Below are 72,089 nucleotides of genomic sequence, written 5' to 3' on the forward strand. Positions count from 1 at the left end.
ACAAAACATTGCTTATAGGAATTGAATGAGGTATAAATAAATGGAAAGACATATCATATTCATGGAACAGAAGACTCCATTTTGTTAACATACTAATTTTTCCTAAACTGATCTATAGATTCAATGTAATCATAATCAAAATCCAAACAGGCTTTTGTTTTGTAGAAATTTGACAAGGTACTTTTAAAATTCATGTAAAAATGCAAAATGACCTACAATAGTTAGAAGAACTTTGACAAAGAAACACACAGGTAGAGAACTAACACTGTTTGATTTCATGACATATCATAAAGCTACAGTAATTAAGAGAGTGTGGTACTGACATAAAGATAGACAAATAGAACAATGGAACAGAATAAAGAAATAGACCCACACATACATAGAAAACTCATTTTCAACACAGATGCAAATTCAGTTCAGAGGAGAAAGGATATTCTTTTCAACAAGTGGTGCTGAAACAATTGGATATCAATTTGTAATCACAGTCAATAAAAGAAAAAAATCGATAAATCGAACTCTCAGAAATTAAAACTTCTGCTCTTTGGATAAAACTGTTCAGAGAATAATAAGGAAAAAAACATAATGGTAGAAAATATTTTCAAATCATATATCTGATAAAGGAATTATATCTAGACTATATAAAGAAATATAGAGGGTAAATAAGCCAGGGAAAGTACAACAACATTAGTTATTATGTTCACAATGAGATACCACTAGATACCTACTAGAGAGGAGAAAGTTTAAAACAACTGACAGTGCCAAGCATTGGTAAGAAGGTGAAGGAACTAGACCTCTCATACACAGCTGCTGGAAATGTAAAATGGTACACTCACTTGGAAAACAGTTTGGCAGTTTCTCAAAAAGTTAAAAGTTTGCCTACCATATAATTCAGTCATTCCAGTCTAGGTATTTACTCAAAAGGAATGAAAGCATATGTCTATTCAAAGACCTGTACATGAAAGCTCATAGCAGTTTATTTATAACAGCCAAAAACTGAAAACAACCCAAATGTCCATCAAAAGGTGACTGAATAAACTGTGGTATATCTGCACATGAAATACTATTCAGCAACAGAAAGGAATGGATGATTGATATGTGCTACAACATGGATGACTCTCAGAATAATTATGATTTATGAAAGAAGACAGAAAAAAAGGAACTCATACTGTATTGTTCCATTTATGTAAAGTTTTAGGAAATGCAAACTGATCTACAGTGACAAAGCAGATCAGTGGTTGCCTGAGGATGAGGCAGGGGGTAGGTGGGGAGAGAGAGAATAATTATTAAAGGACACAGGAAACTGTTGGAGGTGATGAAGATATTCATTATCTTGATTGTAATGATGGTTTTGCAGGTGCATGCATATGTCAAAACATCAAATTTTACAAATTAAACATGCACACTTTGCTGCAAATCAATACTACTTCAATAAATTTGTTTAATGATTTCTGCTTCCTGACTGGACCTTGATTGTTAGAATAGAAACAAAGGAAGGGAGGAAGGGAGAGAGGGAGAAAGAAAGCAACGCTGTAGCATGGAGTTAAACAGCATGGAAAAGGAAAGGAACGAATGGAATGAAATGGAAAGGGTCCATCTCTGAAATCCCAAGAAAGGCCTTTCCAGATAAACTAGAAAATGATTTGGGGTCTTATCATTCCATAATTATTTAAGGAGGAAATACCTTCAGGATATTTTAGTATTTGGTGGCACAGAATTAGAGATAAGAGATTTGCTTTGACAAACTTACACTTTTTTGCTCAAAACAGTATTTCTGAAAAAAGAAAAATACATTCCATAATTTTGTCCTATGTATTTTATAAGTATAGCAATGTCTTCATTTTTTTCATTTTAAGCAGTGAGTTGACAGGTTCAGATGAAGAAGGGGACAGTTTACTGCCTAGTTCATGGGTACAGCACGAGAAGACCATAAAATCCACATTGGAAGATCTCTACAGCATTTCCCATTCCTCATAGGATGGGAGTAGCAGTTGTTTCAAGCTACTAAGGAATCTGACTATTCTCAGCTCCACTAAGGGATTTTACGATTACAAAAAAAAGGCACTCAAGCAATAAATATGTTTGCACTTGTAGGAAAATTAAGAGTAACTCCTTGTGACAGAGCCTGCTAATTGACCCTTATGTCTAGTCTCTCATTCTTCCTTTTAATATTCCACACCCCCTGCAAAAAGGCTGAACATGAAATATAGCCAACCAATTGCCTAATATACTTCCCAGACTCCCTTGCATCTAAATATGGCTACAGTAATCAAAACAGTATGGTACTGGCACAAAAACAGAAATATAGATCAATGGAACAGAATAGAAAGCCCAGAAATAAACCCACACACCTACAGTCAATTAATCTATCACAAAGGAGGCAAGAATATACAATGGAGAAAAGACAGTCTCTTCAATAAGTGGTGCTGGGAAAACTGGACAGCTACATATAAAAGAATGAAATCAGAACATCCTCTAACACCATACACAAAAATAAACTCCAAATGGATTAAAGACCTAAATGTAAGATCGGATACTATAAAACTCTTAGAGGAAAACATAGGCAGAACACTCCTTGACATAAATCACAGCAATATCTTTTTTGGATCCGCCTCCTAGAGTAATGAAAGTAAAAACAAAAATAAACAAATGGGACCTAATTAAACTTAAAAGCTTTTGCACAGCAAAGGAAACCATAAACAAAACGAAACCATGAGAAAATATTTGCAAAAGATGCTACTGACAAGGGATAATCTCCAAAATATACAAACAGCTCATGCAGCTCAATATAAAAAAAAAACCAAACCACCCAATTGAAAAATGGGCAGAAGACCTAAATAGACATTTCTGCAAAGAAGACACACGGATGGCAAAAAAGCACATGAAAAGATGCTCAACATTTCTAATTATTAGAGAAATGCAAATCAAAACTGCAATGAGGTATCACCTCACACCTGTCAGAATGGCCATCACCAAAAAGTCTACAAACAGTAAATGCTAGAAAGGGTGTGGAGAAAAGGGAAACCTCCTACACTGTTGGTGGGAATGTAAACTGGTACAAGCACTATCAAGAACAGTATGGAGGTTCCTTTAAAAAAAAAAAAATAGAGCTACCATATGACCCAGCAATCCCACTCCCAAGCGTATATCCGGAGAAAACCATAATTCAAAAAGATATGTGCACCCCAATGTTCACTGTAGCACTATTCGCAATAGCCAGTACATGGAAGCAACCTAAATGTCCATCGACAGAGGAGTGGATAAAGGAGATGTGGTAGATATATACAATGGAATATTACTCAGCCATAAAAAAGAATGAAATAATGCCATTTGCAGCAACATGGATGGACCTAGAGATTATCATGCTAAGTGAAGTAAGTCAGACAGGGAAAGACAAATACTGTATGATATCACTTATATGTGGAATCTAAACAAAATGATACAAATGAACTTATTTACAAAACAGACTCACAGACTTTGAAAACAAACTTACAGTTACCAAAGGGAAAGGTGGGGGGAGGGATAAACTAGGAGTTTGGGAGTAACATATAAACACTACTATATATAAAATAGATAATCAACAAGGACCTACTGTATAACACAGGGAACTCTACCCAATACTCTGTAATAACCTATATGGGAAAAGATCCTGAAAAAGAATAGATATATGCATACGTATAACTGAATCACTTTGCTGAACACCTGAAACTAACACATTGTAAATCAACTATGCACCAATATAAAATTTAAAATTTTTTTAAATAAAAAAATATGGCCAAGTGACTAGGTTCTCACCAGTGGAATGTACACAGGGGTAACGTGTGCAGCTTTTACATCACTTCCTTAAATGGGAATCACTGCCCTCTACTTCTCTCTTTTCCTCTTCCTGAAGACTGGAACATAAATGTGGCCATAAAATACAAGCATCAAAAATGCAGATGTGGACAACACCCTAGTCAATAGCGGGGCAACATGATTAAAGTGACTGGATTCCTGGATTCCTGGCTGACCTTGTGAGTCAGCGTCATCTTCCTACTCCTTCCCTCTGGAATATTAAGTGAGAGAGAAATAAACTTGTCTCTTATTTGAGCCTTTATAGATTGGGGTTTCCTTGCTATAGCAGCATGGTGTCTTTTCAGGTAATTGGGGATCCTTGTCCTTACCCACCTAAACTTGGTATATTTCTTGAAACAAAAGAGATGTGGGAAGAGTTATGAATAAAAGGCATAAGAATGTGATAACACTAAAGCTGAAAGAAGTAAATTCCTAGCCAGAGACAAAGATGTGAAAGAAAAAGAAGAAATCTAAGGATGACCAAGGCAGAGGACTCAGCTGAAGAAGGAAAGAAGGGAGAGAAGAGAATCTGCCTAGTACTGAGCCTCTTGTTTTAAATCAATAGGAACTTGAAAAATTCTTAGTCAAGACCATTTCACTTTCCTGCCATAATTTAAAGTCAGTAGTGTATTTTTGGCAATGGTGGGTTCTCTAATTATACAGGCAAATGTGTTGATGAAGTAAAGTGGTATCTCTCCCCATAAGGCAAATGTCCTTTATTGTGCAAATAGTACAAATAACTCCGAGCTCTCTATCTTCTAATAAAGTGGATTTTCATCTAATTTTTCAACTATACAGCAATAATTAAAGAGTGAGATACATATTTATCTTATTTCTCTTTCATCCGTATCTAGTCTTCATAACAAGTTCAGAAAACGTGCTGTTTCATGACTCTTTGGTCTTTGTAAAATGAAAATAATTTAATCACTCTTAGAATCAAACATTACCATCTAAAACTTAAATGTGTATCGTGAGGACACCACTACAAGTCTAACATGCAAACGTGGCATTTCACTGGCTTTGTCCTCCCACTGAAATGCAATCCTGAAATCCCATAATTCCTTTTCAAGAAAACCTTACTTACATCACTCCCCCATCATCTATATTACCTATTTCTAGCAATGATCCCCTATCAATTCATTATGGTTACAATAGTGCTGTATAACAATCTCAGCAGCATACAATAATATGGATTTATCTATCTCATGGCTGTGGGTAAATTGATTTACACTGGGCTCAGCTGGGTTCCCACCTGGGCTCATTTACACATCTGAAGGTTGTCAGGGGACCAGCAGACCCTAGACTGGGCTCAACTCTAGCAAACTGTCTCTGCTCCACTTGTCTATCATCCTGCTCCTGGTAACAGGAGCAAGCTCAATCATGCAGGCTTTTTTCACGCCTTTGGTCATGTCATGCCTGTTAACATTCCATTGGCAGAAGCATGGGTCTGAACCCAAAAGAGTAGGGAAATATACTCTGCCTCTTTAGTGGAATAAACTGCAAAGTCACATAACAATGCACATGGATACATGGAGAAGGGAAGAATTAGGGCCATTAATGTGTCCTACCAAAGCCTTTTGTATGGGTACTGAAAGGAAAAATTCTTTTTCCACACTCTACTCCCAATTCTTCTGACATCAGATGTCTGGGGGATTTTCCCATTCCAAGCAATTCTCTGACACGAGCTGGGTGTCCTATAATTCAATTCAATTCTGACCCTACCTGGAGATAGGGTCAGACCCCAAAGGGTAAGGGCTAAGTCCCACAAGACTGTCCCCTCATTTCAGAACTAGTCGCAAGTACAGGTTGTCACCTGGGCTTATGACCCACTAGCTACAAATCAGAGGTTCTCACAACTCCCTCCTCAGGTTTCATAACTCTCAGGTTTCATAATTCACTAGAATGGCTCACAGAACTCAGGAAAATTGTTTACTTACTAGATTCCTGATTCACTGTAAAAGGATATATAGAAGGGTTCCTTTTTCTCCATACCCTCTCCAGCATTTATTAATTGTAGACTTCTTAATGATGGCCATTCTGACTGGTGTGAGATGTACCTCATTGTATTTTGATTTGCACTTCTCTAATAATAAGCGATATTGGGTATCTTTTCATGTGCCTGTTGGCCATCTGGATGTCTTCTTTGGAGAAATGTCTATTTAGGTCTTCTGCCCATTTCTTAATTTGGTTGTTTGTTTTTTGATATGAAGCTGTATGAGCTGTTTGTATATTTTGGAAACTAATTCCTAGCATCATTTGCAAATACTTTCTCCCATTCCATAGGTTCATTTTGCTTATGCTTTCCTTTGCTGTGCAAAAGCTTTTAAGTTTAATTAGGTCCCATTTGTTTATTTTTGTTTTTATTTCCATTACTCTAAGAGACGGATCCAAAAAAATATTGCTGAGATTTATGTCAAGGAGTGTTCTGCCTATGTTTTCCTCTAGGAGTTTTGTAGTGTCTGGTCTTACATTTAGGTCTTTAATCTATTTTGAGTTTATTTTTGTATATGATATTAGAGAATGTTCTAACTTTATTCTTTTGCATGTAGCTGTCCAGTTTTCCCAGCACCACTTATTGAAGAGACTGTCTTTTTTCCATTGTATATTCTTGCCTCCTTTGTTGTAGATTAACTGACCATAATTGGATGGGTTTATTTCTGGGCTTTCTATCCTGTTCCATTGATCTATATGTCTGTTTTTGTGCCAGTACCATACTATTTTGATTACTGTAGCTTTGTACTACAGTCTGAAGTCAGGGAGCCTGATTCCTCCAGCTCCATTTTTCTTTCTCAAGATTGCTCTGACTATTCAGGGTCTTTTGTGTTTCCATACAGATTTTAAAATTATTTGCCTTAGTTCTGTGAAAAATGCCATTGGTAATTTGATAGGGATTACACTGAATCTGTAGATTAGCTTGGGGAGTACTGTCATTTTGACAATATTGATTGTTCCAATCCAAGAACACAGAGTATTTTTCCATCTGTTTGCATCATCTTCAATTTCTTTCTTATACTTTTTCAGAGTACAGGTACTTTGCTTCCTTAGTAGGTTTATTCCTAGGTATTTTATTCTTTTTGATGCAATGATAAATGGAATTTTTTCCTTAATTTCCCTTTCTGATATTTCATTGGCAGGAACCCTCCTATACTGTTGGTGGGAATATAGATTGGAACAGCCACTTTGGAGAACAGTATGGAGGTTCCCTAAAAAATTAAAAATAGAGTTACCGTATGATCCTGCAATCCCACTCATGGGCATATATCCAAAGAAAACTATAATTCAAAATGATACATGCACCCCAATATTCATATCAGCACTATTTACAATAGCTAAGACATGGAAGCAAATTAAATGTCCATAGACAGATGAACAGATAAAGAAGATGTGGTGTGTGTGTGTATACATATGTACACACACACACACACACACAAACACACACACACAATGGAATATTACTCAGCCATAAAAAAGAATGAAATAATGCCATTTGCAGCAACATGGATAGACCTAGAAATTATCATGCTAAGTGAAGTAAGTCAGACAAAGAAAGACAAATACTGTATGATATCACTTATATGCAGAATCCAAAACAATGATACAAATGAACTTATTTACAAAACAGAAATAGACTCACAGACATAGGAAACAAACTTACAGTTACCAAAGAGGATGGGGGGGTGGGCGGAGAAATAAATTAGGAGTTTGGGATTAACATATACACACTACTATATATAAAATAGATAAACAACAAGGACCTGCTGTATAGCACAGGGAACTATATTCAATATCTTGTAATAACCTATAATGGAAAAGAATCTGAAAAAGAATATATATGCATATATATATATATATATATACACACGTATATATATATGAGAATCACTTTGCTGTATACCTGAAACTAACATAACATTGTAAATTAACTATACTTCAATTAAAAATAGCTAAAAGAAAAAAAAAGGATATGTAGATGGGTAGCACAAGGGGAAAGTGGCACAGAGCCTCCATGCCCTCCCCTAGTGCACCACCCTCCCAGCACCAAAAGCTCTCTGAACCCCATACTTCAGAGATTTTTATAGAGGCTTCATTATATAGTCATGATTGATTAAATCATTGGTCATTTTGTGATTAAATCAGCCTCCAGCCTCTTTCCCCTCCCCTGAGGTTAAGGGGTGGGGCTGAAAGTTCCAACTCTCCAATCACAGGGTTGGTTCCCCTAGCAACCAGCCCCTATCCTTAAGGGCTTTCCAAAAATCACCTCATTAATATAAACTCAGGTGTGGCTGAAAGGGACTTGTTATGAACAAAAAAGGACTATTGCTCTTACAGGAAATTCCATGGTTTTAGAAGCTCTGTGCCAGGAACCAAGAGGAAAACCAAATGTCTATTATTATAAATCACAATATCACAAGTATACACACAAATCCTCATACATACAAAAACACTCCTATTCCGTAGTCTCCTGCTCATCTATTGCCTCTCCTTAAGATGTCCTTCCTAAACATCTCCTGACTCAGATATAGTTGCAGCTACATTATTGTGGTAAAAGTAGAGACTAGGAGTCAGCCAACATTATTCATATTCTGGATAAGGCACTAATCAACTATGTAACCAGTGAGAGCTCTGAAAATAATCTCTTCAAGTTTCTTTCCAACTCCTGATTCTCAGTTCTGTGTTTAGACTAACTTCCTATCATTCCATTCTAAGTTCCCACAATCATCAGACATCATCTTCATTCATTTGTTCAGCAAACATCTACTGAGTATCTTTTGTATATTAGGACCTATTCCAGGAACTGGGAATTCAGAGAAATATTAAGCCAATCCTCATCTTCCAGGAATCACAATCTAGTGGATATAACAGACAACTAAAGCAACAATGCCAATGACAATTTGTAGTGTAAGTGCCTGACAATTAGCTTTTTTGATTGTAATGTAAGTGCCAAACATTAAGCTTTTGATTGCCGAGGCATCCATTTCAAAGACATCTATCTCTAATAAACACACTGAGAGTTACACAACTAGCTAGAGAACCAGGCCGTCCCACCCACAAGTTCCCCTTTTAGAAACCCTGGGTGACTTAGGTAACTGACCACTCGAGTGACGCTGCTTTTCCCTTCCTGCACTTTAATTCTCACTTCTATGTTTTAAATTCACCAATTAACAGTGAACCTGCAAAACTGCAGGCACCCCACACTTGATCCCACAAAAAAGCAGAACCCCAGGTCTGCTCTCTCCCTCTCCTTCTCCCTTTCCCTCTCTCTCTTTCTCTCTCTCTACCTGTGACCTCCCTGTTTGATCTTGGGCATGCCCTGTACCCTCCAGGTCCTATGAGTAATAAACTTTGTTTTTTAAAGTCTCTGATGGTTATTGCTAAGGTGTATCTGTTATCGAGTCCAACCTCGCTCTACTTGCCGCAAGACAGACCAATAAATCAGGAGACAAGGTGCTAAGGCAAGGAACAGCAACTTTATTTGGAAAGTTGGCAGATTGAGAAGATGGTAGAGTAGGGTCCTCAAAGAACCATCTTAGCAGGGTCTGGATGCTAGTTTCTTTTATAGAACAGGGAGGAGGAGGAAGTGAGGAAGTAAAGCAAAAAGGCCATTCATCTTGCAAAACAGGAGAGGATGTGTTAATTTCTCCTCTTCTGCAGCCATTCACAGGTGGGCAGGGTCAGAATATCTCTCTGTGAGTTGAACAAAGGCCTTTTAGTTTAACAGTCAGGCAGAGGGGCAGGGTTCCCTGTGGCAGGATGCTTACAGCTATAGACAGTGATTATAATAACAAAAGCAAAGAAAAGCAAAGGTTACAGTAAAAGAAACAGATCCAATATGGAGTCAGAATTGCCTCTTCCCTGTTACACATCTTGCAATCATAATAAAAACCACGGGACAATCCAGCCACAACATAGGCTCTGGTCTGGGAAATGTCTGTGAGAGCTCACCCCAAGTAGTAGTAGTAACCAGGTGAGTGCCTCAGGCATTCCTAGCTGACAACATCACCATCAGCAAGCTGAGACTGACACAAAACACAAGTACTTTGATAAAGTTCTGACAGCTAAGCCTGAAGGAAGGGCAGTTAAACCAAATGGTCTGCTTCCTGTTATACTACATACTGGTGGAAGATGCTAGGTGATTTGTACAACTGATATAAAAATTTCAAGTAATCTATCTTGGCTATCTCCAGGATTGGACTGACCCAATTTCTACCACAAAGATACCAAAAGGGTTGTGAGCATGTTTTAACTAGGAAAAGGTAGAATTTGAGCATTTCCGCTTATATTTCACTGGTGAGAGCTTGGTCACATGGCCATGCTAGCTACAAGAAAGGCTAGGAAATGAGTTATCTAGCTAGTTGCCTATGTGTTTAGATAAGTCTGGGGGCATGGAGTTCAATGCTAAAAAGTAGAAGAAATGGAGGCTAAATATTGAGTACAGTTGTGAAGTTTGTGTCACAAAAAGCTACCCTTAACTTCCCTGGAACCCAGATTTCTTCTATCTTGTGGCTCTGCTTTTGTCATCATGTGACTTCCATCTCATCACTCAATAAGGCTAAAGAGTCCCCTGCCATTATGGCCACTTTCCAGCCAACAGGAAATGGGACAAGTGGGATGGTACATGCCTTCCTTTTAAGGGCATGCCCTAGAAGTTGCAAATAACACTTTCTCTTATATCATACCTGAACCTAGCTGCAAGGGAGGCTGGGAAATGGACTCTATTAATTGGCTGGCCATGGGCTCAATGGTAAAATTTCTATACCAAGGAAGAAAATGAATAGGTATGGGAAGACAATTCAATTTCTGCCAAGAAACCAAGAATAAACCATAATTGGGTGCCTGGGGGAAAAAACCTAGGTGAGCTAAACAGGCTGTTTTCACTCAAGAGTCAAAAGCAAGTGGTTAAGCCTCATCATGTGTGTGCGTGTCTGATTAAAAGTGTGTGTGTAGGCACAAAAACTGTAACAAAGGCATGTTCATGGGATACTCCACTCCCTCTTCAGGTGCAAGAGTTGCCTGAAATTGCCTCCTCACTTCTTTTAGAAAGACTCTTTTCTGCTGAAAGGAAACCTAAGCTGATCTTCCTAATAAAATGCTGAGTGGGAGTCAGAAGGGAAGAATACATAATAAAGCTAATCAGTCTGGACCTGATTAATAGGAAGAAATATTTAGGGAATTGAAGAATGAGTTGAATGAGCCTATGGAGATGAGAGAAGAGCAGAGAAGAAGAAAGAGGATTCTAATGAATTCTAAAAAACTGTATTATTAGTTTTTCTATTAATACATAACTAACTGATAACCCTAGGGACTTAAAACAACACAAATTTTTTATCTCACAGTTTCCTTGGAACAGAAGTCCAGGCACAACTTAACTGGACCTTCTGTTCAGCATCTCACAAAGCTGCAGTCAAGGTGTCAGCTGTGCTGCAGTACTCATTTGGAGCATGGGGTTCTTTACCAAGCACATTCACTCATTCAGCGTTGCCTGAATTCAATCCCTTATGGTTATGGGACTGAAAGAGTCCATATTTTCTTGCTAGCTATTGGTGGCTGGGGAGCACGCTCAGTGTCTAAAAGTTGTACATAGTTCTTGCCTTATGTCTTATAGTCAGTTCACAACATAGGTAAATTTGCTTTCTTCCAGGCCACCGCTTCTTCTAAAAGTTCATCTGATTAGGTCATTCCCATCCAGGATAATCCCCTTTGATTAACTCAAAGTCAACTGATTAGTAACCTAATATTCACTGGTCTCATCTATATTCAAAGGGAAAGGGATTACATAAAACATGTAAACCAGAGAGTGGGAATCTCAGGAGCCATCTTAAAATACTGCCTACAGCACTGTATGTCTGAATCCTTTTAACATTTTTTAGAAATGAGAGTAAAGCATGGAACTCCTTTTTTACTTAAGTTGTCAAATTATGTTTTATTAACACTGCTAGAAAATGATACATTGGGTCTCAGGGTTTAGAAAGAGAGAAATTCCATGGACATTAGGTCTTGAACCATGGGAAAGGATGAATAACTTGTGACAGCTCTTTGTGTCTCTGAAAATCTATTTTCAGATATTGTAACATTAGACTCTCTGAATATATCCTCTCAAATAAATACAGTCCACTATAGGGGAAATATAAATATTTGCATTTAGAAAATGACTGAACATTTTTTATATGTATCAGAATTGCCTATGTAGAGCCAAAAAAAGAAGGACATTTGTCCTTATGAGAGGAAATATTTTATATTTTTTATATACCGCTTACTATACAACAATGGGTGGTAACTAAGTTTATTTGTGCTCCAAAGATTTCTTAAAATGATTTGGAAATTAACTCTAAGAAAATATGAAAGAGCCATTGTAAAAATGGTGGATGTCTGAAGGTATATTACTAAATAAATCTTTATAAATTCAGTATTTTAAAAAACCCTAAAATGTATTAATGGCCTATTTTTTGTATTTTGATATACTTTACTTCATTTAATATTCACAATGATTTCTGAACATTTGCTTTACTTTCTCCATTTTCACACTCAGGGTAGATGACTTCAAGACCACACAGCTGGTCAGGAGCACACCTGGGAAGGAAACAAACTAGAATATTTCAACTCCACAGTCCTTACATTTTTTGGCTATGCCACAGAGGTTTCTCAGTCATTTATCCACCTATTCATTCATTCAGCAAATATTTCTTTAGTGCTTGTTATGTTTCAATAATAGCCATAAGCTCTCGGTAATACAGTGGTAAACAAATAGATCTAAGCTTTGCCTTCATGGAGCTGCTAGTCTGGTGCATTCAGAAATTCAGCTTGAATTTTTCATCCTCTGTCCAGCCTCCCCTCATCCATATAAAAACAACTAATTCTCCCACTGTGTGTCCACAGCACATTATACTTAGTACTTTGAGGGTACACAGCATATTGTATCATGATTTACTGTATCCCAGACAATAAGCCAGGCAAGGTGCCTTCCAGGCTCCCTTCCCAGGATGCCTGCCGCACTAATAGGGCACACATCTGTCACAAACCAGAGGATACAAAGGAAAGGAAGGGAAGGAACACAAAACCTGAGTTGACTGTCAGTTTTAAAGAAGGAAAGGGAAGCCATACCATACTAAATGAGATTGTTAAGCAGGAAACTCCAGTAATACGGAAGCTTATGAGTTTAAAACACATTTTAACTGCTGGAAAGAAATTGAGTCACTGCAAGTTGCCATTATCTCCTTTCTTGAAGCAATAACTTTTATTCCATCAGAATGGCACCTTCAATAAACATTGTTTTAACATATTATTTTGCTGGTTTACTGTCTGTCACTAGAGGTTAACATTCTTCTCCATACCTCAAGAGCTTCTCCAGAGGGTAATATATGAAAGCAGTGGGTTGCCTATGAAATCCTAGTATTGTTAATCTAAATCCCCATGTATTCTCTTGTTTCTCTGACTCTGAATTATATTAGCTCTGAAAATTCGGTGTGATGCCATATTCAGTTACAGTTAAAAAAATCTTTGTCACCAAAAATTAATAAATATGGTATTACAACATAATGTAACATAACATAACATAAAGAGCTTCAGTAAGAAAAAATATGCTTACAGAAGATGCCATTCTTTCTAAAACTAAAAGACATCTATGGTGATTTGTCCCTGGGGGAAAGACTGACTTTTGGAAGATTGAATTTGGTATTAAAATAAGAAGTTATTAACAACTGGGTACATACCCCTCCACTTATAAGCTCTGGGACTCTGGCAAATCACTTAACTTTTTACAGATTCAGTTCTCTTACCCATGGAATGGAGAAAAGTCATAAAATCTACCAAGAAGAGCTGCTGCGAGGGTTAAATGAACAATGCATATCAAGTACATAGTTCAGTACCTGACATAAGTAACCTCTCAACAAATGTTAGCTATTTTTATTTAATGTATACATGCTAAGCATTCATGCCTTTCTGTATGTAGCAACTAGACTCTTGAGAAACACTCAGATACAAAATTAGGAAAAAGTCCACCCAAGCTCTTTCCTAAAGAACAATAATATTTCCAGCTGCTGGAGGAAAATATTGCATATAATCCTGCTCAAGTCTTTTATTAGATTCTTGCTTGACTACTGGGGCCTCTTCTGAGTTTGGCATTTAGAATACTCACTAAATTTATTCTGTACAGAACTCAGCAACATTCCATTCTCTATGGCTACATGTTATCAGCAACCATTATCTATAATTTTCTTTTTCTATCTTCCTAAAAGAGTTCTCATTGGTTATCGTTACTAGCTGGGCCTTCTCTGTCTCAATAATTACTTCTTTAACAAAATATTTTTATTTTGCTCACAAATTATTCTCCCTATGTGCAGTCGGAATTCTTACAACTATTGACACTCTTCTTGCCCTAATCCAGGCCTGCCACCCAGTCTGACCACTAATCATTTTATTAGGCCCATGGTTTCAAGGAAATCCTTCTTTCCTGCACTATATATGGACTTAGAGTATGAGTGATAAACAAGGCATGAGGAAAACATTTAAAAGGCAGAAGAAAATAACAAAACTTCTGTTAAGTGAATTAATGTCATAAATATTAGGTAAACATATTTTTTAGAGATTATTCCAGGTGCAGACCAGAAACAGAATTTTGACAAGTATTTATCAATCTCCAGCTATATGACAAGCACTCAAATGAATGCTGAGGGCCCAAATGTAAATAAGAGTAATGTGGTCTCTGCCCCCACAGAGCTTGAAGTCCATGGGATGAGCAGAAAAGACAAATGCCAAACAATAATTATAGTATAATAAAGGGTGAAGGCAGGGGTGAGGTAAGTACCAGGAGTTATAAGAGTGAGGCAGAGAAAGTCATCTATACGAAAAATTTATTATGACTTGTGTCCCCCCAAAATTCATATTGAAGCCCTAACCCCCAATGGGATGGTGTTTGGAGGTGGAGCCTTTGGGAGATAATCAGGTTTACATGAGGTCATGAGAGTGGAGCCCCCAAGATCAGATTAGTGTCTGTACAAGAAGAGGAAGAGACCAAAGCTCACTTTCTCTTCAGCATATGAGGATACAATGAGAAGGTGGCTGTCTGCAAGCCAGGAAGAGGGCCCTCATCAGGCCAAACCTGCCAGCACCTTGATGTTGAACTTCCCAGCCTCCAGAACTGAGAGAAATAAATGTCTGTTGTTTAATACACCCAGTCTGTGGTATTTTTGTTTTAGCAGCCAGAGCTGACTAAAACCACTCCCATCCACTGTGTAAGGCAGTGCTACTCAAAGTGTGGGCCATGACCTAGTGCCCATCTGCAAACTATTTGTTAGTGGTCCATGATGAGACAGAAATTGGGAGTTTAAGTGTTTGGAAACTTACAGAATTTTGTTAAAGGAATTTTATGTCTGCTAAATTTTAATAACAAAAAGATCTTATACTATATATATTTTAAATTCATTTTTCAATATAATATGTTTTATTATACTTTATAAAACATTGGCCTGTGATGGATTGTAAATAGAAGTACCAGCTCTTCACCACAGATGACTTAAGAAACCACATGCAGCAGACTACATTTTCCATTCCCCTCTTGTGCCTAAGTAGAGTCTTGGGACAAAGCCTGCCCAACGGTGCGTGAGGAGAAGGGATGTGCACCACCTCTGCACCAACACTGGAATGAGGTATTGTGCCTTCTCCACACTCTCTTCCTTCTTTCATCAGCTCCACACAGATGATGTCAAAGTCTGAGGGACAGTAGAGCCATAAAGTAAGAGGAGTCTAATTCCTAAATCATCATGGATAGGAAAACTGCTCACTGACCAAAACCATCTATATTATGTGAGTATTATGGGTTGAATTATATTGAAGTCATAACTCCCAATATCTCAGAATGTGGCCTTATTTGGGGATAGGGTCTTTACAGAGGTAATCAATTTAAAATGAGGTCATTATAGTGGGTCTTAATCCAATATGACTGGTGTCCTTAAAAAAGGGAGAAATTTGGTCACAGAGACAGACACACACAGAGGAAAGACAATGTGAAGACACACAGGAAGAAAACAGCCATGTAGCTGGAGTGATGCATCTACAAGTCAAGGAACACCAAAGATTACCAGCAAATACCAGAGACTAGAAAACACTAAGAAAGAATTCTCCCTTAAAGCCATCAGAGAGAATATCTGACACCTTGATTTCACACTTCTAGGCTCCAGACTCGTGAGACAATAATTTTCTGTTGTTTTAAGCCATCCTGCTTCTGGTACTTTGTTACATCAGTCCTAGGAAGTTAATATAATGAATAACAAATAAGCTGCATAAAACCACTGAAATTAGGAAGTTAAATTAGTTAGCATCACCCTAACTAATGCAGAGAATGTACTGTGAGGAAGTCCAATGTAGACTACATGGTCAAGGACATTATCTCTGCAGTAGAGGCATTTAACAGAGATCTGAGAAATGAGTAGGAATCAGCTAGCAAAAGGAGAGAGAGCGTGCTGGGACAGGGAAAAGGGCTGATCACAGCAAAAAAGCAGAAGGAATAGCATCTAAGACAGCCCTGAGACAAGAAGAGAATATGGTGGGTCCAGAAACTAAAAAAAGTCCAGTGTATCTAGAGCATGGAGAGTGGGATGATTGAGGTAGGTAGCTAGACAGAGTTTAGAGCCTCTAGGTGAGAACTTGAGCCAAAGGGGCATTTGTCAGTAGCGTTAGGGAGGACAATACAGTTCATAGACAGTCATGGAAAAGGGGAATTGTTTATTAGTTCTGATCCAGTCAAGAAGTTGCTTCACACACAAAAAAAGTCAGGATTGATTAACAGTCCCCTTTCCGCCCCCTGCCCCCCAGTGCCCAAGTCTAGAGGGACCCGGAGGAGAGAAGAGAGATGCTGCTGAAAACACAGAGCCATACAACAGCAGCTCTGAGCAGCTGATGCTTTGAAAAGAACATTGAAGAAAAGCAATAAAAAACTGTGGTTAGAAATTGTCTTAGTTTGTTCAGGCTGCTATAACAAAATACCAGAGACTGAGAGACTTACAAACAACAGAAATTCATTTCTCACATTCTGGAGGCTGGAAGTCCAAGACCAAGATGCCAGCATGGTCGGATTCTGGTAAGAACCTTCTTCGTAGTCTGCAGACTTCTCATTGTATCCTCACACCATGGAAAGAAGGTGAGACAGCTCTTTGGGGTCCCTTTTATAAGGGCACTAACCCCATTCAGGAGGGCTCTGCCCTCATGTTCTAATCACCTCCCAAAGACCCCATTTCCTAATACAGTTACCTTGGAGGTTAGAATTTCAATACACAGATTTTGGGGTAACAGAAACATTCAGACCATAGCAGAACTTAAACACCAAAAAACTGAAGAAACAGAAATTGAGAAGTCCCACAATCTGCTGTCTGCAAGCTACAGAACCAGGAAGACCAGTGGTATAATTCCGTCCAATTCAGAAGAGAACCAGGGGAGCCAATAGCATAAGTCCTGGAGTCCCTAAGCCCAATAACCAGGAGCTCTATTGTCTGAGGGTAGGAGAAGATGAGACTTCCCAGCTCAAGAAGAGAGAGACGTCACCCTTTCTCACTTTTCTGTTCCATTCAGGCCCCCAACAGATTGGATGATGCCCACCCACATTTGTGAGTGTAGATCTTCTTGTCTTCTGAATCAAATGCTGATCCCTTCTGGAAACGTCCTACTGACACACTCAGAAATGATATTTTACCAGCTATCTGGGAATCCTTTAGCCCAGTCAAGTTGACACATAACATTACCCATCACATCCAATGAAGCAGCTTTTCCATGACCAACTGCTATGGGATGTGCATCAATGGAGACTAAAGGAAGGGAGAATCCCAGTCAGCCCACAGCAGGGACCTTTCCCTTGGCAATGCAAGGCCAAGGGCTGCACTAGCTCTTAGTGAGAAGAGACAGGAAGTTCTACCTAGTTATTATTTATAATGTACTTAAAATGTAATTATGATTAGGTCTTACATGTACAGTTAATAAACTGTACATAGTTCTCATTTGCTAGTGTGGATTCACTAGCAACCCTTTAATTATCTTCATAAAGTTTCTAGTGAAAGAACCTCCTCAGAGAGTGTTAATTAAAACAGTAATAATAGTAATAACAATATCCAAATGATGTTGACTCCATTAACAACTGCATTCAAAATTTTGAAGTCCAGTGTGGGTAAAACAGATAAGTAATTCTGCCTAATCCACTTATAAAAATGGTATAAAAGGCTCCAAAATATATTCCTGTCTGGATGTACTACACATTACAATAGAACAGTTCTACTGTACTAGTGCTCACCCTTAGCACAGAGTCCACTTTTCACTATTTTATGGCTTCATTTGCATGCCTGTTGTTCTTTTCCCCCCACCAATGAGTTAAGTTTTCAAAACCAATATCCCAAAGACCAACCCTCATGTAAAGGAATTAGTCATTATTTTCATGCACAGAGAACAAAGTTTCCTTTCCCCCTGACTGTTGGCATAACACTTTCCCCCACACTCCCACCTCAAAATGCTCACGCCAAAAATGTTGATCTCACAAATGAGAGACATTTGCTATAATAAGTGAAACAAACAGAAGAGGCTATTGTGTTTTGAAATTTGGGAATCTGGAACTTTTAAATTCTGCCTCAGAAAATCAGCCAAAGCTGAAGCAAGCTGTGCATTTGAATTCCTTGGATGGAGACCACCTGTTCTCGGTGAACTCCAACTGACGAATCTGTTCCCGTGAAACTTCTTTTATTGTGCCTTTGTCATGTACACACACCCTGGGAATTTCACAGATGTTTGTGGAATAAAGGAAGAAAGGTAGGGAGGGAAGAAAGGAGAAAGGAAGGGTAGAAAGAAGGGAAGATGGCCAGCAAGAAGGAGGCAGGAAAGGAAAAAGAAAAGATGTACATATAAGGAAAAGAGTGCATGCTGAGCTAGAACACTGCTGCTGAATCTTCTGTTGCTGTCTGACAGCAGGGAGATCACTCTGAAGCATCAAGGTCATGACTGCAGAGAAGGCAGTCAACAAAAAAGGCAAACTTTTCTTCCCTTTTAATGTCACTCCAATGTCAAACAACACAGCAATCTCTAAATTTCACTTGGACATGGGTACTAGATAATAAAAGCAGCTTGCAGTTCTTAGGAGAGAGAAATAAACTCATCTGTGTCCTAGAGTCTGCCTCAACTTTTCCTCTACTTGGGTGTTGCTTCCCCAAATCTCCACCCACCTGCTTCCTTGCCATTTAGGTTTTAGATCAAAGGTAATCCCCTTGATGAGAACTTCCCTGACCACCCACTAGTAAAATAAATAGCCCCTCTATCTGATTGTCGTTGTAGCACTCATCACTAGCTAATATTTTCATTTGTTTAGCATCTATCTACCACTGCTAGAATGTAAGCTTCGTGAGAACAAGGATTGTACTCCTATGGTCTCGTTTTCTGCTGTATCCCCAGTACCTAGAAGAATGCTAAAAACAAAGAAGGCTTACATAAATGCTTGTTGAAGTAATCAATTCCTGTTACTTTTCCTTTTTTTGAAAAGGAGGATGAAAGTATCTGTGGCCTATGACGTAGATTCCCACCATCTTTTCTAAAATTGGTTCAGAACCACTTTGGAGTAAAAAATTAGTCTTTGTAATGTATTAAATTTCTAGATTATCAGTTTTCTTTTCCCACAGATCACTCATCCCTGTTAAACTTCTAAAAGGCTGAACAGTGCCTTTATTTAATAACAAATTGTTTATGGTACTTTATTGATTCTTTAAATAAGTGAAGAATGTGTATGCATGTATACTTTTATTAAAAACAAGTATATTTCACAAATTTAAGCCTTCAAAACAGAATTTTGATAATCCACGCAGGTTTTTTCAGAGTCATTCAATCAATAGCAGAAGTATTTCAGCACATATAGACCAAAAAAAAAAAAGATGTTTACCAAATAGGTAAACGCCCCATTGGGTAAGAAGTTCTGTGTGTTATAAACTTAGATTTGAAAATTCTCAGAAATCCATGAATTATACAGATTTTATGCAACTGTTTTTTCTATCATTCAAGTTTCCATAGCAACTTTGGCATTAGATTGTGTACATGCTACCTTGAAGACACAAAGCGTCTTTCTCCCGAATCTATTTAAAGTGAAGTACTATGTTATTTCTCAGTGTTATGTTCTTTCTGTTTAGAGAAAAAAATATACTGCCATCCTACATGATGCTGTTGCATTAGCTTCATGTTGTCTGGCTTAATGTAGTTTAGATTTCTGCTAAAGATTTTGAGTTGTTAAAAAGAAATATGGCAAGATAACAATAAAATTAAGATGTTTTCCTTTCTGGTGAGAAGGAAATTTTTAAAAGAGTGGGAGAAGAATATGGGAGACAAATTTTAAAATTGTATTCTTAAGATCGCAATGAATTAAAAATGAGGATATGCATTTGCAAGAACAGAAGCCCAGGCCATTCCCATTACAAGGTGGTTTCTGGGAACCAAGGAATATTCTGTTTCTTGATCTGGGTGCTGGTTACACAGGTATGGTCAGTTTATGAAGTTAGTGGAGTAGTACACTTAGGGCATGTGCACTTTTCTGAATGTGCACTGTACTTAAATTTAAAATCTTTTAGAATTCAGTCTATTCCAAAAGCCATTTTTTGTATCTGAAAAGCAGTCAAATCTTTTCTTTAAAAACTAGATAGTGAACATTTTAGACTTTATGAGATATCATTCTATCTTTTGGGGGGTTTTTTGTTTGCTTGTTTATTTCGTTGGTTGGTTGGTTGGCTGGTTGGTTTATTACAACCCTTTAAAAATGAAAAATCATTCTTGAGAGTTGTACAAAAACAGATCATGGATAACATATGAAGTCAGGATAACTTGGGGTCACCAAGGGAGTGAATGCAGATAGAGAGGAAAGGAGGACCACAGAGTGAACCCTAGGGCCTCCAGCATTGTTACACCTATTAAACCTATTAATATAATAAATTACATTACTAAATTTCCTAATATTAAGCCTTTTCATTTCTGATTTTGTTATGGTGCATTATTCTTTAATGAGCTACCAAGTTTTCTTTGCTAATGCCTTATTTAGTATTTTCCATTTTTATTTGTAAAGTGAGATAGTTTTACGATTTCCTTTTCTGTAAAATTTTTCTTAAGCTTTGTTATCAATGTCGTACTTACATCACAAGAATTGATTTGGAAGTTTTCCTTCTTTCTCCATGCTCTAGATGAAATAACAAAGAAAGTATCTGCACTTTAAAGTTTTCAGAAAAGTTTTTTACAAATCTGTCTAGGCCAAGTGCTGTGCTTTTTGGGGGGTGGGAGGTAAATCTTTTTGATAATGGCAATAATTTAACATAGGGTTTACTCTTTGCCAGACCTTGTTCTAAGAACCTACACATATTAACACATTTAATCTTCACAACAACCCAATGAGCTAAGTGTCATTATTATCATCATTATTATACCATCATCATCATCTCCATTTTACATCTGAGGAAACTGAAGCAAGAGATGTTAAATCGGGGGGTAGGGGGACACTGTATATTTCGATAGATGGAATTCAATGCAGGAAATTGATTACACAGGTATTGAAAAGCTGAAGGAGTAAGAAGGGAACACTGAGGCAAAGCAAGAGACAACTGTAAAAGACCAGTACCACTCTTAGGGGTGGAGCAACAAAGGGGAAGAGAGTGGAATTACAAGAACCCAGGAGCTTGAAGGAAGAGCCCAGCAGAATGGAGGCTCTGACCTCAGGGGCATGATGAAGCTGTTTCTAGGGATCCCCTTAGAAGCAGAAGGGTGGGTGACAAACAGAACCATCAACAAATCAAAAGAAAGCCCATTCTCTACAGCTCCTGATTTTCACCTTTCTCAGTGTTCCCTACCTGCAGAAGGCAGGGGGCAAAGGACCCTGTGAACTGCAGTTCTCAAAGGCCCAGCCCCAGCTTCAGAGAACAACATTTAGAAGTATGCATTTAGACCTCAGAGGCAGTGGATATGGAAGCCAGAATCTCTCTATTTCTCTATTTTCTCCCCCCGTGGAAACTGGTTTGTTGGGATTTTCTTTCTCTTCTGGGTACTTTTGTCATAATCAGCATATGTCATATGCTTCAGTCATATCTTCTGAGAAAATTATTATATTCAAATTTTAAAATTTTGATAGAATTGCACAAAATAACCTCTTATATTTTAATTTCCTTTTTTTAATAGATCTTTATTGGAGTATAATTGCTTCACAATACTGTGTCAGTTTCTGTTGCACAACAAAGTGAATCAGCCATATGCATACACATGTTCCCTTATCCCCTCCCCCTTGAGCCTCCCTCCTACTCTCCCTATCCCACCGCTCTAGGTCGTCACAAAGCACCGAGCCAGTCTCCCTGTGTTATGCTGCTGCTTCCACCAGCCAACTATTTCACAGTCGGTAGTGTATGTATGTTGATGCTACTCTCACTTTGCCCCAGCTTCCCCCCCCCACCCTGTCCTCAAGTCCATTCTCTATGTCTATCTCTTTATTCCTGCCCTGCAATTAGGTCCATCAGTACCATTTTTTTTTTAGATTCCTTTTTTTTTTTAACATCTTTATTGGAGTATAATTGCTTTACAATGGTGTGTTAGTTTCTGCTGTATAACAAAGTGAATCAGCTATACATATACAAATATCCCCATATTTCCTCCCTCTTGTGTCTCCCTCCCACCCTCGCTATCCCACCCCTCTAGGTGGACACAAATCACCGAGCTGATCTCCCTGTGCTATGTGGCTGCTTCCCACTAGCTATCTATTTTACATTTGGTAGTGTATATATGTCCATGCCTCTCTCTCACTTCATCCCAGCTTACCCTTCCCCTTCCCTGTGTCCTCAAGGCCATTCTCTACAGCTGCATCTTTATTCCTGCTGCCCCAAGGTTCTTCAGAACTTTTTTTTTTTTTTTAGATTCCATATATATGTGTTAGCATACGGTATTTGTTTTTCTCTTTCTGACTTACTTCACTCTGTGTAACAGACTCTAGGTCCATCCACCTCACTACAAATAACTCAATTTCATTTCTCTTTATGGCTGAGTAATATTCCATTGTATATATGTGCCACATCTTCTTTATTCATTCATCTGTCGATGGACGCTTAGGTTGCTTCCATGTCCTGGCTATTGTAAATAGAGCTGCTATGAACATTGTGGTACATGACTCTTTTTGAATTATGGTTTTCTCAGGGTATATGCCCAGTAGTGGGATTGCTGGGTCATATGGTAGTTCTATTTTAAGTTTTTTAAGGAACCTCCATACTGCTTTCCATAGTGGTTGTATCAATTTACATTCCGACCAACAGTGCAGGAGGGTTCCCTATTCACCATACCCTTTCCAGCATTTACACAAAAAAAACTCCAAATGGATTAAAGGCTTAAATGTAAGACCAGACACTATAAAACTCTTAGAGGAAAACATAGGAAAAATACTCTTTGACATAAACCACAGCAAGATCTTTTTTGACCCACCTCTTAGAGTAATGGAAATAAAAACAAAAATAAACAAATGGGACTTAATGAAACTTAAAAGCTTTTGCACAGCAAAGGAAACCATAAACAAGATGAAGAGACAACTCTCAGAATGGAAGAAAATATTTGCAAATGAAACAACAAAGGATTAATCTCCAAATTTCCTCTTTTTCTTACATTTTCCCTTGTCATTTCTCTTGTATATGTGTACTTTCTTCCTTTTCTCTTAATTAGATTATCTCATCATTTATCAAATCAATTTTTTTTCAAATCACTTGATTTTTTATTTTATTTTTTTGTTACATTCTCTAACTCCTTCCATTCTGCCTTTTTCTTCACTAATCCTTTCCTTTGACTTTCATTTGGTTTATTCTGTTCTTTTTCTATCTTTTGTGTCATATTTTTATGGTTTCTTTTTATTGCACTAAGTATTTAAGGCTATAAATTAACTTCTGAGCATGGCTTAGGATTCTGATATGCAGACTAAAATGCTTTTCAATATGTAACTTCAGATTTTCTTTTTTTCAGGAGAGATTTTATAAATTATATATTTATATAATTGCTCTATTATACCATTTGGGTTCCCCCCCCCTTTGGAAATTCCAATTGTAAACGTGTTGGATTTCCTTTGTCTCTATTCTATACCTAGCTTTTTCTCTCTAATCATTGTATGTCCTTATTTATGTTTCATTTGCTTGTTTTTTCTCATTTCTTTCTTCTATGTCACTTACTGTGCTTCCTAATATATCTGTTCTCTGTTTTACACTTTGAAATTTAGTCTTCACTTCTAAATTATTTATTTTCTTTTTCTTCTTTCTCTTTTCTGAAATCTACCACTTTCTGCTTCAATTCCTCCAACAGTCTGGCTGACACCTTCTGTTGACTGTTCAGCTTTTCCTGGTTTCTTATATTTCTGATTTATGGTATTAACTGAGAGCTGTAACTGCTACATCAATTTTTTTAATTCACATTAAAATGTTGGTTATAATTTTCATTTGCTTCATGCAACATTTTCCAATGAGCTTTCTTTCTATATAGGGGAGTTTTGGTGCTCTTTGCACAGTTTTCTTATTGTTTTTGTGTTTGGATGCTGTTTTTAATCCATTTTTGTTATGTATATTTAAATGAGTTGAATTTTCCTAGACCAGTTATTAACAAGACCCAGTGAATAGTTTTCTAGGTTTCTTTGTTCAAAAGTTCTCACTGGTATTGCTAAAGTAGTAGACTATTTAAAATACAATCCACAGCTCCTTCGCCACTTAGCACCTAACCTGGTTCAGAATAGCTTCTACCCCCAAGTCTAATTTCCCTTGGATCCTTTGCTTATCACTGATACCAAGGGGATATACCTCTTGCCTTCCAAACTGTTTGTTCACTCCCTTTTGGTACCTGGAGTTTTCTGAGACATATCAGTGACCTCTTGATTTCCCCAGATGCTTTCTGCAACTTCTTTACCCACCTTCCTTAGCAATTACACCCTCTTCTGTCTCAGTCCAGTTCACAGCACTTCCCATTCAGAGATGGGTCTGCTCCTTTTGGGAGTAAATACTGGTTTTTGATTTCTAATATCCACCACTGCTAATCCCTTCTATGTTCCCAAATTCTTCATCCTACCTTCAGCCCCCAAAGCCCCATCATTCCCATGAAGTTGATGTTGATTTCATTTGCTTGGGCCACAATTAAATGTAACCTAGAGTTTGTGAATTCTGTTTTCTAGAGAAAAAATTTTTGTTTTGTTTCTATTCTCCTTATGATTTCCAAGAAAAAAATGGGTAAGATTTACAACTAAGCTGCTTATACTACTATCGTATCCGCTTTGATGATTAATTTATTTCTACTGAAACTGTAGGTGCAAGAAGAATTGCCAGTCCTACTGACAATAAAACTACTGGTCGAAAAGGAAGTCAATGTCTTGTATTTACACTTATAAAATTTCCAAAGTATTTTAATTATATCTCTGGGATGCCTTCTATATCTAATGTACTTCTTAATGCCCTCTGATCTAAAGTGTTGACGCTGTAAATATTTTTTGTCTGAGCAATGTACAATGGAATCATAACATCATCTTTCATAAGGATAATGCATGGTACTAAAAGCCCAGCTAATAGTACAATTCTCTATTTAATTATCTCCTCTGGAATAATATAACCACCTACTTTCAATTATACTCATCATAATTAAGTCATAGAGACACTCTGTCTCTGGATATGTGAATAGTATATTTGAACAAAGGACATAGTCAGAGTACAACTTGGAATGACTTTCTATTTACTGAAGCATTTTTTTTTAAACATCTTTATTGAAGTATAATTGCCTTACAATAGTGTATTAGCTTCTGCTTTATAACAAAGTGAATCAGTTATACATATACAATATGTTCCCATTTCTCTTCCCTCTTGCATCTCCCTCCCTCCCACCCTCCCCATCCCACCCCTCTAGGTGGTCACAAAGCACCGAGCTGATCTCCCTGTGCTATGCGGCTGCTTCCCACTAGTTATCTATTTTACATTTGGTAGTGTATATATGTCCATGACACTCTCTTACCCTGTCACATCTCACCCCACCCCCTCCCCATATCCTCAAGTCCATTCTCTAGTAGGTCTGTGTCTTTATTCCCGTCTTGCCACTAGGTTCTTCATGGCCTTTTTTTTTTTTTTTCCTTAGATTCCGTATATATGTGTTAGCATACTGTATTTGTTTTTCTCTTTCTGACTTACTTCACTCTGTATGACAGACTCTAACTCCATCCACCTCATTACAAATACCTCCATTTCATTTCTTTTTATGGCTGAGTAATATTCCATTGTATATATGTGCCACATCTTCTTAATCCATTCATCTGTCGATGGACATTTAGGTTGCTTCCATGTCCTGGCTATTGTAAATAGAGCTGCAATGAACATTTTGGTACATGACTCTTTTTGACCTATGGTTTTCTCAGGGTATATGCCCAGTAGTGGGATTGCTGGGTCGTACGGTAGTTCTATTTGTAGTTTTTTAAGGAACCTCCATACTGTTCTCCATAGTGGCTGTATCAATTTACATTCCCACCAACAGTGCAAGAGTGTTCCCTTTCCTCCACACCCTCTCCAGCATTTATTGTTTCTAGATTTTTTGATGATGGCCATTCTGCCCGGTGTGAGATGATATCTCATTGTAGTTTTGATTTGCATTTCTCTAATGATTAATGATGTTGAGCATTCTTTCATGTGTCTGTAGGCCATCTGTATATCTTCTTTGGAGAAATGTCTATTTAGATCTTCTGCCCATTTTTGGATTGGGTTGTTCGTTTTTTTGTTATTGAGCTGCATGAGCTGCTTGTAAATCTTGGAGATTAATCCTTTGTCAGTTGCTTCATTTGCAAATATTTTCTCCCATTCTGAGGGTTGTCTTTTGGTCTTGTTTATGGTTTCCTTTGCTGTGCAAAAGCTTTTAAGTTTCATTAGGTCCCATTTGTTTATTTGTGTTCTTATTTCCATTTCTCTGGGAGCTGGGTCAAAAAGAATCTTGCTGTGATGTATGTCATAGAGTGTTCTGCCTATGTTTTCCTCTAAGAGTTTGATAGTGTCTGCCCTTACACTTAGGTCTTTAATCCATTTTGAGTTTATTTTTGTGCATGGTGTCAGGGAGTGTTCTAATTTCATACTTTTACATGTTCCTGTCCAATTTTCCCAGCACCACTTATTGAAGAGGCTGTCTTTTCTCCACTGTCTATGCTTGCCTCCTTTATCAAAGATAAGTTGACCATATGTGTATGGGTTTATCTCTGGGCTTTCTATCCTGTTCCATTGATCTATATTTCTGTTTTTGTGCCAGTACCAAACTGTCTTGATTACTGAAGCTTTGTAATATAGTCTGAAGTCAGGGAGCCTGATTCCCCCAGCTCCATTTTTCGTTCTCAACATGGCTTTGGCTATTCGGGGTCTTTTGTGTTTCCATACAAATTGTGAAATTTTTTGTTCTAGTTCTGTGAAAAATGCCAGTGGTAGTTTGATAGGGATTGCATTGAATCTGTAGATTGCTTTGGGTAGTAGAGTCATTTTCACAATGTTGATTCTTCCAATCCAGGAACATGGTATATCTCTCCATCTATTTGTATCATCTTTAATTTCTTTCATCAGTGTCTTATAATTTTCTGCATACAGGTCTTTTGTCTCCTTAGGTAGGTTTATTCCTAGATATTTTATTCTTTTTGTTGCAATGGTAAATGGGAGTGTTTTCTTAATTTCACTTTCAGATTTTTCGTCATTAGTGTATAGAAATGCAAGAGATTTCTGTGCATTAATTTTGTATCCTGCTACTTTACCAAATTCATTGATTAGCTCTAGGAGTTTTCTGGTAGCATCTTTAGGATTCTCTATGTATAGTATCATGTCATCTGCAAATAGTGACAGCTTTACTTCTTCTTTTCCGATTTGGATTCCTTTTATTTCTTTGTCTTCTCTGATTGCTGTGGCTAACACTTCCAAAACTATGTTGAATAATAGTGGTAAGAGTGGGCAACCTTGTCTTGTTCCTGATCTTAGTGGAAATGATTTCAGTTTTTCACCATTGAGGACAATGTTGGCTGTGGGTTTGTCATATATGGCCTTTATTATGTTGAGGAAAGTTCCCTCTATGCCTACTTTCTGCAGGGCTTTTATCATAAATGGGTGTTGAATTTTGTCAAAAGCTTTCTCTGCATCTATTGAGATGATCATATGGTTTTTCTCCTTCAATTTGTTAATATGGTGTATCACATTGATTGATTTGCGTATATTGAAGAATCCTTGCATTCCTGGGATAAACCCCACTTGATCATGGTGTATGATCCTTTTAATGTGCTGTTGGATTCTGTTTGCTAGTATTTTGTGGAGGATTTTTGCATCTATGTTCATCAGTGATATTGGCCTGTAGTTTTCTTTCTTTGTGACATCTTTGTCTGGTTTTCGTATCAGGGTGATGGTGGCCTCGTAGAATGAGTTTGGGAGTGTTCCTCCCTCTGCAATATTTTGGAAGAGTTTGAGAAGGATAGGTGTTAGCTCTTCTCTAAATGTTTGATAGAATTCGCCTGTGAAGCCATCTGGTCCTGGGCTTTTGTTTGTTGGAAGGTTTTTAATCACAGTTTCAATTTCAGTGCTTGTGATTGGTCTGTTCATATTTTCTATTTCTTCCTGGTTCAGTCTCGGCAGTTTGTGCATTTCTAAGAATCTGTCCATTTCTTCCAGGTTGTCCATTTTATTGGCATAGAGTTGCTTGTAGTAATCTCTCATGATCTTTTGTATTTCTGCAGTGTCAGTGGTTACTTCTCCTTTTTCATTTCTAATTCTATTGATCTGAGTCTTCTCCCTTTTTCTCTTGATGAGTCTGGCTAATGGTTTATCAATTTTGTTTATCTTCTCAAAGAACCAGCTTTTAGTTTCATTGATTTTTGCTATTGTTTCCTTCATTTCTTTTTCATTTATTTCTGACCTGATCTTTATAATTTCTTTCCTTCTGCTGGCTTTGGGGTTTCTTTGTTCTTCTTTCTCTAATTGCTTTAGGTGCAAGGTTAGGTTGTTTATTCGAGATGTTTCCTGTTTCTTGAGGTAGGCTTGTATTGCTATAAACTTCCCTCTTAGCACTGCTTTTGCTGCGTCCCATAGGTTTTGGGTCGTCGTGTCTCCATTGTCATTTGTTTCTAGGTATTTTTTGATTTCCCCTTTGATTTCTTCAGTAATCACTTCGTTATTAAGTAATGTATTGTGTAGCCTCCATGTGTTTGTATTTTTTACAGATCTTTTCCTGTAATTGATATCTAGTCTCATAGCGCTGTGGTCGGAAAAGATACTTGATACGATTTCAATTTTCTTAAATTTACCAAGGCTTGATTTGTGACCCAAGATATGATCTATCCTGGAGAATGTTGCATGAGCACTTGAGAAAAATGTGTATTCTGTTGTTTTTGGGTGGAATGCCCTATAAATATCAATTAAGTCCATATTGTTTAATGTATCATTTAAAGCTGGTGTTTCCTTATTTATTTTCATTTTGGATGATCTGTCCATTGGTGAAAGTGGGGTGTTAAAGTCCCCTACTATGATTGTGTTGCTGTCAATTTCCCCTTTTATGGCTGTTCGTATTTGCCTTATGTATTGAGGTGCTCCTATGTTGGGTGCATAAATATTTACAATTGTTATATCTTCCTCTTGGATCGATCCCTTGATCATTATATAGTGTCCTTCTTTGTCTCTTGTAATAGTCTTTATTTTAAAGTCTATTTTGTCTGATATGAGAATTGCTACTCCAGCTTTGTTTTGATTTCCATTTGCGTGGAATATCTTTTTCCATCCCTTCACTTTCAGTCTGTATGTGTCTCTAGGTCTGAAGTGGGTCTCTTGTAGACAGCATATATATGGGTCTTGTTTTTGTATCCATTCAGCCAGCCTGTGTCTTCTGGTGGGAGCATTTAATCCATTTACATTCAAGGTAATTATCGATATGTATGTTCCTATTCCCATTTTCTTGAATGTATTGGGTTTGTTATTGTAGGTGTTTTCCTTCTCTTGTGTTTCTTGCCTAGAGATGTTCCTTTAGCATTTGTTGTAAAGCTGGTTTGGTGGTGCTGAACTCTCTCAGCTTTTGCTTGTCTCTAAAGGTTTTAGTTTCTCCATCGAATCTGAATGAGATCCTTGCTGGGTAGAGTAATCTTGGTTGTAGGTTTTTCTCCTTCATCACTTTAAGTATATCCTGCCACTCCCTTCTGGCTTGCAGAGTTTCTGCTGATAGATCAGAAGTTAACCTTATGGGGATTCCCTTGTGTGTTATTTGTTTTTTTTCCCTTGCTGCCTTTAATATGTTTTCCTTATATTTAATTTTTGACAGTTTGATTAATATGTGTCTTGGCGTGTTCCTCCTTGGGTTTATCCTGTATGGGACTCTCTGTGCTTCCAGGACTTGATTAACTATTTCCTTTCCCATATTAGGGAAGTTTTCAACTATAATCTCTTCAAAAATTTTCTCAGTCCCTTTCTTTTTCTCTTCTTCTTCTGGTACCCCTATAATTCGAATGTTGGTGCGTTTAATGTTGTCCCAGAGGTCCCTGAGACTGTCCTCAGTTCTTTTCATTCTTTTTTCTTTATCCTGCTCTGTAGTAGTTATTTCCACCATTTTATCTTCCAGGTCACTTATCCTTTCTTCTGCCTCAGTTATTCTACTATTGATCCCATCTAGAGTATTTTTAATTTCATTTATTGTGTTTTTCATCATTGCTTGGTTCCTCTTTAGTTCTTCTACATCCTTGTTAAATGTTTCTTGCATTTTGTCTATTCTATTTCCAAGATTTTGGATCATCCTTACTATCATTATTCTGAATTCTTTTTCAGGTAGACTACCTATTTCCTCTTCATTTGTTAGGTCCAGTGTGTTTTGAGCCTGCTCCTTCATCTGCTGTGTGTTTTTCTGTCGTCTCATTTTGCCTATCTTACTGTGTTTGGGGTCTCCTTTTCACAGGCTGCAGGTTCGTAGTTCCCGTTGTTTTTGGTATCTGTCCCCAGTGGCTAAGGTTGGTTCAGTGGGTTGTGTAGGCTTCCTGGTGGAGGGAACTAGTGCCTGAGTTCTGGTGGATGAGGCTAGATCTTGTCTTTCTGGTGGGCACGTCCACGTCTGGTGGTGTATTTTGGGGTGTCTGTGGCCTTATTATGATTTTAGGCAGCCTCTCTGCTAATGGATGGGGTTGTGTTCCTGTCTAGCTAGTTGTTTGGCATAGGGTGTCCAGCACTGTAGCTTGCTGGTCGTTGAGTGAAGCTGGGTCTTGATGTTGAGATGGAGATCTCTGGGAGATTTTTGCCGTTTGGTATTACGTGGAGCTGGGAGGTCTCTTGTGGACCAGTGTTCTGAAGTTGGCTCTCCCACCTCAGAGGCACGGCCCTGATGCCTGGCTGGAGCACCAAGAGCCTTTCGTCCACACGGCTCAGAGTAAAAGGGAGAAAAAATAGAAAGAAAGAAAGAAAGAGGCTATAATATAGTGAAGTAAAATAAAGCTATTGTAAAGCAAAGCTATACAGACAAAATCTCACCCAGAAGCATATACATATACACTCACAAAAAAAAAGGAAAAGGGGAAAAATTAATATCTCCTGCTCCCAAAGTCCACCTCCTGAACTTGGGCTGATTCGTTGTCTGTTCAGGTATTCAACAGATGCAGGCACATCAAGTTGTTTGTGGAGCTTTAATCCGCTGCTCCCGAGGCTGCTGCGAGAGATTTCCCCTTCTCTTCCCTGTTCGCACAGCTCCTGGGGTTCAGCTTTGGATTTGGACCCGCCTCTGCGTGTAGGTCGCCTGAGGGCGTCTGTTCCCCGCCCAGACAGGACGGGGTTAAAGGAGCAGCTGCTTCGGGGGCTCTGGCTCACCCAGGCCACGGGGAGGGAGGGGTACGGAGGAGGCAGGGCGAGCCTGCGGCGGCCGAGGCCGGCGTGATGTTGCACCAGCCTGAGGCGCGCAGTGCGTTCTCCCGGGGATGTTGTCCCCGGATCCCGGGACCCTGGCAGTGGCGGGCTGTACAGGCTACCGGGAGGGGCGGTGTGGAGAGTGACCTGTGCTCACACACAGGCTTTTTGGAGGCGGCAGCAGCAGCCCCAGCGTCTCACGCCCGTCTCTGGGATCCGCGCTGATCGCCGCGGCTCGCGCCCTTCTCTGGAGTTCGTTTAGGCGGCGCTCTGAATCCCCTCTCCTTGCGCGCCGCGAAACAAAGAGGCAAGAAAAAGTCTCTTGCCTCTTCGGCAGCTGCAGACCTTTTCCCGGTCTCCCTCCCGGCTAGCTGTGGTGCGCCAACCCCTTCAGGCTGTGTTCACGCCGCCAGCCCCAGTCCTCTCCCTGTGATCCGACCGCAGCCCGAGCCTCAGCTCCCAGCCCTGCCCGCCCCGGCGGGGGAGCAGACAAGCCTCTCGAGCTGGTGAGCGCTGCTCGGCGCCGAGCCTCTGTGCGGGAGTCTCTCCGTTTTTCCTTCTGCGCCCCTGTTGCTGTGGGATCCGCGCTGATAGCCGCGGCTTGGGCCCTTCTCTGGAGTTCGTTTAGGCGGCGCTCTGAATCCCCTCTCCTTGCCCGCCACGAAACAAAGAGGCAAGAAAAAGTCTCTTGCCTCTTCGGCAGCTGCAGACTTTTTCCCGGACTCCCTCCCGGCTAGCTGTGGTGCACTAAACCCTTCAGGCTGTGTTCACGCCGCCAGCCCCAGTCCTCTCCCTGCGATCCGACTGAAGCCGAGCCTCAGCTCCCAGCCCCGCCCGCCCCGGCGGGGGAGCAGACAAGCCTCTCGGGCTGGTGAGTGCTGGTCGGCACTGCTCCTCCGTGCAGGAACCTCTCCGCTTTGCCCTCCGCACCTCTGTGGCTGCGCTCTCCTCCGTGGCTCCAAAGCTTCCCCCCTCTGCCACCCGCAGTCTCCGCCCGCAAATGGGCTTCCTAGTGCATGGAAACCTTTCCTCCTTCACAGCTCCCTCCCACTGGTGCAGGTGCCGTCCCTATTCTTTTGTCTCTGTTATTTCTTTTTTCTTTTGCCCTACCCAAGTACGGGGGGAGTTTCTTGCCTTTTGGGAGGTCGGACGTTTTCTGCCAGCGTTCAGTGGGTGTTCTGTAGGAGCAGTTCCACGTGTAGATGTATTTCTACTGTATCTGTGGGAAGGAAGGTGATCTCCGCGTCTTACTCTTCCGCCATCTTCTCCAATCCTGAAGCATTTTGCTATTATGAAAAGTGTTCCACTTTATACAGGTTCTTTTCATGCAGTAGCAAAGACAAATTTTAAGGAAAGCATTTCAAGTAAGTGTCTACAAGTGGTTTAAAAAGTTGCCCAAGGAGGTTGTACATACCTGGGTTTGAATCCCAGGGTCTTTGCTTCTTAACTGTAGGACTTTCAAAGCTTCACTTTCTTTATATGTACATAACCCATTCGTCCAAACTTATTACTCTGGGGCACAGAGCAACGTCACTCTTTTAATATCCAAATTAGTACATCTCAAATCCCACCCTCTGAATCTCAGTTCACACTCCTTCTAGACATTCCCTCCATTACAAGTGCTGCTTTCTCTGTCCACAGCAAAAATCCCATTTAAAATGGTCAGAGAATATCATCAGCCCATGCAAAGGTACCTCTTCCCTGATGCTGGTTGCCCATACAGTATAGACACTAAACCCAGGCATCCTGGGAAAGTCCAACCAAATTCCTGATAACCGACTTCACTGCTGCCTATTACAACAGTTCCGGGGGGATTGGGATATGGAAGGATTTTAGCATCATTGATGTGTTAAGTCCAGAACCAGCCCTCTCCTTCCAATTACTTAAATCATGGGCACACACTTCTCCCTTTACTTACAAGGCACACCTTATTGTTATTATTATTGCCATCATTATGGTTAGTACATAGTAAACATTTAATAAACATTTGTTGGGTATATGGATGGATGGGTAGAGCAGTTTCCCCCTACAGTTGTAAAATTAAACGAAAGAATGCATGGAAAGTGTCTAGCATAAAGTAGTATGTGACTTAAGAAAATGTTAGTTCCCTGTCATTTCTGGTGACATTAAGTCAAAAATCTCTAATTTATTACAAGTTTCAAAACATTTTAAAAAGCAACGAACATCCACTTTTGAAATAAAAGAGTTAATCCTTTAGTGTCTGTAGTTATAGATGTAAATGAAATTAGCAATAAAACTTTACTTCAGTACCAACAACCTTAAAACCATATCTTCCAATTATGTAAAACACCACTTAAACAATGAATCCACAGACCTCACTTCACCAGTTTCAACCACTGCACCTAAACATTTCCAGTTCTTTTGATAAAAGGCTTGTTTTTATCTTACAGCTTGGGAGAAATAAAAAAATAAGGCAAGGCAGCAACATATTTCCATAGCCAGGGAGAAAGCAGAAATTCTCTGAGAAATTTACCTTTTAAATTTACTTGTATAAGCAAGAGAGTTCAAATTTTTGTCATACTAATTTTTGTAGCTTTTGAAATAATTGTGAATTTCATCCATATTTCCACAGAATATGATTATACTTCTTTTAAAGCAATTTCTTTAATAAACCATTTGCTTCATATTATTATTATTATAACTCTTGATTCTTGATTAATTATAATGACCACTTTACTCCCAGGCTTTCAAATGTAAACAATTTTATTCAGAGTTGTCTCATACTTTCCACAGTCTCCAGAGAATCTATAACTGTGATGACACATTGTAAATATGGAATAAATACTTATGGAATTAATGAAATGTGTGTGATACCACGTATATATCATTTTGGTAAACAGAACCACAAAACTATTGCTAAAGAAGTTTGAAGCCTATGCTTGTTCTCTCCTAAGTGCCATTTAAAAAAACCATTGTTAAATAAGACAGTGTGCTAGAATTAGGAGTTATTATGAAGGTATAAAAATTGGGGGAACGGGAATTTTTAAAAATTAGAAAGTGTAGTCTTTCTACATTTTTAAAAATTGGGGGAAAAAAAGAGAATTTAACACACTTGCGCTTCCTTCCCAATAAATTCCATGTAAATGTGAACTCAGTAAGTCCCTTTATTAGACTGTCTAGGCTTAAAAAGTTGACAGTGAAATTCGAAAAGATACATGCACCCCAGTGTTCATAGCAGCATTATTTACAGTTGCCAAGATACGGAAGCAACCTAAGTATCCATTAGTGGACGAATGGATAAAGAAGATGTGGTATGTAATATATACATACACATATATATATACCTATACACATACACACACACACACACACACACACACACACACACACACAGAGAAATACTACTCAGCCATAAAAAAGAATGAAATTTTGACATTTGCAGCAACATGGATGGACTTAGAGGGCATTACACTAAGTGAAATAAGTCATACAGAGAGAGGTAAATACTGCATGAAATCACTTATATGTGGAATCTAAAAAATACAACTAGTGAATATAACAAAAAAGAAGCAGACTCACAGATATAGAGAACAAACTAGTGTTACAGGTGGGGAGAGAGGAGGGGAGGGGAGAGGAGTAATACAGGTGTAGGGGATTAAGAGTACAAACTGTTAGGTATAAAATAAGCTACAATGGGCTTCCCTGGTGGCGCAGTGGTTGAGAATCTGCCTGCCAAAGCAGGGGACACGGGTTCGAGCCCTGGTCTGGGAAGATCCCACATGCCGCGGAGCAACTGGGCCCGTGAGCCACAACTACTGAGCCTGCGCGTCTGGAGCCTGTGCTCCGCAACAAGAGAGGCCGCGATAGTGAGAGGCCCGCGCACCGCGATGAAGAGTGGCCCCCCCCGCTTGCCACAACTAGAGAAAGCCCTCGCACAGAAACGAAGACCCAACACAGCCATAAACAAATAAATAAATAAATTTAAAAAAAAAAAAAATAAGCTACAAGGATATATTGTACAACATGGGGAATACAGCCAATATTTTACAATAACTATAAATGGAGTATAACCTTTAAAAATTGTGAATCACTACATTGTACACCTGTAACTTATATAATATTGTACATCAACTGTACTTCAATTAAAAAAAAAAAAAATCTGAAAGTAAAAAAAAGAAGTTGACGGTGAAAATGACCATACAACCCTGATATTCACATCAGGTTAGTTACTAATTGTCTTGTCAGATCCAGCCAGACCACACTTCTACTCCCAAGATGGGAGATGAGAACTTCCCTGCAGGGAATACATCTTCCCTCTCAATCATCCTGTGAAAAAATTAATCCTAAATCAGAAAACAGAATCTGTAGACTGAAAGACAGAAAGACATCTTCCTCGGTCTAGAGCTAAAACCAACTGGACAAAGACTCTGAGCCCCGGAGAGGCCTGGCCCACTTTGACTAGTGAAACTCTTGGCCACGTAAAACCACAGAGAAACCAGGTGGTTCTGTGAAGATTTGGGGTATTGTGGTAAAAACAATAAGAGACACACAGACAAAGGATGACACTATGAGATTACCAAGTCCTCTGACCTCAAAAGAATCAAACAGACTGAGTTCTGGCTGCATTTGTGAGTGATTAAAAAACAACCCGAAATGACCAGTTAGGCTCCACTAAGCCCACGGGGATTAAAGGGCATATCAATAGAGAGTCTCCAAAGAAAGACTAGAGAGTCTTTCTGCTAATATACGAACCTTTGGGAATTCAGAATTGTTGCATTTGGGAATATCAATTACTATATTCCAACCTGAACATACCAGTTACATTTGGAAAGAAGTATTAAATTGAAGCTCTGAGAAGAAGTTAGGCTTGAAATCTCAAAAGAAAGAATTCTGTGTCATGAGAAAAACAGAGTATACTGTAATGATATAAATTCTATATGTGTGATATGTAGGAATCAAAATCATTTAAAACAATTTTTTAAATATAAACATTTTAAAAATTCTGATCTTTGAATATTCTTACATCAATTTACATAATAACCCTATATTTTCACTGACTGTTGATATACAGCATTCTAAAACTAAAACTCATAAACTTATGGAATCTAAGAGCTAGAAGGGATTTAGGAGCCTGAAACAAGGTGGCGGCGTAGAAGGAGGTGCTCTCACTCCCTCCTGCAAGAACACCAGAATCACAACTAACTGCTGAACAATCATCGACAGGAAGACATTGGAACTCACCAAAAAAGATACCCCACATCCAAAGACAAAGGAGAAGCCAAAATGAGATGGTAGGAGGGACACAATCCCAATAAAATCAAATCTCATAACTGCTGGGTGGTTGACTCACAAACTGGAGAACACTTATACCAGAGAAGTCCACCCACTGGAGTGAAGGTTCTGAGCCCCACGTCAGGTTTCTAAACCTGGGGGTACGGCAACGGGAGGAGGAATTCCTAGAGAATCAGACTTTGAAGGCTAGCGGGACTTGATTGCAGGACTCTGACAGGACTGGGGGAAACAGAGACTCCACACTTGGAGGGCACACACAAAGAAGTGTATGCATCGGGACCCAGGGGAAGGAGCAGTGACCCCAGGGGAGACTGAACCACACCTAACTGCTAGTGTTGGAGGTCTCCTGCAGAGGCGGGGGGTGGCTGTGGCTCACCATGAGGAAAAGAACACTGGCAGCAGAAGTTCTGGGAAGTACTGATTGGCGTGAGCCCTCAGAGTCCGCCATTAGCCCTACCAAAGAGCCTGCAGGCTCTAGTGTTGGGTCACCTCAGGCCAAAAACCAACATGGAGGGAACCCAGCCCCACCCATCAGCTGTCAAGCAGATTAAAGTTGTACTGAGCTCTGCCCACCAGAGCAACAGCCAGCTCTACCCACCACCAGTCCCTCCCATCAGGAAACTCACACAAGCCTCTTAGATAGCCTCACCCACCAGAGAGCAGACAGCAGGAGCAAGAAGAACTACAATCCTGCAGCCTGTGGAACAAAAACCACATTCACAGAAGGACAGACAAGATGAAATGGCAGAGGGCTATGTACCAGGTGAAGGAACAAGATAAAACCACAGAAAAACAACTAAATGAAGTGGAGATAGGCAACCTTTCAGAAAAAGAATTCAGAATAACGATAGGGAAGATGATCCAGGACCTCGGAAAAATAATGGAGGCAAAGATCGGGAGGATGCAAGAAATGTTTAACAAACACCTAGAAGAATTAAAGAACAAACAAACAGAGATGAACAATACAATAACTGAAATGAAAACTACACTAAAAGGAATCAATAGCAGAATAACTGAGGCAGAAAAACGGATAAGTGACCTCGAAGACAGAATGGTGGAATTCACTGCTGCTGAACAGAATAAAGAAAAAAGAACAAAAAGAAATGAAGACAGTCTAAGAGACCTCTGGGACAACATTAAACACAACAACATTCACATTATAGGGGTCCCAGAAGGAGGAGAGAGAGAGAAAGGAGCCAAGAAAATATTTGAAGAGATTATACATGGGAAAGGAAATAGCCACCCAAGTCCAGGAAGCACAGAGAGTCCCATACAGGATAAACCCAAGGCGATACATGCCGAGACACATAATAATCAAACTGGCAAAACTTAAAGACAAAGAAAAACTATTGAAAGCAGCAAGGGAAAAATGACAAATAACATACAAGGGAACTCCCATAAGGTTAACAGCTGATTTCTCAGCAGAAACTCTACAAGCCAGAAGGGAGTGGCATGATATACTTAAAGTGATGAAAGGGAAGAACCTACAACCAAGATTACTCCACCCGGCAAGGATCTCGTTCAGATTCGATGGAGAACTCAAAAGCTTTACAGACAAGCAAAAGCTAAGAGAATTCAGCACCACCAAACCAGCTCTACAACAAATGCTAAAGGAACTTCTCTAAGTAGGAAACACAAGAGAAGAAAAGGACCTACAAAAACACAGGCAAAACAATTAAGAAAATGGTCATAGGAACATACATATCAATAATTACCTTAAATGTGAATGGATTAAATGCTCCAACCAAAAGACACAGGCTTGCTGAATGGATACAAAAACAAGACCCATATATATGCTGTCTACAAGAGACCCACTTCAGACCTAGGGACACATACAGACTGAAAGTGAGGGGATGGAAAAAGATATTCCATGCAAATGGAATCAAAAGAAAGCTGGAGTAGCAATACTCATAACAGATAAAATAGACTTTAAAATAATGTTACAAGAGACAAGGAAGGACACTACATAATGATCAAGGGATCAATCTAAGAAGAAGATATAACAATTATAAATATATATGCACCCAACACAGGAGCACCTCAATACATCAGGCAACTACTAACAGCTATAAAAAAGGAAATCGACAGTAACACAATAATAGTGGGGGGCTTTAACACCTCACTTACACCAATGGACAGATCATCCAAAATGAAAATAAATAAGGAAACAGAAGCTTTAAATGACACAATAGACCAAAAAGATTTAATTGACACTTATAAGATATTCCATCCAAAAACAGCAGATTACACTTTCTTCTCAAGTGCGCACGGAACATTCTCCTGGATAGATCACATTTTGGGTCACAAATCAAGCCTCAGCAAATTTAAGAAAACTGAAATCATATCAAGCATCTTTTCTGACCACAACACTGTGAGATTAGAAATCAATTACAGGGAAAAAAATAAAAAACACAAACGCATGGAGGCTAAACAACACATTACTAAATGACCAAGAGATCACTGAAGAAATCAAAGAGGAAATCAAAAAATACCTAGAGACAAATGACAATGAAAACACGACGATCCAAAACCTATGGGATGCAGCAAAGGCAGTTCTAAGAGGGAAGTTTATAGCTATACAAGCCTACCTCAAGAAACAAGAAAAATCTCAAAAAAACAATCTAACCTTACACCTAAAGGAACTACAGAAAGAAGAACAAACAAAATCCAAAGTTAGCAGAAGGAAAGAAATCATAAAGATCAGAGCAGAAATAAATGAAATAGAAATAAAGAAAACAATAGCCAAGATCAATAAAATGAAAAGCTGGATCTTTGGGAGATAAACAAAATTGATAAGCCATCAGCCAGACTCATCAAAAAAAAGAGGGAGAGGACTCAAATCAATAAAATTAGAAATGAAATGGAGAAGTTACAACAGACACTGCAGAAATACAAAGCATCCTAAGAGACTACTACAAGAAACTGTATGCCAATAAAATGGACAACCTGGAAGAAATGGACAAATTCTTAGAAAGGTGTAACCTTCCAAGACTGAACCAGGAAGAAACAGAAAATATGAACAGACCAATCACAAGTAATGAAATTGAAACTGTGATTAAAAATCTTCCAACAAACACAGGTCCAGGACCAGACGGCTTCACAGGCGAATTCTATCAAACATTTAGAGAAGAGCTAACACCCATCCTTCTCAAACTCTTCCAAAAAACTGTGGAGGAAGGAACACTCCCAAACTCATTCTATGAGGCCACCATCACCCTGATACCAAAACCAGACAAAGATACTACAAAAAAAGAAAATTACAGACCAATATCACTGATGAATATAGATGCATAAATCCTCAACAAAGTACTAGCAAACAGAATCCAACAACACAGTAAAAGGATCATACACCATGATCAAGTGGGATTTATCTCATGCATGTAAGGATTCTTCAATATACACAAATCAATCAATGTGATAAACCATATTAACAAAATGAAGAAGAAAAACTATATGATCATCTCAATAGATGCAGAAAAAGCTTTTGACAAAATTCAACACCCATTTATGATAAAAACTCTCCAGAAAGTGGGCATAGAGGGAACCTCCCTCAACATAATAAAGGCCATATATGATAAACCCACAGCTAACATCATACTGAACAGTGAAAAACTGAAAGCATTTCCTCTAAGATCAGGAACAAGACAAGGGTGTCCACTCTCACCACTATTATTCAACATAGTTTTGGAAGTCCTCGCCACGGCAATCAGAGAAGAAAAAGAAATAAAAGGAATCCAAATTGGAAAAGAAGAAGTAAAACTGTCACCGTTTGCAGATGACATGATACTATACATAGAAAATCCTAAAGATGCCACCAGAAAACTACTAGAGCTAATCAATGAATTTGGTAAAGTTGCAGGATACAAAATTAATGCACAGAAATCTCTTGCATTCCTATATACTAATGATGAAAAATCTGAAAGAGAAATGAAGGAAACACTCCCATTTACCACTGCAACAAAAAGAATAAAATACCTAGGAATAAACCTGCCTAGGGAGACAAAAGACCTGTATGCAGAAAACTATAAGACACTGATGAAAGAAATTAAAGATGACACCAACAGATGAAGAGATATACCATGTTCTTAGATTGGAAGAATCAATATTGTGAAAATGACTATACCACCCAAAGCAATCTACCGATTCAATGCAATCCCTATCAAATTACCAGTGGCATTTTTCAGAGAACTAGAACAAAAAATCTTAAAATTTGTATGGAGACACAAAAGACCCTGAATAGCCAAAGCAGTCTTGAACGAAAAAAGCGGAGCTGGAGGAATCAGACTCTCTGACTTCAGACTATACTATAAGGCTACAGTAATCAAGACAATATGGTACTGGCACAAAAACAGAAATATAGATCAATGGAAAAGCATAGGAAGCCCAGAAGTAAAACCCACACACCTATGGTCAGCTAATCTATGACAAAGGAGGCAAGGATATACAATGGAGAAAAGACAGTCTCTTCAATAAGTGGTGCTGGGAAAACTGGACAGCTACATGTAAAAGAATGAAATTAGAACACTCCCTAACACCATACACACAAATAAACTCAAAATGGTTTAGAGACCTAAATGTAAGACTGGACACTATAAAACTCTTGGAGAAAACATAGGAAGAACACTCTTTGACATAAATCACAGCAAGATCTTTTTTGATCCACCTCCTAGAGTAATGGAAATAAAAACAAAAATAAACAAGTGGGACCTAATGAAACTTCAAAGCTTTTGCACAGCAAAGGAAACCATAAACAAGATGAAAAGACAACCCTCAGAATGGGAGAAAATATTTGCAAACAAATCAACGGACAAAGGATTAATCTCCAAAATATATAAATAGCTCATGCAGCTCAATATTAAAAAAACAAACAACCCAATCCAAAAATGGGCAGAAGACCTAAATAGACATTTCTCCAAAGAAGACATACTGATGGCCAAGAAGCACATGAAAAGATGCTCAACATCACTAATTATTAGAGAAATGCAAATCAAAACTACAATGAGGTATCACCTCACACCTGTTAGAATGGGCATCATCAGAAAATCTACAAACAACAAATGCTGGAGAGGGTGTGGAGAAAGGGGAACGCTCTTGCACTGTTGGTGGGAATGTAAATTGATACAGCCATTATGGAGAACAGTATAGAGTTTCCTTAAAAAACTAAAAATAGAATTACCATATGAGCCAGCAATCCCGCTACTGGGCATATACCCAGAGAAAGCCATAATTCAAAAAGACACATGCATTCCAATGTTCATTGCAGCACTATTTACAATAGCCAGGTCATGGAAGCAACCTAAGTGCCCACTGACAGACAAATGGATAAAGAAGATGTGGTACATATATACAATGAAATATTACTCAGCCATAAAAAGGAACGAAATTGGGTCATTTGTTGAAACGTGGATGGATCTAGAGACTGTCATACAGAGTGAAGTAAGTCAGAAAGAGAAAAATAAATATCGTATATTAATGCTTATATGTGGAACCTAGAAAAATGGTACAGATGAACTGGTTTGCAGGGCAGAACTTGAGACAGAGATGCAGAGGACAAATGTATGGACACCAAGGGGGGAAAGCAGTTGGGGGGTGGGGGTGGGGGTGTGATGAATTGGGAGATTGGGATTGACATGTATACACTGATGTGTATAAAACTGATGACTAATAAGAACCTGCTGTATAAAAAAATAAATAAAATTAAATTTAAAAATTCAAAAAAAAAAAGAAGGGATTTATAAGGGCATCAAGACCAATTTCCCCTCTATAACAATTCAGATTTCCCTTATATAACATCCTAAACCATAGAACCACAAAAAGAAAATGTGTTCTTGGATGGTACTGATGATCTGTGTAGGATGAACAAATCTTCTAAAATTAAATGGGATTAAAAGGAGCATCACTTAGTTATTACTCAATCCTCTTACAAGAACTATTGAATAGGCTCCTTTACCAATTAATTCCTACTAAAGAAAACATATTAAATATCTAATTAGAAAGTTCATCTTAAAGAAGAAAAAATAAAACTTCTGAATCTGAGGGCTTAGTAACTAGCATTTGTTTGTGGGAGTAGAGCACAGCCTCCACTGGAATCCAGAATGAACTCTGGACTGTAATCTTGATGGAGACACACAACAACTTTATTTTCTTAGCTCCCACGACTTAACTTCTTTTCATGAAACATAGAATATTTTTAAATCTACAATAAACATTTCTAGTGTTGGTGGTATGGCATTATGTTAATTTGATTGTAAATCACTCACACATATTGTAAGAAAATCAGAAGTGGGAGGGGCTGGTCATGAATACTTTGGTTTGTCTTATTCTCTGCACTGTAGGATAACGTCTCAATAAGGATTTTAAATTTTTTGAAAGGAGCTTTTAAGTACTCACATAGTGTTGGCCCTATTTCACATACAGAAAGGGGCACACAAGACATGCAGATGGCTTTTAATTATGCACTTCTCCTGATTATACCATTTGGGGTTGGCTTATTGGCCTTTCTCCTCTCTTGGAAAGGATCAACTCAGAGGATTTGGATCTTCAATGCCTTGCATTCATGGCACTGCAATTCTTTAAGCTGCTGATACATTGTTAAGGCAATGCTGAAAAATAAAAACTTTGCTGTTGCAGAGAACCTTCTAGAAGGTGTTATTAGAATTGTTTTAGATAAAGTGATGTTTTCTAGACTGCTTCCTGTAACATTGTCCTGTATTCTCTAATTAGAAAACTAAAATGCTTTCTCTGAGGATTGTTCCCAATGCTGTTCCAAAATTTAAGCTGTTTTGCGTAGCTTCCAAAGCAAAACATACATTTTTGAAGGGACAGAGGCTTTCAAAATTTCCATGATGAGTGAACACACTTTTCAAGTGTTTTGACAGAACTGCTGTCACAGATACTACTGGAACTCACTCAATATATAAAATAGTTTTTTTAGCAGCATAAAAGTACTGGAAAAAATAAATGCTAAATCCCTTAAGAAAAAAGTTCTCAGCAATTTTAAACAGTTAACAAGATGGAGTTCCTTGGGGGAAATTATGACAATGCTCTCCTGTGGCAATTACTTGCCTCTGTATTGAGTCTGGCCTTATTTTTTAGTCACCAAATAGAAAATAAGAAATTAAGATATGGTGAGTTACAAAATGCAAACTATAATAGAATATGTGTGAGAAATATTTTTAGATAATTAAACAATAAGCCTTATCATTTGTCAGAAAAGAAGATGGAGAGAATGGAGTAAAAATTATTTAGGGTTCTAAGTTCAAATGACACAACATCACTACTAGAGGTCATGGGAAGAAGTTAACTGATAGAAAAATATCAGCAAAAAGGAAGATTTGAGCTCAATTTATAATGGAGTTTATGGAAGCCAAATATGTGGAAGTCTGTGGAAAAGATTTATGTGACATAAAAAATTACATGAATTGTATTATTAGAAAATGTAAACGTACTCTCTATTGGAATTATTATAGCTGTTTAGCTAGTCAATTTTCTCAGACATTAACCCTCCAAAATGAACGTGAATGTTCTACTCTCCTTAGAGCTCTAGCCCATCTATCTATGTGTAGGATAATCCCTGAAAAACTCAGTGGGGCTGAGACTTACACTTCTCTGAGGAACTCAGATTTTGACATCAGGTTCATGGCTCCTATTTTCTGTAGGTCATAAAATCTAAGGGCAAAATCACCAAAGCAATTTGGTTTAACTTATCAGCATAGGCTGCTTCCTTGAAATGTATTCTCTGTTCTCTTTTATATCAAACATATTTAAAACCAGTTTCTTTTATTTCCCTAGGAAGCAGAGCTCATGTTTTACTGATATAACTGAATAGTTATTATACTATTCTAAGTATTTGGTATAATTAGTCATTTCCTATGTGTTAACCCATGTTGAACAATTCAACCTCTTGCAGTTGAGCAACATCATAGAAATATGGCCATCTTAATGCTTCATAAATCAGTCTAAATCCTAACTAATTTAAAGTAGACTGATGGTTGCCAATAATTATTCTGGGTATTTTCTAATCTTGACTGACATAGATGTCACGAGATCAGTCCTGTTAAGGTAATTCCACATCTCTCAAAAAGAAAATAAGATTTTTTTACTGAAGTCAAAAAGTTAGCCCTTCAGGGTTGGCTAATGGAATAGCTCTTACTCAAAATTGTAGGAACATGGAAACTCGGGAAAATATTCAAAGTCAAGAGTTCATTAGGGCATAAAACAACAATAAAATATATACTTATCATATATACTTATCATATTGGCCAAAAACAGAAAATAAATGAACCTGAAACCTACCTCATTCCAATAACAGAGTTAACTTGAGACCAATCATAAACTGTATTGGAAAAATCAGAACCAGAGAGCCTAGAAGAAAACATAGGATAATGTCTTTGTAACCTTGTAGTAGGTAAAAATTTCACAGAATACACAAGAAACAACTAAGTACAAAAGAAAAAAATTGATATATTGTATTTTTCCTAATTAAAATTTCTGCTTATAAAACTACACTCTAGAAAATAAAATTCACAACACATATCTGATAAAGAACTTGTGTCCAAAACATATAAAGAACTCCTATAAATCAATAATAAAAAGAAAACTCAATTTGTAAAAATGGACAAAAGACATGAACAAATCCTTTACAGAAGATAAATGAATAGCCAATAAGCATATACAAAGGAGCTCAACATCCTTAGTCAAAAGGAAAACAAAAGGTAACATTCTCCCAGCCACATGAATGGCTAAAATCTAAAAGACTGACAATACAATTGTTTGCCAGGAAAACAAGCATCTAGAACTCTCACGCATTGCTACTGGTGGAAGCATAAAATTGTACAACCACTTCTGAGAGCTACATGTCAATTTCCTTAAAAGTTAAATATGCATCTACCTTATGACCCAGCAATCCCACTTCAGGTATTTACTCAAGACAAACTAAATGAAAAACGTATGTTCACAAAAAGTCATATTCTTTACCCAAACCTGGAAACAACACAAATATTTATCAACCGGAGAGCAGATTTTTTTTCAATGTAGTAACATCGTACAACAGAACACTACTGATATTTGCAACAACATGGATGAATCTCAAAAATGAAAGCAAAGAAGCTAGAAACAAAAGAATACCTACTGTATGATTCCATCTATATGAAGTTCAAAAATAGGCAAAATTAGAAGTCAAAACAGTACTTGCCTCTGCAGGATAGGGATTAAGGAAAGGGGCACGATATAACTTTCTAGGTAATAGAAATGTTCTATACCTTTTTTGCGTATGGCAGTTACATGATATTAAAACTTATGGAACTGAGCACTTAAGATCCATAGACTTATTCTGTGCAAATTATACCTCAAAAACATTTTTAAAAATGTAGAGAATACGTATATATAGAGAGAGAATGGTGGTAGGGTAAATTAATGGTACAATCTACAGTGGTAGGGTAAATTAATGCAGAAATACTGGCAGTCAATTTGATAATGAATCTTAAAAATGTGAAAGACCTTTGACCAAGTAATTCTATTTATAGGAATTTATTTTAGGGAAACAATCAGAGATGTCTGTGTGTGCACATATACACATATACATGCACGTGTGTGTGTTTACCGTGTGTAAGATTTATAGCAGTAGAATTTTCATTCCACTATTATTAACAATAGAGAAAAATTGGAACAACCTAAATGCCCAATGATAGGGGTTTAGTTAAATAAATAATAACATATCTGTACCTTGAATATTACTTAGCCGTTAAAAATTTTAATGATAAATAAAAGTATTTTTCAATATGATAGTAAATTTTAAAAGGAATTTAAAGAACAGTATGTATAACATGAACATTAATTTGGCTGCTCTGACAATAACAGGTTTAAACAAGATGGAAGGTTTATTTTTCCCTTCCACGAGAGCTGCTGTTCATACTTTGCAGGTAGGCAGCTCTGCTCTACACAGTAATCTAAAAATCCAGATCTTTCTATCTAGTTGTTCCACTATCCCCAGGGTACCTTCTTCTACATGATTAAAGCTGGCTCACTATCACCATGTCTGCTTTTCATCCCAAGGAGAGGGTGAAAAAGAAAGTGGAAGGTAAGCAGCTTCCTGTTAAGGATTTGAACTAGAAGTTGCACACACCACTTCTCCTATCCTACTAGTCAGAACATGGTCATAACAAGTTTCTTAGTCAGCTCAGGCTGCTATAACAAAATACCACAGACTGGATGGCTTACAAACATTAGAAATTTATTTCTCACAGTTCTGGATACTGGAAGTCCAAGATGGTAGCACCCACATGGTTGAATGTAGCCCCTCTTCTTGTTTGCAGAGAATTCTCCTTGTGTCCTCACGTGGCAGAAGGGTTAGGGAGTTCCATGGGGATCTCTTTTATACGGGCAGTAATCCCATTCAAGAGAGTTCCACCCTCATGACCTAATCACCTACCAAAGGCCTCACCTACTAACACCATCACCTTGGGGGTCAGGATTTCAACATGAATTTTGGAGGGACACAGGCATTCAGGCCATAGCACTAAACTACCAGGGAGTCTCAGAAATGTCTCTAACTGGGCCACCATGTGCCCACCCCAAACTGGTGAGAAGACAGTTTCAATGCTAAAAAGAAGGGGTAAATAGATGAGCTTGGATGAAAATCTTGGAGACAACTCTTTGCAAGTTCTCTTGGAGAACTCTCTTTTATGCAAATTGCATCATCAATGTTTTTGATAGCACAAAGGATGAAACCATTAGGAAAAACACAGACATAGACAACTCTGAATCAAAAAGTGACATGGAACTGTTGGACTCTGAATGTGAAGAGGTTTTAGAACTACTTTAAGCAACTTGTTTTTCTTATATTTTCTTTTTGAGATATGCTGTAAAGCCATTCATAATAGAAGTCTATATCTAAACAAGTCTAAAAGAATTTTTCCAACAAGCATAAACTTTTTAATAGGAAAGAAAGTAGTATGTCATAGTGTGACAGCATTTCTCCTTTCACAGTGGTAAAACAGTGGACGTTCTAGTCAATGGTGTCTTAGATTTGATGAAATACAGTAAAATATTAGTAATTATTTGACATTGGTAATTATTTTACATAGCTGGGATTACAATTGGTCCTTGTATCATTCTTTACACTTCTACCTATTTTCTCATTTTTTTTTGCAATAAGCAAAATTAGATGAATAAATATACATTTTAAATGGTCCAAGAGGGTAACCCAGTATGCTAGGAAGTCTAAACAAAGTATCAAAAAAGGACAGCCTGAGTATATTAATCCAAATATTAACGAGCCAGACAAAGCAAGAGGGTGGCATGCCTGAGTCTGAAAGATGGGAATGGAGGATAGTTGCAGGGACTGGGCATTTATATTGTCTCAGTTGTATGGTGAATGGATTATTTCCATTTAAAAACTAAACATAAATATGACTAAAGAATATGTCAACCTGATTGGTTAAGAATGAGTGAATGAGGGACTTCCCTGGTGGCACAGTAGTTAACAATCCACCTGCCAATGCAGGGGACACAGGTTGAGCCCTGGTCCCAGAAGATCCCACATGCCACGGAGCAACTAAGCCTGTGCGCCACAACTACTGAGCCTGCGCTCTAGAGCCCACGAGCCACAACTACTGAGCCCACGTGCCACAACTACTGAAGCCCATGCACCTAGAGCCCATGCTCTGCAACAAGAGAAGCCACTGCAATAAGAAGCCTGCACACTGCAAAAAAGAGTAGCCCCCGCTCACTTCAGCTAGAGAGAAAGCCCACGCACAGCAACAAAGACCCAAGCAGCCAAAAATAAATAAATAAAATAAATTTATTTTTTAAAAAAAGAATGAGTTAATAAGTGTCAAACTAATCAATTACTATATCTACTAATTTATCTGTGAAGCTAAAACCAAGGCAGTCCCTTTCTTTGCACCCTAATTTATTTAAAAATTAGCATTATTTCAGTAAATATATTTCTGTAATTAGAAGCTTTTGCTCTCTGAGCTTCTTAAACCTACCTGGCTTTCTTAATCTGAATAATGGCTCAAGTCATTTAACATGTTTTTAAAATTCAACCAAATATCCTTTTCACTTCACTATCATATATTATCCTTCAACTTATTTTTATCTCAACACATCCTTATCTCACTATCTTACCCTCCTCTCTAGACAGTAATAATCACATTAGAACAGTTTTAATACAAACCAACTCCAGACTAATAAATTATTCTACAACAAAGAAACTATCCTATCCAGAAACAAAGGGCTAAAAACCAGATTTATTTTGACTATAAAATAGCAAAAGCTTGCAAAATAATTTAATTCTTTATAATCTATGATCACACTTCAATATTACCTGATTCCTAATTAAAAACAAGCAGGAGATCAGGTACTGTATCCAGCTTAGTGTCCACTCAAGCAACCTCTTATGAATCAAGAGTACATGGCAGGCCCAGAAAATTACTAGAGCTAAACAATGAATTTGGTAAAGTCACAGGATACAAAATTAATACACAGAAATCTCTTGCATTCCTATACACTAACAATAAAAAGTCAGAAAGAGAAATTAAGGAAACAATCCTATTTACTACTGCAACAAAAAGAATAAAATACCTAGGAATAAACCTACTTAAGGAGGTAAAAGACCTGTATGCAGAAAACTATAAGACACTGATGAAAGAAATCAAAGACAACACAGATAAAGAGATATACCATGTTCTTGGATTGGAAGAATCAACACTGTGAAAATGACTCTACTACCCAAAGCAATCTACAGATTCAATGCAATCCCTATCAAATTACCAATGGCATTTTTCACAGAACTAGAACAAAAAATTTTACAATTTGTATGGAAACACAAAAGACCTCAAATAGCAAAAGCAATCTTGAGAAAAAAAACCGGAGCTGGAGGAATCAGGCTCCCTGACTTCAGACCTTACTACAAAGCTACTGTAATCAAGACAGTATGGTACTGGCACAAAAACAGAAATATAGATCAATGGAACAGGATAGAAAGCCCAGAGATAAACCCACACACTTATGGTCACCTAATCTAGACAAAGGAGGCCAGAATATACAATGGAGTAAAGACAGTCTCTTCAATAATGGTTCTGGGAAAACTGGACAGCTACATGTAAAAGAATGAAATTAGAACACTCCCTAACACCATACACAAAAATACACTCAAAATGGATTAAAGACCTAAATGTAAGACCAGACACTATAAAACTCTTAGGGGAAAACGTAGGCAGAACACTCTATGACATAAATTGCAGCAAAATCTTCTTTGACCCAGCTCCTAGAGAAACGGAAATAAAAACACAAATGAACAAATGGGACCGAATGAAACTTAAAAGCTTTTGCACAGCAAAGGAAACCATAAACAAGACAAAAAGACTACCCTCAGAATGGGAGAAAATATTTGCAAACGAATCAACTGACAAAGGATTAATCTCTAAAATATACAAACAGCTCATTCAGCTCAATATCAAAATAACAAACAACCCAATCCAAAAATGGGCAGAAGACCTAAATAGACATTTCTCCAAAGAAGATATACAGATTGCCAACAAACACGTGAAAAGATTCTCAACATCTCTAATCATTAGAGAAAGACAAATCAAAACTACAATGAGGTATCACCTCACACTGGTCAGAATGGCCATCATCACAAAGTCTACAAACAATAAATGCTGAAGAGGGTGTGGAGAAAAGGGAACCCTCTTTCACTGTTGGCGGGAATGTAAATTGATACAGCCACTATGGAGAACAGTATGGAGGTTCCTTAAAAAACTAAAAATAGAACTACCATATGATCCAGCAATCCAATACTGGGCATATACCCTGAGAAAACCATAATTCAAAAAAGAGTCATGTTCCACAGTGTTCATTGCAGCTCTATTTACAATCGCCAGGACATGGAAACAACCTAAAATGTCCATCAACAGAGGAATGGATAAAGAAGATGTGGTACATATATACAATGGAATATTACTCAACCATAAAAACGAGTGAAATTGGGTCATTTGTAGAGACATGGATGGACCTGGAGACTGTCATACATAGTGAAGTATGTCAGAAAGAGAAAAACAAATATTGTATATTAACATATATATGTGGAATCTGAAAAAATTGGTATAGACAATCTTATTTACAAAGCAGAAATAGCACCACAGACATATAGAACATATGGATACCAAAGGGGAAAGGGGGGTGGGATGAATTGGGGGATTGAGATTGACATATATACACTACTGATGCTATGTATAAAATAGATAACTAATGAGAACCTACGATATAGCTCAGGGAACTCTACCCCATGCTCTGTGGTGACCTAAATGAGAAGGAAATCCAAAAAAGAGGGGGTATATGTACACGTATAGCTGATTCACTCTGCTGTACAGTAGAAACTAACACAACATTGTAAAGCAACTATACTCCAATAAAAATTTTAAAAATAAAAAAAAATTTTTTAAATAAAATTTATACAGAAATTCAAAGGATCTAGAATAGTCAGCACAATTTTAAAGAAGAAACTGTGGACCATTCACAAAACTGATTTCAAGACTTATTATAAAGTTGCAGTAACCGAGACTGTAGCTTTAGTATAAGAATGGATAAAGAGATTAATGTAACATAACGTAGAGTTTAGCAAAAAACTGTGCATGTACATTTCATTGAATTTCAATAAAGATACCAAGATAACAATGGGGAAAGAAAAGTCTTTTCAATAAATTGAGCTGAAACAACTAGGAAAAACTATGGAAAATATGAACCTCAACCTCTCTCTCACATCATACACAAAAATTAATTTGAAACAGATGATAAACCTAAATGTATACAGGTACACCTCAGAGATATTGCAGGTTCAGTTCCAGACCACCGCAGGAGATGCCCAAGTAGAAGAGGAGAGACAGGTGAATGGCCAGTGAGTGGAGCTGTCAGAACACACACATTTATCCACTAAATTTGCCATCTTATATGGGTGTAGTTTATGATGCCCCAAAACAATTACAATAGTAACACTGAAGATCACTGATCACAGATCACTATAACAAATATAACAATAATAAAAAAGTTTGAAATATTGTGAGAATTACCAAAATATGACACAGAGACAGGAAATGAGCAAATGCTGTTGGAAAAATGATGCTGATAGACTTACTCAATGAAGTATTGCCACAAAACTTCAATTTGTAAAAAATGCAAAATCTGCAAAGTGCAACAAATTGAAATGCAATAAAATGAGGTATACCTGTATGCTAAAACCATAAGGCTTACCAGAAGAAAATTCTGGAGAGTATCTTTACAACCTTGGGCAAAAGTCCTGAATAGATACTTCACTAAAGAAGATGTGTAAATGGCCAATTAGCACATGGAAAGGTGCTCAGCATCACCAGTCAGCAGAGAAATGCAAAATACAACTATAGTTAGATACCACTTCACACCTAACAGAATGGCTTAAATTTAAAAACTGACAATACCAAATGTTAGCAAAGAAATGGAGCAATGCACATTAGACAACATACATGCTGGTGAAAGTATAAAATCATACAATCACTTTATAGAACTGTTTAGCAGCTTATTATAACATTAAACATACACTTATGCTATGACCCAGCACTCTGATTCCTAAGAATTTACCCAAGAGAAATGAAAACCATGACCACAAAAAGTCTTGCACAGAAGTGTTTATAACATTACTCATGATAGTCAAAAACAACAAAAACATCACTAATAGGGAAATAAATTCTAGTATAGTCAAAAAATGGAACACTATTCAGCAATGAAGAAACAGGGTGTAAGAATAAAGAGGAGTAAATGTTAGTGTAACAACATGAACAGGTTTTTCAGAATTATAGTGAATGAAAGAAGCCAGACATAAAAGAATCCATACAAATGATTCCACTTATATGAATTCCAAGAACAAGCAAAACTAATCTATGGTGAAAGAAATGTGAAAAGTATAGCCTATGGAGGTGGGAATTGACTGGAATTGGGCATAAAAGAACTTTCCAGGGGAATGGGAATGTTTTTGATTGAGAGATTGGTAGCACAGGTAATATATATTTCTCAAAACTCATCAAATCATACACTTTAAAATATATATATTTCTGTATGTGTGAATTTTACCTAAATAAAATATAACCTTTTTATTGTAGTTTTAATGAAGTTGAGTGAGTGAAATTAAATGTATATATTCAAATCACTTCTTTACCTGTTTCTAATTTTTTACCATTATAAGTACGAACACATAATTTCAGAGACCATTGACTGAGTTCCCAAAAGTAGAATTTCTTTATTAAAGACGTTATTTATTTTTAGACTTTTGAGACATATTGGAAAACTTCTTTCCAAAAATAATGGACCAACTTATAGTCTCATCTACAGTGTATGAAAATACCCATTTTCCCCACCTAGCCAATATTAAGTATTGTCATTTTATCAATATTTAACAATAATCAGACACTAGATTATAACAAGACACTAATAAGGAGAAGAACTTCTAAAAACTCACAGAGCCATTACTGCATCCTAGGAACTGTTCTAAGCAATATATCTCTATTAACACCCATTTACTATGCAAAACAACCTTGAGATAGACACTACTATGACCCCATCTTACAGGTAAGGTAACTCAAGCAAATATGGGTTAAGTTACTTGCCCCAAGTTAGCCAGTTAGTAAGTGTTAGAGCTAGGTCTTCAAACTCAGGAATTCTGGTTCCAGAGTTTGTGCTCTTATCCACTACAATATTTTCTCATTATTACTGAATGATTTGATTCCCGGTGTGACTGAACTTTCTCTCATGCTGTTGGCCTTTTGCGAACTGCTTTTTCACGTTCTGTGGTCATATTCCTAATAAGGAGTTTGTCACGGTTTCTTTGGTTTTTTTTTAAAGAACAATTCCGCAAGACAATAACCACAGAAGTAATATTTACTAACCCTCTGGTGGCTCCACCGTGCGATGCTGCGCTTCTTGCCGGGGCGAGATTTCGGTCCCGGCCGATTAACTCATCCAAAAATTCTGCGGTCAAAATCATGGTGCTTTTCTCGGGCGGCTGCTCCCACCAGCCTCGGGACCGGCCAAAGTAAACGCCGGCAACACCACCACCAACCCCTCAGACGTTCACACGGGCCGAAAAGGCTCTCCCGAAAAGAAGCCGAATAAAACGGCTTCCGGGCGGACGCCTTCCCAGAACACCGTGCACACGCCTTCCCAGAATGCCGTGCGCGCGCGTGCGCCCGAGGGGCCACAGGGGATTTTTTTTTGACTTGTAAGAATCATTAGAAATTAAGAATATTAATCTCTTATCAGTTTTATCTATCGAAGTATTTTCCCAAGATGTTTTTCTTTTGCCACTTATTTTTTCATAATTTTTACATTATTTTATAACTTTTAAAATGTGTAATTTTTTTCTTTGTTAAATACTGCCTATGAGGTCACAATATCAAGAAAATACTAATGCGTTCTATAAACATCTTGTCTCTAACAGCTACTTTAGATTCTAAAATGTGTTTAAAATTTTAGTTAAATAAATTTAGGATAGGTGTATGTTTTTGGACTCTAACAAAAATAGAATAAACTCTATAATGGTAAACATCTTCCTTTCTAATTACCCTTCATCTGATATGTCAAATACATTTGTAAACCATATCGCTGGGAATATTTTAACACAGAGAAACAAACAACAATATGTGTGCCCCTTTAAGGAACAGAAACATCATCCGTTGTGCAAGCCAAAGACTTAAAACGTCTTCCTTGACTCCTGTCTTTCCTTACATTCAATATCCAATCTATCCATCAAGTCCTCCAAAACATATCTCTAATATGTTAATTTCGTTCCTTCCCATCACTACCATCCCACTCCAAGCCACCATCACCAGACCTATCACTATAGCCCCCTGGTGTCGCCTTTATTCTGCTGTGGCTTCCCCACCATCTATTCTCAACCCAGCAGCCAGAGTGATCCTTTTATAATGTACATAACATAGTCCCTTTCCCCTGTTTAAAACTTCTAATGACTTTCCAATCACAATTAAAATAAAAACCAACTTCTTTCTCAGCTCACAAAGTCCTGGGTGATCTGCCCCTTGCTTTCCTTTCCACCCACGTCTTGGGCTACTCTCTTCCTCATACACTATACTTTGCCACAAAAGCCTTGGTTAAGCTCCTCTAACACACACTGAAGTTCTTGAGCACGTTTTGTCTTTTGCATGCTGTTCCCTAGAGTTAAATGCTGGCTAGCTCCGACCCCTCCAATCTTTGCATAGCTTGCTAGTTACCTTGCAGGGAAGTCTCCTTTGGCCTCCCAGTCACTCCATAGGATGTCACCCTGTTTAATTCTCTGCACAATACTTGTCACTTTGATTTATTTGTGTTCACTACTCGCATAGTTTTGTCTGCCCTCACTAAAATGTAAGCTCCGTGTCTTCAGACCTTGTCTGTCCTGTTAACGCTGTATATCTAGCACCAATAACAGTGCCTGCACATAGCAGGTCCTCAGTAAATATTTATTAAAAGGAAGAATTGTGAAGTATCTGGAAATTATCTAATACCAAGGGATAAAAAGAAACTGAAGATTTGTGTTCAATATATAATAGATAACTTTTAGAAAGTTAGAACACCCCCGAAGTAGAATGTCCCATCTCTAAGGCACGATTCAAAAAGAGATTAGACAGCCACCTATTAAGAAAACTAGAGATTTTTATTCCAGGCAATATGACCACCGTGCAGTCTTCCTCCTTCTTTTACCTGCTTGTATTTGCTACAGTGAACCTCTGCCCATTCTTCAGTCCTTGTCCTCCATGCTCTTACTCTCTGGGCTACTAACTGCTCTCAATCCTTGCCTTGCTCTTTGAACTTGACCTACATTTTTGACCTTCCCATCTCCTTGAAATAATTTTTCTTCTTTAGAAATTAAACATAAAAGCAAAAGCAGAGAACAGCTATAGCTGTACATAACTTCTTTATCACCACTCCTGGACCACCCACATGTGTGCACTAACAATTCATAGTTATCAGGTTCTGTTCCCTCTCAGAATTCCTATTATACAGGGAAACATGTTTCTAACACTACCTTTACTCATATGACGACCATTAACATCCATGAGAAGTGTTTAAAAATGTCATTACAACATACGATTTCTCCTGTAAAAATGCAGTAACTATTAGTGAAAAATGTCAACTGACCTCCTGCCAATTTAAAAAGATTCTATGGGGACAGAAAAAAAATAATTTACAAAGTCATCAACATAAATTCTGCGACTAAAATAAGCTCCACGCTACATGTGCCTCAGCAGAATGGCAAAGGATTACATTCCGTGGATTTCCAGGGTCACTCAGAAATAGTGAAAAAAAACAGAAATATTAAAGCCAGCAATGTCAAGGTTTTCTCTCCTTGGCATCTTATTCAAAGATGCATTTTTATGCTTCCATGCCATGCTTTTTAGATTATCAAATAACACCATATGTAACTATAACTATATTATAAACAATTTACTTGACAACTATGCATGCCTGCTCTTTTAAATCTAATAATTCAGCGCCTCCAGAAGATTTATAATGTACCAGCAATTTGCTCAGAACGGGCTTAAAAGTGTGCTGCCCTCCAGCAGAGCATTAGCCTTCGCTCTGTTGTGAGGGACAAACACATCGATTTTTCTAGTCCTCCTCCTAACAATTAAATACAGTCTGTTGCAGGCAGAAAAAGTCTTAAGTCAATACTTCTGAAAAGGGGCCTCTATGAATATTTTAATGTCCTTGGTCATATTCTTCAAATGTGAAGAATTTACATGTCCATATAAACATTTTAGTCCATTTATATTTGTTCTTGAAAGCACTGTATATTCATACATCAGCAAGTGTATATGGAGTGATTTATTTGTAGAAATTTCTCATTAAGTTTACACCTTTCTGCACTTGGAAAGTGAAGTGTTTTTGAGAGTAGGCAGCTTGTCTACACTTATATACAACTCCATTACATCAAAGATCCCTTATTTCAAATATACAAGTAAGTACCCAAAGCCCTTTTGTCCCTACCAGAAAATAAGGGTATAGGTAGACTAGAATTAGGAGAAACTGTCCAGTCTGGGCATGAATCCAGGGAACAGGTGGCTGTTCACCACCCAAATTGAAGTATTTCACTAACCTGTTTGTATTCTCTACTGGAGCTAGTAATTTTTAGAAAGGAACATGCTTGATAATAACACATTATACAGACTAAATGATTTTGTTAACCTCAAACAAGATAAAATACTTCTTATACACACAGGAACCACCTGTGTCCTTAGTTTTGACCACCAGTTCCCCCTCCCACCATGGGCTGGTCCACGCACTCCCTCTGGGCATGGCTGGTGGGTGTCTGACTGTTCCCTCTCTCTTCTGTCCTCGTCCCCTTCAGTCCTCTTTGTGGGTTGTGGCAGACTCACACTCCCCCGTTATGCTTATTCTGTGCCTCTTTATTGCATTACTCAGACTTTCCTGCTCCGATGACTAGTTCTTAGAAGGTCGCCTTGCCCGTCTCCTCTAATTGCTGACCTTTGCACACTTTTTCTTTCTTCTGCACTTGCTCAGTTGGTGAACTGCCACTGCCCACTTCAGGTTGAAAATATTTTGCCTTTCAGTGAACTTCCTGGAAAGTTCTTCATCTTTTCAGTCTGAATGTCTTTATAGGACAGGCCAAAGCCACTTTGTTTTGCTATCTCAACACCAGTCATGGAATAATATTATTATGAGTGTAAAGGAGGCTCTTTAGAACAATGACTACCCAACTAACTCATGGCATCAGCAATAGCTGGCTTTCTTGTCTCAGTATTTACTAAGGTAAGGGCTCAACTGAAAGGGCCCAGATGTACCCCAAAAGTAAATCTTAAATGGCATAATGTTGATGTCACACAGCTAAGGGGAATGGGTTCAAGAGATCTATGAAATATTTCAACCAATCCTCCCATATTGGCTCATCTTGAGCACATGTCCACTGAACTACCCTCCCCTACATCACTCCATCTGAACCTACCTACCCTTCAAAGCCTGATTAGTCTAAATGGATGCGTGCCTGTAAGAACATCCTTTCTAGCTCTAACAGACCAGCAACAAGCACTTTAGGAAATGTCTCTGTGGTTACAGCCAGCACTTCAGGGCACCTCCTGGTTTTTTTTCCCATCCTGCTTGCTCTGTTTTGGAGTCTCTGATTCCTACCACATAACTGATTATCTCTCTGTTCAGACCCATTAAATTAACACATCGGTAGTTATATGCTTGGCTCTCAACTCCAACCTCAGCCCTGGACTGTTGTACATACCTCCCCTTGGCTCCATATTCTCAGGCTCTGCTTTTAGGAAGCCAAATGAAGACAGTCCCTCATGGCCAAACTTAATTCTGATTAACATAAAAGACGAAGAGAAATTATGGCAAAACTGAAACACACACTCTGTGAGGACATGTTTGCCCCAACACTGGCCTCTTAACATAGGCTGACCAATCCAAGTTTTGATCACCTGCCACCATTAAAGTAAAACACAAACAGCATCCAACTTTCCCCTCGTTCAATTGCAATTCAGGCTCATAACTTTTGAGTCATTACCTGGCTCCAAACTTTTCATTCTAAAAGTCCTTATATTTCCACCCCTCCAGACCTCCAGGCTGGCACTCGTGGTATTCTCTTTGGCAGAGGGGCCTCAGATTTCTTCAACAAACATTGTTTTGATTTATGCCTTTAGTTCCCCAAATCCTCTGTCACTTCAGGTTGGATCTCTCTGCCATCACCTTGTCTTTACAAGCTGTAGTCCCCGAGGCAGAGAAAGGGACTCTGGGTAATTTTTACTTCATTTTTAATTTCACTTATTTTTATAATGATAGTTCATGTGTTGTAAGAGTTTTGTGAACTAAGTTATTTTGTGAACTAAGCCCAGGCTTCTTTAAAAAGAAACAAAAGTCTAGCGAGAGGCAAGATCCCATAGATGTTGTATAATACCATACCAGAAAGTAACTTAAAACCATTAATGCCTACATAGCTCCTATAACATGGCATGTGAAACTTATTCCCATTCAAAATATATAAAACTTTTCCCAAAGTGAAAAAAAAGTGTGCAAATTACACAGTCTAAAATAAAGATATTAATTAGCTAACTTTGAACTGCAAGCAGAATGTCTGCAACTTAAAGATTCTTATTTTTCACCAACTCTCATCAATTCCTTTAATTTTCTCCCACCTTTAATTTTATTTTTATGTAAAAAAAGTAAAATTGTGTTACTTTCCAGTCAATACAGAGGTTACCATTTGAAATTCAGCCAACAATTCTAGCCACTTTGAACTTGCATCTCATTAAAAATAAAAACATTTACCAGTACTGTATTCCAGTTCCCTAGGTAACCAAGACTCCACTTCAAAAACAGACTGGATAGTCACAAGAAAGCATAATACACACACATATACTAAACCAAACAAAAGGCAACTTTATTTCATTTGCTAAAATGGATTTGACCAAGTGCTTTTACATAATGGCAGATGGTAGCTGCATTAATATTTATGTTGGACGTGGCAAGAGAGGATCGGAGGAAAAGGACTTTGGATTGAAGATTTAGCCTTGGAAATAGGTAAAAACCAAGTTGTCAGTATAGAATGAGCACAGGTTCCCAAATATGAGTGTGAATTCATGCTCTGCCACCCTACAGATATCTTATCTTGCATAAGTCTTATGTCCTCTGAACCTCAGTTTCCCCATGAATTAGAACTAAATTATAAGACTGTAATGGGAATTAAATGAGATGATGCTTGTAAATCATAATTATAGCTACCATTTTCCACATGCTCGTCCTGGACCAAGCTTACATAACAACACGATGAGGTAAATATCAGTACCTCCATTTTACGGATGAAGAAAGTAAGATTCTGAGAGTTTAGATAAGTTGTCCATGGCCACACAACTGATAAGTGGCAGAAGTGAAATTGAAAGCCAAGGCCTCAAAGTCCATGCTCTGGACAATTCCATTGCCCTGCAGCAGGATGGTATCTGAATCACAGTAACCATTCCATAACGCTTTTTCATATTAATTAGCATTGTAAATGCAAGGGGCGCTTTTAGGGCTTCCAAGTTGCATGACTCTAAAGGAACCATTCACATCAGAGTCTTCATGAATGGCACACCTTGAGGAGTCATGCAGTACACAGCTAGTACTTCTGTACACAGTGACCCTAGGCACTATTTTTCATGGGTCTCTGTAATCAAGAAAGGAGAGATGGAAATAGATTCAAAGGAGGATTTCTATTTATAGTGGGCCCATAATATTTTGGCTCTCCCAGCATCTTCTGAACAGTTTTCACATGTTTGAAGAATGCCCTAAATTATGACTCTTACCTCTCCAAGCTAGAACTCAAAACTCCCTTTCCTAGCCCTCCTTGCTTAGGAAGTTTGAGTATAAGCAAATGTTAGCATGGAGCCTGGATTAAGCCAATCAAGCTCATCTATATTTCATTCCAGAAGTGAGCAATGTGGGGCACCATGCCTGACTCTGTTTCCCTCCTCCCAAAATGTTTAATTTCCACTTTTGCCATCTCCTTACAGCACGGTCTTCTTCATACCAGGTCACCAAGCCTCACTTTCCACCACCAAAGTAGTCTAACAAAGTTTTTTAAACAATGATTCTTCTCTTCCTAAAATAACTCTTTGGCTATGCCAGCTGTCAAGATAGCAGTATTTTTCAGTCTTTCCTCATGATATGTACTTGATATAAATGGATGGCACGTAGACAGTGCTAAATAAATGTTAGTTCCTTTACTGTCTTCCCTACACATCCTATTTCCTCTTCAAGAACAGGAACTGGGCCTTATGTCTATTAGTGTACCCAAAGGTGTCAAGCATTGTACGTCAGGAGGTGTACAACATGATGACTTGGTGACGGTGGTGGTGGTGAGGACCCAAAACACAAAGATAAAGCACTGGTAAAAAAGGTGCCCATAACCACCTGCTATAGGCTGAATATTTGTGTTCCCTCAAAATTCATATCCCAAAGTGATGGTATTTGAAGGAGGGGCTTGTGGGAGGTGAATAGGTCATGAGGACAGAGACCTCATGAACGGGATTAGTGCCCTTATAAAAGAGGCCCCCAGGGCTTCCCTGGTGGCACAGTGGTTAAGAATCCGCCTGCCAATGTAGGGGACACGGGTTAGAGCCGTGGTCCGGGAAGATCCCACATGCCACAGAGCAACTAAGCCCCCATGCCACAACTACTGAGCCTGCGCTCTAGAGCCCACGAGCCACAACTACTGAGCCCACGTGCCACAACTACTGAAGCCCATGCACCTAGAGCTCATGCTTCGCAACAAGAGAAGCCACCACAATGAGAAGCCCGTGCACTGCAACAAAGAGTAGCCTCCACTCGCTACAACTAGAGAAAGCCCGTGCACAGTGCAGCAACAAAGACCCAATGCAACCAAAAATAAAATAAATAAAATAAATAAATAAATAAATAAAATAGGAAGTACTCAAGAAATTGTTAAAAAAAAAAAGAGTTCTCAGAGAGTTTTCATGCCCCTTCTGCCACATGAGGATAGAGCCAGAAGGTAGCTGTCTCTGAACCAGGAGCCTCATTAGACACCAAATCTGCCAATGCAATGATCTGCCAATGCAACAGAAATAAACTTCTGTTGTTTATAAGCCACACAGTCTATGATATTTTTGTCATAGCAGGCTAAACAGACTAAGACACCACCTATGCCTAAATGTTGTATTTCATTTTACAAGTGTCCTATGGAAAAGAAAGAAGAAAGTTAAACACCAACTTTTGCTAATCCTTTTTTCCCTTTTAAATAATGCATTTTGATTTTTCATATAATCTTTCAAGTATCAGAGCCTTCTTTCTATCTTGAACTATTTTTCTTAGTTCAACTATCTCTTTTGTTTCATTAAAACTTTCAACTGAGCATTCCCAAAGGCTCTCGGCAATGTAAATTAATTCCTATGGGCTCAGCCTTAATCATCTGGTAACAGAGCCATAGTGAGTCTATGACCTGCCTTTGGTATCAGGAGTTGCCCAGGCTACCTAGTCTAGTTGTAACCATTATTTATGCAGACGCACCCTTCACCAGAACCTTAACCCCTTCTACTCTGTCAGTGACCTTAACGACTTAATGATTCTTAAAGTATGTGATACCATGAACACGGATTACCAGTCTCCCAACCCCATTCAAGCTCTCCAGGTTAGCCAGGTTGGCCTCCTCCACCACCTATAACACTAGCTGATAACTCCTGTCTGTGTTTGTGCATGTGCCTTTGCAGAATCTGCCTGTCCATCCCTTCTTCTGAACTTCAGTGAAATGTCCCTTTTGTTTCTCCTCCAGCTCCAGAGTGAAAGTTAGTAATTACTCAATGAACATTAATTTTTTGTATCTGCAATATGAGAGCAACAGAACTGACTTCAGAGTTGTTCTCAGGGTTAAATGGTATAAGGTATGTAAAGCACCTGGCACAGTGCCTAGTACATAACAAAGCTCAATAGAAGTAGGTTTCCTGCCATCTCCTCCTCCAGTCCCCAGCGGTCTTTCTTATCCCTGAACTCCTCCACTGCAGCGTTTTATTTCTTCTTCCACTCGTCTAGGCCCTGGTAAGCTCTTTTATTTAATTCAATCATTTATTTAATCAACATTGAATTTGTCTAAAACTGTTCTATGAATTTGGGATGATGTACAAAATACACTCAGGGCCTGTCTTCAACAAATGCACAGTGGAATAGGAGAAGTAAATTGTTTTAATTAAACATAATTGTACTACAAGGTACTCTCTGCTACAAAGAAGTAATGTATGAAGGACAGAGTGACAGACACCGCTAGAGAATATCAATGAAAACCTCAGCAAAAAGATGTTTAAGCTGGGTTATAAATAATTAATAAGACTTCATAGAATATGGCAAAAAAATTTGCTCAAGCAGAGAAATGAAAATTTGCTCTAAACAAATAACTCACCATAGGAAAAAATCCTGTAGGCATTTTTTGGCTTATTGTATTATTAATGATGATTATCAAGACCATATTTTTTAAAGCAAAAAGCAGGATACACAAATACAAAGAAAATTATAGGAATAATGGAACAAAACATTTAGAAAACCTAGAATGTGTAGTTGCCATTTCTAGGAAAGTAAAGTGAATGAACAAAAACCTAATTATAAAAAACAAGGAAATGGTTACATAAGTAGTGACTAACCAAATCAAGGTACTATGTAGACTTTAATAATGATAATAATGAAGTAAATGTAATGTCATTTCAAATTTTTTAAATAATCTAAAATTGAAAATTCTTATAATACGTGAACAAAGACTTTAAAGGAAAATGCTTAATAAAAATGGTTGTTATTTGATGTGTTAATGGTCATTATTTCATAAAAATCTTTTAAAAATCCTTTTTAGTTTACAATTTCAAAAAGAAAGGCTGAGGTGTTACTATTCAGGAAATGCTTTTATGTTTTCAAAATTATTTTTAAATGTTTTTCAGACTAACTCATAACAATTTTTTATTTGCACTAAAAACAACAAACCAGGAGCATCAAGTACTAAAGTAAATATTCCCACAATGTTAACTTACACTGTGTTCTCAGTGCCTTCACCCTCTCCCTCCCCATCTCAAAAACTCAAGTCGCTCCTATTTAGAAAAACTGGGGGGCCTTTTCCACCCAGGGTACAGCATAGTTAATGTTCAAAGCACAGAGCGTTTAATTACTTACGGTATAAGGAGTTTCAACTGAAGTTGCCTCAATGAGAATACATTTATTTGGAGACAAAATGGATTCTCCTAATTCTTGCCTTTTCCAAACAATAAGATAAAACAGGAAAATCTTCACCAGACATATGATGCCTAAACATGAGATTAGTTGTCAGTCTAATGTGGAGTCAGAAGAAAGAATAAAGGAAGATCAAAAGTTAAGAAAAAGGAACATGTTAACTCCTATTAATTTTTATTTCCCAACATTTAAAATCATGAATGCTTTAGCATTTGATTTTTAATGTGCCTAAAAGATCCATTCTTGAGTTTCTTATTAACTAATTGTTATGGAATTTTACTTTCTCAAATAAGATTAATGCATATATTTTTAAGAAAATATCAAAATAATTAAAAGTCTTAAGAATGTCACAACCCAATTTTAAAGAAGCAAACTGAACTGACTTTACATTATTAGTGTCTAAGTGTGATAGCTATGCATATGCATTTTATTAAATTTTTAATAAATGTAACAAACTGTACTACAAACAGTAAAATAATTATTTCCTTCAATACTCAGGATTTTTTTTTAGTTGTGTTGAATACTACAGTTTCTCTTTCACGGGAATTATTAATCTTGAAAGGTCAACTATAAATATCTTTTCCTAATATCTTTGTGGCTGGATAAAACTGAGTGTCTGCCTAATGAGCATGGTTCTTGTCAGCCTTGATTTACTTTGTGTGGCTGGAGGAGATTGGGAACTCGAAATACATTTCCTATAGCTACTCAGCAACAGGGACCCAAAGTTTTCTGAAGCGTCTGCTGGTATGGGAAGCTAGCAAGTGAAGGAAAGAGGAAAGGCAGTGAGCGTTCTGAATCTCCAGAGATGCTCAGAGGACCAGGAAATGTAACAAGCGTCTGCCACATATATAAATAAATTGCATTTAAGCAGCAATTACTCTTTATTAAGCATCTTACACACATATCCTCCTCCTTATAGATGACAGAACAATCTCAGAGAGCCCAGTGTCATGACCATGGCCGCTCAGCTACTGGAGAGGCTGGAGATGGAATTTTCCTGCCCCAAATCCTGAGCTCATCCAAGTACACCATCATAGCCCATGGGGTTTAGAGTCAGACAAACCCATGCTTGAGTTCAGGTTCAGCCACTTCTCAGTCTTGGGCAAGTCACTCAAGACCTCTGTGCCTCAGCTTCCTCATCTGTAAAATGGGATAACAGGAGCCTAGATTGCATAGGGTTGTTGTGAGCATGAAATACTACACATAAATCCCTTAGCATACACAAAGCCCTGGGATCATCTAGTTGTTCTAGTTGTTGCAATTTCTGCTGCTGTTGCTATCATTCTTCTCTAAATGCAGCTGCCAGCACTGTTCTTGCAGGAGGTGCCATGGTGTGGTGGTTAGGAATGCTGAGTTCTCAAGCTAAACACATCTGGGTTCAAATCCTACCACTGCCAAGTAAAGCCATGTGACTCTAAACAGGTTACTTAATCTTTTGTTATCTCCGTTTCCTGTAAAATGAAGGCAGTTATAATAAAACCTATCTCTTTTGGCTGTTGGGAGGATTAAACAAGGCACATAATTGGAATACTTAAAATAGTGCCTAATGTATAGAAAGCACTTAATAAATATTCATTTTAATCTATTGTCATTATTATCTTATTAATCTCCAGCAGCTTCCCCAAACATCCTGACATTAAACGTATTTTAAAACATCTGGGCATCTGTTATGTGTGGATTCTGGCAGTACATGGAAAGAAAGTGAAGCTTCCTACCTCGGATAGGTGTGGTTACAATCTATTTTACTAGCTAGGACATAAATCTATACTCACTATGCAAGGCATCATAGTTTAACGGCCAGTGAAGGGTAAAGACAACAGGTGAGACCAGAGTCCAGAGGAGGAAACCATTTTGAAAACATTAGCCTTCCATCTTTGGGAGCAGATTTGTTATTTATCGCCAAAAAAAAAAAAAAAAAAAAAAAAAACAAAGGATAAAGGAAGTGAGACGTGGTTCCAGCACGCTGGAATTTCGTGGTCCTGTAAAATTTGTTAAAAAAAAAAAAATCAAGGGGGAATGGTAGTGGGATGAATTGGGAGATTGGGATTGATATATACACACTAATATGTATAAAATAGATAACTAATAAGAACCTGCTATATAAAAAAATAAAATTTGAATTAAAAAATTAAAAATAAAATTTTTAAAAATCAAGGGAAATGGGACTCTTTAAGACATTTTTATTTTGTCATGAAGGTTGAAGCGTTAAGAAAATTATCTACCCTCTATTCATACCCTAATATATCAAGAAAAGGAATATTTTATTCCAAAAGTAGGTAGGAAGAAATAACCTCAGAATGAAAAACAATCGTTACCCAAAAGGGAGCCAATGATTGTGTGTATGTTGTGCATATGTACATATATATATATTCAGATGCACATATAATAGCACCTCTTTGTTTCTGATTTCTCTTCACACTGATAAAACCTCATCAAAACCTTAAGCAGGTTGAATTCACAAACCAGCGTTTGGCAATCACTGGGGTAAAGTGCACTGCAGAGTATAACAGGTGTGGACCAGATCTACACTGGCAGAGCAAAGCAAAGAATTGGAATTAGATCATTTTAATCAAAATGTTTGTTTGCCTTCAGTTCCTGAAATAACTTCTTTCCTAAAATCTGCTTCCACTTCCTGATTCTGTTTGCTGGGAATAACTACTTTTTTAGACTTATTATGCGAACAATCCCAACCCAGGGAACAGGACTCACAACGGGTTAAACTGAGAATCATAAGCCAGGCCAGTAAATGGAGATGGATTGCCAGTGTTCCTAGAAAGAACAGCTCCGTTTTCTAGATTTCCTGAGGAAGGAGCTGCATAAAGTGGCTTATTTGATTTTGCAGACGGAAGCAGGTAGCACGAATCTAGCAGGAAACAGAGCCCTCAGGGGAGTATTCAAAGAATGTTTAAAAGGAAGCATTTTAGAAATTTTTTTAAATAACTATTTCAAACAAAGTTGGAGATATTATGTGGAGTAAAGAGCACAGACTGTGAATCCCTACACTACTACTTACTAGTGACATCTTGGGAAACCCTCTCAACCTCTCAGTGCCTCAGTTTTCTCATCTACAAAGTGGGGAGAGGGATAATACACACTTTGCAGGGTTAAAGATTAAACTACAATAAATTACAGTGTATATAAATTGCCTGGCCCCTATTAGGTATTCAAAATGAATAGCCATTACAATTATGGTTAGAAGGTTTACTCAAATGAGGACCACTAAAGTTTTCTATTCATTCAGCAAATATGTATTGGGCGCTTACAAGGTAAGGCAAGTCTTTGAATTCAAGGTCCTCAAAGTCCAGTGGCAGAGACAGGGAGCAGAGAAATTAGTGCAATAGATTTTGACTGATTCTACAATTTAAAAAACAGAAATAAGGTACAGTGGTGGAATCACGGACCAAAGTTCAGAGCAATCAAATGCCTAGAGGAGGAGCCCAGGAACAACAAAATGCTTGAACTGTCTTGAAAGGCATGCAGGGACTCCTTTGGTGGAGAAAGCAAGGAATGGCATTTCAGTTTGGGGGAACTGCATATGCAAAAGCATGAAAATACAAAAACCCCTAGTGTGTTCAGGGAACCATAACTAATCACTTTCTAGAAACCCCCAAACATTTAATTTGTCATGAGGATTTAAATGGGATATTCACGCCATTTTATCAAATACAGTAAAACTTCACCATGCAACAAATATGGCCATAAAGCAATTGGCAATTTGCTCCTATCTTCCATTTAGCATCCTCACCAGGAAATTGTGGCAACTTTGAAGGTTTAGTTCACTTCTGTGAGTAGAGGGGTGGTGTTAAAAGTGACTCTTCCCGCAGCATTCAGGCATTTTTCAGTTTAGTGTATGATGCACATTTTGATTGTAATAATTGGTCTATTTCTTATACATCTAATAAATGAAAAACATGTTTTTCTTTCTTCCTCTGCACAACTGGAATAATATTTTTTCAATGTATATGATCTTTGTTTAACATTGCAACAACAAAACACCACAATTTTGATGACTAAATTTTGGGGACCACATTTACCCTGTTTATATACTAACACCAATTATTTAATGCCAATTATTTAATGCCAGAATAACACCTGGGTTTAGCACATAGATTTCTGTCAGACTGGATATTGTTTAGCTAGTATCAACTTTTGACTAAGTTCTTCAGTGTTTTTATTAATATTTTAAAGGATAACACCCTAGCCATTTCTGAATCAAAATCTTGAGTTATAATAAATCTTTGTTTTTAACATCTTTATTGGAGTATAATTGCTTTACAATGGTGTGTTAGTTTCTGCTGTATAACAAAGTGAATCAGCTATATGTATACAAATATCCCCATATCTCCTCCCTCTTGCGTCTCCCTCCCAGCCTCCCTATCCCACCCCTCCAGGTGGTCCAAAGCACCGAGCTGATCTCCCTGTGCTAGGCAGCTGCTTCCCACTAGCTACCTATTTTACATTTGGTAGTATATATATGTCAATGTTACTCTCTCAGTTCAACCCAGCTTACCCTTCCCCCTCCCCGTGTCCTCAAGTCCATTCTCTACGTCTGCGTCTTTATTCCTGTCCTGCCCCTACGTTCATCAGAACCATTTTTTTTTTTAGATTCCGTATATATGTGTTAGCATATGGTATTTGTTTTTCTCTTTCTGACTTACTTCACTCTGTATGACAGTCTCTAGGTCCATCCACCTCACTACAAATAACTCAGTTTCATTCCTTTTTATGGCTGAGTAATATTCCATTGTATATATGTGCCACATCTTCCTTATCCATTCATCTGTTGATGGACACTTAGGTTGATTCCATGTCTTGGTTATTGTAAATAGTGTTGCAATGAATATTGTGGTACATGTCTCTTTTTGAATTATGGTTTTCTCAGGGTATATGCCCAGTAGTGGGATTGTTGGGTCATATGGTAGTTCTATTTTTAGTTTTTTAAGGAACCTCCATATTGTTTTCCATAGTGGCTTTATCAATTTACATTCCCACCAACAGTGCAAGAGCGCTCCCTTTTCTCCACACCCACTCCAGCATTTATTGTTTGTAGATTTTTGATGATGGCCATTCTGACTGGTGTAAGGTGATACCTCATTGTGGTTTTGATTTAAATTTCTCTAATGACTAGTGATGTTGAGCATCCTTTCATGTGTTTGCTGGCAATCTGTATATCTTCTTTGGAGAAATATCTATTTAGGTCTTCCACCCATTTTTGGATTGGGTTGGTTTTTTTTTTTTTGGATATTGAGGTGCATGAGCTGCTTGCATATTTTGGAGATTAATCCTTTGTCAGTTGTTTCATTTGCAAATATTTTCTCCCATTCTGAGGGTTGTCTTTTCGTCCTGTTTATGGTTTCCTTTGCTGTGCAGAAAGCTTTTAAGTGTCATTAGGTCCCATTTGTTTATTTTTGTTTTTATTTCCATTACTCTAGGAGGTGGATCAAAAAAGATCTTGCTGTGATTTATATCACAGAGTGTTCTGCCTATGCTTTCCTCTAAGAGTTTTATAGTGTCTGGCCTTATATTTAGGTCTTTAATCCATTTTGAGTTTATTTTTGTGTATGGTGTTAAGAAGTGTTCTAATTTCATTCTTTTACATGTAGCTGTCCAGTTTTCCCAGCATCACTTATTGAAGAGGCTGTCTTTTCTCCATTGTATATTCTGGCCTCCTTTATCAAAGATAAGGTGACCATATGTGCATGAGTTTATCTCTGGGCTTTCTACCCTGTTCCATTGATCTACATTTCTGTTTTTGTGCCAGTACCATACTGTCTTAATTACTGTAGCTTTGTAGTAAGGTCTGAAGTCAGGGAGCCTGATTCCTCCAGCTCCTTTTTTCTTTCTCAAGATTGCTTTGGCTATTTGGGGTCTTTTGTGTTTCCATACAAATTGTGAAATTTTTTGTTCTAGTTCTGTGAAAAGTGCCATAGGTAGTTTGATAGGGATTACACTTAAGCTGTAGATTGCTTTGGGTTGTAGAGTCATTTTCACAATGTTGATTCTTCCAGTCCAAGAACATGGTATATCTCTCCATGTGTTTGTATCACCTTTAATTTCTTTCATCGGTGTCTTATAATTTTCAGCATACAGGTCTTTTTTCTCCTTAGAAACAGATCAGTCACAGAAAGTAAACCCCAAGTCTACAGTTGCTCCCAAAGTCCACTGCCTCAATTTTGGGAACATTCGTTGTCTATTCAGGTATTCCACAGACACAGGGTTCATCAAGTTGGGGATTTAATCCACTGGCTGAGGCTGCATGGAGAAACTTCCCTTTCTCTTCTTTGTTCGCCCAGCTCCTGGGGTTCAGCTTTGGTTTCTGCCCTGCCTCTGCATGTAGGTCACCCTCAGGTGTCTGTTCCCTGCCCAGAAAGGAGGGGGTAAAAGCAGTGGCTGATTAGGGCTCTCTTGCTCACTCAGGCCAGGAAAGGGAGGGGCATGGTAGTCATAATTGGAATGCGGGGCGAGCCTGCGGTGGCAGAGGCCGGCGTGACGTTGCAGCAGCCTGAGGCGTGCCGTGTGTTCTCCCGGGGAAGTTGTCCCTGGATCTCAGGACCCTGGCAGTGGTGTGCTGCAAGACTCCCATGGGGTGTGGGTAGTGACCTGTGCTTGCACACAGGGTTCTTGGTGGCAGCAGCAGCAACGTTAGTGTTTCATGCCCAACTCTGGGATCCGAGCTGATAGCCGTGACTCACGCTCATCTCTGGAGCTCGCTTAGGCAGTGCTCTGCCTTCTGTGGGCCCACAGGGAAGGAATCCCTTCTCCTCGGTACCCTGAAACAATGGTCTCTTGCCTCTTCTGCAGGTCCAGACTTTTTCCTGGACTCCCTCCCGGCTAGCTGTGGCTCACTAGCCCCCTTCAGGCTGTGTTCAGGCAGCCAACCCCAGTCCTCTCCCTGGGATCCGACCTCCGAAGCCCGAGCCTCAGCTCCCAGCCCCCGCCCGCCCCGGCAGGTGAGCAGACAAGCCTCTCGAGCTGGTGAGCGCTGGTCGGCGCCGAGCCTCTGTGCGGGAATCTCTCCGCTCTGCCCTCCGCACCCCTGTGGCTGAGCTCTCCTCCGTGGCTCCGAAGCTTCCCCCCTCCGCCACCCCCCGTCTCCACCCTCGAAGGGGCTTCCTAGTGCGTGGAAACCTTTCCTCTTTCACAGCTCCCTCCCAGAGGTGCAGGTCCCGTCCCTATTCTTTTGTCTCTGTTGTTTCTTTTTTCTTTTTCCCAACCCATGTACGTGAGGAGTTTCTTGCCTTTTGGGAGGTCTGAGGTCTTCTGCCAGCGTTCAGTAGGTGTTCTGTAGGAGTTGTTCCACATGTAGATTTTTTTTGATTTATTTGTGGGGAGGAAGGTGATCTCCACGTCTTATTCCTCTGCCATCTTGAAGGTCTCCCCCAGTAAATCTTTTCTAGACTCTATTAGCCTTGGGAAAATCAACTATTTGCCAGAGGGAAAGAAACACCACTCCCAAGAGCAAACTCAAATTGTCAGACACCAAAGAACATGCAGTGCTCTCAGCATGCTGTTGAGATGACCCTCAGAGAATCAAGATGGAATCATGACCTCAGAGTCCTAAGAAGCTAGAAAAGCACCTCCGTTTTCTACATTGGGAAATTGTGGTCCTTGAAAATTGGAACTGTGACTTATTCACCTACAAAGTTACACTAGTTAGGACTAAACACCCAACCCAAACAAGCTTGAGCAGAAAAAGGTTATTCACTGAACTAAAAGTCCAAAGGTAAGGAGGACTTTGAGGTGTGGCCTGATGTAGGTGCTTACCTACGTCAATATTACCAGCACATAGATTCTTTTTCCTCCTTATCTGGCTTTGCCTTCTGCGCTCTTGGTTTTCTTCCAAGACTCCATGTAGTGGCAAGCAACTCTAGCTCCACCCTCTCCCAACACCAAGCTGAGAGGAAAAGAGGATCCATTTCCCACATCTCTCCCCAAAGTCTAGGATTCCTCCCAATGAACCCAGGTCAGTCACTTGCTTACTCTGAATTCATCTCATTACTGGGGCCAGGCCACAGAAATGCCATTGTCTTAGGCCTTCAGGATAAGACACAGCCCTGAAACTATAGGTGGAGTCCCACCTAGTCCACACAGACAGAAGATGGGGAAGGTATGGCTCCCCAGTGAAACTTGAAAGTTATTGCCAAAAGACAGGGGAAGGGATTCTAGAGAGACAAACACCTAATTAGTCTGATTTCTGCTCCTTACTTCATGCTATCTAGGAAAGTTAATTATTTGAGTTTTAGTTTCCTAATCTGTAATTGGGAAGTCATCTCACACAGCTCAGCTATATCACTGGGCAGATTTGAAGATTAGAAGAGAAAGATATAAAATCTCTCTCCATATATGATAAAAACTATTAACATAAAAGAAAAACATAAGATTTAAATATGCATATATGTACACACA

Source organism: Balaenoptera acutorostrata, chromosome 5 (genome assembly GCF_949987535.1).
Source record: "Balaenoptera acutorostrata chromosome 5, mBalAcu1.1, whole genome shotgun sequence".
NCBI lineage: Eukaryota > Metazoa > Chordata > Mammalia > Artiodactyla > Balaenopteridae > Balaenoptera > Balaenoptera acutorostrata.